Source organism: Hyla sarda, chromosome 2 (genome assembly GCF_029499605.1).
Source record: "Hyla sarda isolate aHylSar1 chromosome 2, aHylSar1.hap1, whole genome shotgun sequence".
In the NCBI taxonomy this organism is placed as follows: Eukaryota; Metazoa; Chordata; class Amphibia; order Anura; family Hylidae; genus Hyla; species Hyla sarda.
In genome coordinates, this window is record NC_079190.1 from 191,781,026 (window position 1) to 191,853,114 (window position 72,089).

General features: G+C 42.9%; 2 protein-coding genes across 3 annotated transcripts in view; both read right to left on the reverse strand.

The window, feature by feature from the left end:
* Positions 1 to 12,106: 12,106 nt before the first annotated feature.
* On the reverse strand, positions 12,107 to 55,870 carry CCDC138 (coiled-coil domain containing 138). Of its 2 annotated transcripts, XM_056556024.1 has the most exons (15): positions 55,740 to 55,775; positions 47,258 to 47,362; positions 46,947 to 47,079; positions 44,429 to 44,511; positions 44,137 to 44,324; positions 43,391 to 43,549; positions 39,353 to 39,472; positions 37,165 to 37,242; positions 35,898 to 36,005; positions 32,620 to 32,760; positions 30,298 to 30,414; positions 29,966 to 30,143; positions 27,094 to 27,270; positions 17,240 to 17,378; positions 12,107 to 12,649 (listed from the first exon to the last, which is right to left on the reverse strand). In XM_056556024.1, exons 3-15 carry the CDS (start codon positions 47,060 to 47,062, stop codon positions 12,478 to 12,480), a joined length of 1,776 nt encoding a protein of 591 aa, XP_056411999.1. In that variant the 5' UTR covers positions 47,063 to 47,079; positions 47,258 to 47,362; positions 55,740 to 55,775; the 3' UTR covers positions 12,107 to 12,477. The 2 variants fall into 2 exon arrangements, with proteins under 2 accessions (XP_056411999.1, XP_056411997.1); XM_056556022.1 differs by lacking the exon at positions 47,258 to 47,362 and having other exon boundaries at positions 55,740 to 55,870.
* A 3,778-nt stretch (positions 55,871 to 59,648) lies between these two features.
* Positions 59,649 to 72,089, reverse strand: part of LOC130355635 (ranBP2-like and GRIP domain-containing protein 4) — a gene marked incomplete in the record, with an annotated part of 147,391 nt that continues 134,950 nt past the window's right edge. The window contains 2 exon segments of the mRNA XM_056556025.1: positions 59,649 to 60,059; positions 66,895 to 67,168. Of these exon segments, the coding sequence (XP_056412000.1) occupies positions 59,950 to 60,059; positions 66,895 to 67,168 (384 nt within the window).

Genomic DNA, 72,089 nt, shown 5'->3' on the forward strand with positions numbered 1-72,089 from the left:
CCACATCCTGCTGTCACTGTGTGTATTAAACCTGTACTGTCACTGTGTGTCTTAACCCTGTACTGTCACTGTGTGTAATAACCCTGTACTGTCACTGTGTGCCTTAACCCTGCACTGTCACTGTGTGTCTTAACCCTGTACTGTCACTGTGTGTCTTAACCCTGTGCTGTGATGTTTATACTGTGATGTTACTTTGCATAATGCACAGTGACATCACAGTACAGGGATAATATGCACAGTATTGTCACAGTACATGGTTAAAGGGGTTATCCAGCGGGAGGGTATGGTTTTCAGAACTATGCCTGTGCCTTGCACATAATAAATAAAAAATAAACCTGTGCTCATCTCCAGCCCTCCCGCCATGCCTCCGTTGTCCTGTTCTGGTTACCAGGTACAATCCTTTTCCTGATAGAAAGTGTGACACCTGAGCCTGGAGTGATGTTGGGGCCCAGTGTGTCATACTACCGCTAGTCCACAGCGATGTCCTACCTCAGTAGTACAGCACACTGGGCCCCAACATCACTCCAGGCTCAGGTGTCACACTTTCTATCAGGAAAAGCTGGTAACCAGAACAGGACAACGGAGGCATGGCTGGAGGGCTGGAGATGGGCACAGGTTTATTTTATATATATAATTTATTCATTTATTTTTTATTTACAAGGTATGGGCATAGTTCTAAAAACAAAACCATCCCGCCAGATAATCCCTTTATTATACACAGTACAAGGATAATACCCACAGTGATGTCACAGTACAGGGATAATACAAGTCACAGTGATGTCACAGTACAAGGATAATATACACAGTGATGTCACAGTACAGGGATAATACACACAGTGATGTCACAGTACAGGGATAATACACACAGTGATGTCACAGTACAGGGATAATACACACAGTGATGTCACAGTACAGGGATAATACACACAGTGATGTCACAGTACAGGGATAATACACACAGTGATGTCACAGTACAGGGATAATACACAGTGATGTCGCAGTACAGGGATAATACACACAGTGATGTCGCAGTACAGGGATAATGCACAGTGATGTCACAGTACAGGGATAATATACACAGTGAGGTCACAGTACAGGGATAATACACACAGTGATGTCACAGTACAGGGATAATACACACAGTGATGTCACAGTACAGGGATAATACACTGTGATGTCACAGTATAGGGATAATACACACAGTGATGTCACAGTACAGGAATAATACATACAGTGATGTAACAGTACAGGGATAATACACTGTGATGTCACAGTATAGGGATAATACATACAGTGATGTCACAGTACAGGGATAATACACACAGTGATGTCACAGTACAGGGATAATACACAGTGATATCACAGTACAGGGATAATACATACAGTGATGTCACAGTATAGGGATAATACATACAGTGATGTCACAGTACAGGGATAATACACACAGTGATGTCACAGTATAGGATAATACATACAGTGATGTCACAGTATAGGGATAATACACACAGTGATGTCACAGTACAGGGATAATACATACAGTGATGTCACAGTACAGGGATAATAGATTTGGTTAGTAACAGTATACTAGTATTATTGGTAATATTGGTCTCGGTAAACAGGAGTTGGTCAGTAATCGGTGCTGCAGGGACAGCGCAACCATCTCACATCTGATCGGATCACTATGTGAAGTCTGCAGAAAAGTATGTGGGGCCTCATGTTCGCTTAAGGTTTTACAAAGTCTAGAGCCGCCTCTGCTGTGCCCAGCAGCTACAACTACTTTTATGTGCTTAAAGTGTGCAGACTGTAGCCCTTCCCAGCTTGGACACAGTATCAAGTCCACAACATTATATAATGGAAGCCTGACAAATCAAATGCCAGCCTTCCCTCACAGGCTGTAGTACATAGAACCTGTCTAGTAAAAATCTGCTATTTGATTTACCAGGCTTCTGTCATATATGTAGCACCTGCGCCCTTTGACCAGAGGGGCTGGTATGCAGTTATTTCCAGGGCTGGTTTTTATCCCCAGCCCGGGCCTGCCACTAGGGGTCTCCCTACATGTCCCGGCGCATAGAGTTTGGACTCAGGCCGGCCTGGCAGCATGAGTCCGAAATCAACGAAGCTGGACACTGAAGAGCACAGTAGTGGGGACACTGAAGAGCACAGTAGTGGGGAAATTAATGGAAACCCTACTAAAGTATAGGATTGTGGAACATCTAAAATTCCATGGATTGCAAGATGAAAAACAACATGGGTTTACTTTAGGGAGATCATGTCAAACAAATCTTATCTTTTTTGACTGGGTGACTAAAATAATAGATGGCAGAGGGGCAGTAGACATCATATATCTAGATTTTAGTAAGGCTTTTGACACTGTCCCACATAGAAGACTTATCAATAAACTACAGTCATTGAGCTTGGACTCCCATATTGTTGAGTGGATTAGGCAGTGGCTGAGTGACAGATAACAGAGGGTTGTAGTCAATGGAGAATATTTAGAGCAAGGTCTTGTCACCAGTGGGATACCTCAGGGATCTGTACTGAGACCAATATTGTTTAATATCTTCATTAGCGATATTACAGAAGGTCTCGATGGTAAGGTATGTCTTTTTGCTGATGACACAAAGATATGTAACAGGGTTGATGTTCCTGGAGGGATCCGCCAAATGGAAAAGGATTTAGGCAAACTAGAAGAATGGTCAGAACTCTGGCAACTGAAATTTAATGTGGATAAGTGCAAGATAATGCACCTGGGGTGTAAAAACCCTCAGGCAGAATATAGATTATTTGACACAGCCCTGACCTCAGTATCTGAGGAGAGGGATTTAGGAGTAATTATTTCAGAAGACTTAAAGGTAGGAAGACAATGTAATAGAGCAGCAGGAAACACTAGCAGACTGCTTGGATGTGTAGGGAGAGGTATAAGCAGTAGAAAGAGAGAAGTGCTCATGCCACTGTACAGAACACTGGTGAGACCTCAATTGGAGTATTGTGCGCAGTACTGGAGGCCGTATCTCCAGAAGGATATAGATACTCTAGAGAGAGTTCAAAGAAGAGCTACAAAACTAGTACGTGGATTGCAGGATAAAACGTACCAGGAAAGGTTAAAGGACCTTAACATGTATAGCTTGGAAGAAAGAAGAGACAGAGGGGATATGATAGAGACTTTTAAATACATAAAGGGAATAAACATGGTAAAGGAGGAGAGCATATTTAAAAGAAGAAAAACTACCACAAGAGGACATAGTTTTAAATTAGAGGGGCAAAGGTTTAAAAGTAATATTCCATGCAAAGTGGATGCATGGAATAGCCTTCCTGCAGAAGTGGTCGCTGCAAATACAGTGAAGGAGTTTAAACATGCATGGGATAAGCATAAGGCTATCCTTCATATAAGATAGGGATAGGCATAAGGCTACCCTTCATATAAGATAGAGATAGGCATAAGGCTATCCTTCATATAAGATAGGGATAGGCATAAGGCTATCCTTCATATAAGATAGGGATAAGCATAAGGCTATCCTTCATATAAGATAGGGATAAGCATAAGGCTATCCTTCATATAAGATAGAGACAGGCATAAGGCTATCCTTCATATAAGATAGAGATAAGCATAAGGCTATCCTTCATATAAGATAGGGCCAGGGACTATTCATAGTATTCAGATTATTGGGCAGACTAGATGGGCCAAATGGTTCTTATCTGCCGACACATTCTATGTTTCACAGCGCAGCTCCCCGCCTGTCAATCAGTCCCAGGATTGGGACTTGTGCGCTCTGTTTCCTGAAGCAGTCATTCATTGTCCCGTAGTAGCGCGGCAGGAAGTCGGGACACAGAGCACATCAGTCCCGACGTGCACTACGGGACATTGAATGACCGCTTCGGGACACAGAGCGCACAAGCCCCGAAATGCTGCTGTGCTAACTCACCTTGCTGGGGAGATCTATTGGGTAAAAATATAGACAGGGATAGAGTGAGCGAGAGTCAGGGACAGATTGGGGGGGGGGATTAGGGACAGCTTAGTTGATGATAGGTACTTTTTAAGTAAATATAAAACATATTTGCACAATAAAAGTACACACATCTCAAAACTACTGAAAGTAAAGTCCGTTTCTTCCATAGAGATGAATGGAGGAGGTGTGTTTCAACCAGCTTCCGTGCTGGGTGCTACATGTCAATACAGAAGCAGAGCCAGGGCCCCGTAGGGGAGATCACCGGGGTCCCAGCGGTTGGACCCCCACAACCAGACATTTACCCCCTATCCTGTCGATAGAGGATAAGTTTTTTCCGCCACATATCTCCTTTAAGTGATCTTCACCCACATCTGCTGGAAAAGGTTTGTTGCTTATCTTTCTGCTTAAAAAAAAACTGTCACGCACCCCAAACACTAACCAGCGGTACTGGCTGGTAGTGCGGAGGACGCTGATCAGTTTGATGCCTACCGTGCCTGGATCCGCCCCGCCGTTCGGCCGAAATCTTAAATTTTCTGTATATGCTAATTAGATGCTAGCTGGCACAGGCGTTGTTTACTGGCACTCTGACATCAGTTCTGCTCGCCCGCAGTGCCGCCTTCCCCTCCCTCTTCATTACAGAGCAGGGAGAAGAGGGAGAGGCAGAGGGAGGGGAGGAAAATTGATGAGCTGCAGGCGAGCGGCACTGACATCAGAGTGCCTGTTACGCCGCCTGTGCCAGTTAGCACCTAATTAGCATATACAGTACATGGAAGATTTTGGCCGAACGGTGGGGCGGATCTGGGCACAGTAGGCATCAAACTGATCAGCGTCCCTCGCACTACCAGCCAGTACCACTGGTTAGTGCGGGGGGAGCAAGCTGACAGTTTTCCTTAAAATATTGTAGTGAGTAAATTATGTGGGGTACTACGCTGGAAAACTATTTTTTTTTAAATCAACTGGTGCCAGTAAGTTAAACAGATTTGTAAATTACTTCTATTTAAAAAAATAATCCTTCCAGTACTTATCAGCTGCTGTATACTACAGAGAAAGTTATTTTCTTTCTGACCACAGTGCTCTCTGCTGACACCTCTGCCCATGTTAGGAACTGTCCAGAGCAGGAGAAAATCCCAATAGCAAACCTCTCTTGCTCTGGACAGTTTCTGACAAGGGCAGAGGTGTCAGCAGAGAGCACTGTGGTCAGACAAAAAGAAATTTAAAAAGAAAAGAACTTCCTCTGTAGTATACAGCAGCTGATAAATACTGGAAGGATTAAGATTTTTAAATAGAAGTAATTTACCAATCTGTTTGACTTTCTGGCACCAGTTGAGTAAAAAAAAATAATGTTTTCCAGTCTTTAGTCCATCCACATGTCATCCTCCAGCAGCCAGAGTACTCACAACTTTACAACTCGTAAGTGGTCCACCTTAGCACAGGAGACTTCTTACAGTGTTGAATATCACAATACAAATTCAATCTCAGCATGTTTGGGCTTATTGTGCTGCCTCTATTACACATTCATTTTGGTGGAATGGAGCCCTCTGAAGACTTCCACTCAGTTTCATTTAGAATTATTAGTTTTTTATCCATTTTCTCTTGTCTAGACTAGAGATGAGCGAATTTACAGTAAATTCGATTCGTCACAAACTTCTCGGCTCGGCAGTTGATGGCTTATCCTGCATAAATTAGTTCAGCTTTCAGGTGCTCCGGTGGGCTGGAAAAGGTGGATACAGTCCTAGAAAAGAGTCTCCTAGGACTGTATCCACCTTTTCCAGCCCACCGGAGCACCTGAAAGCTGAACTCATTTATGCAGGATAAGTCATCAACTGCCGAGCCGAGAAGTTTGTGACAAATCGAATTTACTGTAAATTCGCTCATCTCTAGTCTAGACCTTGGTGCGTCCTATAGTCCAAAAAACAAATACATTTGTGCACAAATGCAAAAGTATAGTTAATAGACTTGATAAACTGTATCTGTGCATAATAAAAATGGGTTCAAGGGGTTAAACAGCTTTCTTTTTTTTTTCTAATAGTTTATCCTATTTGCCTGGGCTGGAACAACAAAACAACAAAACCTTAACTTACCTCCTGCTGCTCCAATATTGATCTCCGGTCCTCCAGCTCCGGTCTTTTTCCACATTTTATTGGGCGACATGTCACACGGCACACTGCTGTTCAGCGTATCACCGGCTGATGTGGGACATCGCTGTGGCTGGCAATGGGCTCAGAGCCGTATGACATGTCAGGCCCCAAAATGAAGAAGACTGGGGCTGAGAGACTGGTATCGACACCCCAGGGGAGCTGCAGGAGGTAAGTTAAGATGTTACTTTTGTTGTTGCAGCCAGGACACATTACAAAAAATAAATAAATAAATAAATAAATCGCTGGATAACCTCTTTAATATTATGCTAAAAGCTTACTGTCTGTTCGTGTACACTGAAATTGCTCTTTTCCTCTATATCACATCTACAGAGATGGACAGGTCCAGACCTCTCTCAGCCTTGAGTTTAGGTAATACGTATCATGTTCATGGGTAACCCCTTAAAGGGGTATTCCAGGAATTTGTTTTATTTGACTATGCTACAGGGGCTGAAAAGTTAGTGTAGTTCATAATATAGTGTCTGTATCTGTATGTGACGTTTTTCTCACAATTCTTATTTGATTTTCACCACAATATTTATTTTTAACAGCATACAAAATGACTGTTGTCTCGGATTTTTCGAAGGTTGCAAAGCGGCCGAGACCTAACTCACTAGTCAGCTGATGACAGGGAGCCTGTCTGCTTCAGTGGGTGGAGGGATCGCTTGGTGGGAGCAACTAATGCAACAGCTGGAGGCACCCTAATTGAAAACCACAGGTCTTTTGAATGGATGCAGCTCATTTATATTTCAATGGGTGGGGTGGCTGATGTGTGGGAGGGAGGAAAATGGAATTATGGGATTTGTATGAAAAAAAAAAGAAAACTCAAACAGGAAACCAGTTCACAAAAAGCTAGCCACAGTATTATGGTAATCTCACAACATAGCCATTTAGCCCCAGGACAAGCGCAGATCCTTCCTAAGCATGTCCATTACTGTCTGCCAGGTACGTACTAAAATCACCTTATGGTGGATAACCCCTTTAACCCCTTAAGGACCGGGGGTTTTTCCATTTTCGTTTTTTGCTCCTTGCCTTTAAAAAATCATAACTCTTTCAATTTTGCACCTAAAAATCCATATGATTGCTTATTTTTTGCGCCACCAATTCTACTTTGTAATAACGTCAGTCATTTTGCCCAAAAATCTACGGTGAAACGGAAAAAAAAATCATTGTGCGACAAAATTGAAAAAAAACCCTGTTTTGTAACTTTTGGGGGCTTCCGTTTCTACGTAGTAAATTTTTTGGTAAAAATGACACCTTATCTTTATTCTGTAGGTCCATACGATTAAAATGATATCCTACTTATATAGGTTTGATTTTGTCGTACTTCTGGAAAAAATCATAACTACATGCAGGAAAATTAATACGTTTTTAACGGTACCATTTTTGCATTGATAGGACTTATTAATCGCTTTTTATTCATTTTTAAATGATATAAAAAGTGACCAAAAATGCACTATTTTGGACTTTGGAATTTTTTTGCGCGTACGCCATTGACCGAGGGGTTTAACCCCTTAAGGACTCAGCCCATTTTGGCCTTAAGGACTCAGACAATTAAATTTTTACGTTTTCATTTTTTCCTCCTAGCCTTCTAAAAATCATAACTCTTTTATATTTTCATCCACAGACTAGTATGAGGGCTTGTTTTTTGCGCGACCAGTTGTCCTTTGTAATGACATCACTCATTATATCATAAAATGTATGGTGCAACCAAAAAACACTATTTTTGTGGGGAAATTAAAACGAAAAACACAATTTTGCTAATTTTGAAAGGTTTCGTTTTCATGCCGTACAATTTATGGTAAAAATGACATGTGTTCTTTATTCTGAGGGTCAATACGATTAAAATGATACCCATTATTATATACTTTTATATTATTGTTGCGCTTAAAAAAAATCACAAACTTTTTAACCAAATTAGTACGTTTATAATCCCTTTATTTTGATGACCTCTAACTTTTTTATTTTTCCGTATAAGCGGCGGTATGGGGGATCATTTTTTGCGCCATGATCTGTACTTTTTTTTGATACCACATTTGCATATGAAAAACTTTTAATTAATTTTTTATAATTTTTTTTTAATAAAATGTATTACAAAAGTAGGAATTTTGGACTTTTTTTTTTTTTTTCGTTCACGCCGTTCACCGTACGGGATCATTAACATTTTATTTTAATAGTTCGGACATTTACGCACGCGGCGATACCAAATATGTCTATAAAAAATTTTTTTTTACGCTTTTTGGTGGTAAAATAGGAAAAAACGGACGTTTTACTTTTTTATTGGGGGAGGGGATTTTTCACTTTTTTTTTACTTTTACTTTTACATTTTTTTTTTACACTTGAATAGTCCCCATAGGGGACTATTCATAGCAATACCATGATTGCTAATACTGATCTGTTCTATGTATAGGACATAGAACAGATCAGTATTATCGGTCATCTTCTGCTCTGATCTGCTCGATCACAGACCAGAGCAGGAGACGCCGGGAGCCGCACGGAGGAAGGAGAGGGGACCTCCGTGCGGCGTTATGAATGATCGGATCCCCGCAGCAGCGCTGCGGGCGATCCGATCATTCATTCAAATCGCGAACTGCCGCAGATGCCGGGATCTGTATTGATACCGGCACCTGAGGGGTTAATGGCGGACGCCCGCGAGATCGCGGGCGTCGGCCATTGCCGGCGGGTCCCTGGCTGCGATCAGCAGCCGGGATCAGCCGCGCATGACACGGGCATCGCTCCGATGCCCGCGGTTATGCATAGGACGTAAATGTATGTCCTGGTGCGTTAAGTACCACCTCACCAGGACGTACATTTAAGTCCTGCGTCCTTAAGGGGTTAATTAACGATATATTTTTATAATTCGGACATTTCCACACGCGGTGATACCATATATGTTTATTTTTATTTACACTGTGTTTTTTTTTATGGGAAAAGGGGGGTGATTCAAACTTTTAATAGGGGAGGGGTTAAATGACCTTTATTCACTTTCTTTTTGCAGTGTTATAGCTCCCATAGGGACCTATAACACTGCACACACTGATCTTTATCATTGATCACTGGTTTCTCATAGGAAACAAGTGATCGATGATTCTGCCGCTTGACTGCTCATGCCTGGATCTCAGGCACTGAGCAGTCATTCGGCGATCGGACAGCGAGGAGGCAGGCAGGGGCCCTCCCGCTGTCCTGTAAGCTGTTCGGGATGCCGCGATTTCACCGCGGCTATACTGAACAGCCCCCCACTGAGCTAACCGGCAGTTTTTACTTTCACTTTTAGCCGCGTGGCTCAGCTCTGAGCGCGCGGCTAAGGGGTTAATAGCGCGCGGCGCCGCGATCGGTGTTGCGCTCTATTAGAGGCGGGTCCCGGCTTCACTATGACGCTGGGCCCGCCATGATATGATGCGGGGTTACCGTGTAACCCCGCGTTATATCACGGGAGCAGGACCAAGGACGTACCGGTACGTCCTTGGTCCTTAGGGGGTTAAGGACCCGGGGTTTTTCAGTTTTTGCCTTTTCGTTTTTTCCTCCTTAAAAAATCATAACTCTTAATTTTGCACCTAAAAATTCATATGTGGCTTATTTTTTGCGCCACCAATTCTACTTTGTAATGACGTCAGTCATTTTACTCAAAAATCTACAGCGAAACAAAGAGAAAAATCACTGTGAGACAAAATTGAAAAGAAAATGCCATTTTGTAAATTTTGGGGGCTTCCGTTTCTACACAGTACATTTTTCTGTAGGTTCATACAATTAAAATGATACCCTACTTATATAGGTTTGATTTTGTCGTACTTCTGGAAAAAATCATAACTACATGCAGGAAAATGTATACGTTTAAAATTGTCATCTTCTGACCCCCTATAACTTTTTTATTTTTCCGCATATGGGGCGGTATGAGGGCTCATTTTTGGCCCCGTGATCTGAAGTTTTTAGCGGTTTAATTTTTGTATTAATAGGACTTATTGATCGCTTTTTTCATGATATAAAAAGTGACCAAAAATACACAATTTTGGACTTAGCAATTTTTTTGCTCGTACGCCATTGACTGTGCGGTTTAATTAACGATATATTTTTATAATTCGGACATTTCCACACGCGGTGATACCGCATATGTTTATTTTTATTTACACTTTTTTTTTTTTTTTTGGAAAAGGGGGGTGATCGATCTTTATTCACTTTTTTTTGCAGTGTTATTGCTCCCATAGGGGGCTATAACACTGAACACACTGATGTTTTACATTGATCAATGGTTTCTCATAGGAAACCATTGATCAATGATTCTGCCGCTTGACTGCTCATGCCTGGATCTCAGGCACTGAGCAGTCATTTGGCGATCGGACACCAGCAGGCAAGGTAAGGGAACCTCCTGCTGTCTCACACCTGTTTGGGATGCTGCGATTTCGCAACGGACATCCTGAACAGCCCCCTGAGCTAACGGCATTAGCCACAGGTCCCGGCAGTTGTTAGAGGCTGGGCCCAACCCGCTATGCCGTGGCCCCGCGTTATAGAACGGGAGAGGACTCATGACGTACCCATTTTGGCCTTAAGGACTTTGACAATTTTATTTTTACATTTTCGTTTTTTCCTCCTCGCCTTCAAAAAATCATAACTCTTTTATATTTTTATCCACAGACTAGTATGAGGGCTTGTTTTTTTGTGCAACCTGTCCGTTCTAATGGCTTCACTCACTTTACCATCAAATTTATGGCGCAACCAAAACATACTATTTGTGTGGGAAAATTAAAAAGAAAACCGCAATTTAGCAAATTTTGGAAGGTTTCGTTTTCACGCCATACAATATACGGTAAACATGACGTGTTCTTTATTCTTTGGGTCAATACGATTAAAATGATACCCATGGTTACATACTTTTTTATTACTGTTGCGCTTAAAAAAAATCTCAAACTTTTAAACCAAATTAGTACATTTAAAATCCCTCTATTTTGAAGACCTATAACTTTTTCCGTATAAGCGGCGGTATGAGGGCTCATTTTTAGCGCCGTGATCTGTACTTTTTATTGATACCATATTTGCACATATAAAACTTTTAATACATTTCACGCCGTACACCGTACAGTATCATTAACATTATATTTTAATAGTTCGGACATTTACGCACGTGGCGATACCAAATATGTTTATAAAAAATATATTTTTTTTTTTACACTTTTTTGGGGTGAAATGGGGAAAATGGGACAATTTACATTTTTATTGGGCGAGGGGATTTTTCAAATTTTTTTTTAACTTTTTTTACACTTAAATAGTCCCCATAGGGGACTATTTATAGCAACCATTCAATTGCTAATACTGTTCAGTGCTATGCATAGGGTATAGCACTGATCAGTGTTATCGGTCATCTTCTGCTCTGGTCTGCTCGATCTCAAACCAGAGCAGAAGACCCATGGAAGGCAGCGGAGGCAGGTGAGGGGACCTCCGTCTGCTGTTCTAGATGATCGGATCTTTGTATTGATCACGGCATCTGAGGGGTTAATGGTGGACATTCGTGCGATCGCGGATGTCTGCCATTACCGGCGGGTCCTTGCCTCGCGGTTATGTATAGGACGTAACTGTACGTCCTGGTGCGTTAAGTACCACCTCACCAGGACGTACATTTAAATTTCGAAATAATAATGGTCAGTTTATTAGTCATGAGCTGATGTTTTTTCAAGTTCTAAAGTATTATTGACTAATTGGTTTCCAGGGGTTATGAAACGCTATTGTGATTAAATACCAACTTATAGCTAAGTTATTAATAAACAGCTCTAAACAGAAATCAGTCTGCTTCCCCCTCTGGCAGCTAATAAAATAGTCCCTTCTTACTCTTCCTGCAGGAGTCAAGGCTAAAGCTTTTTCCTTTGGTTGCTCTGTGGTGAATAGAGGATCACTATGCAGATACATTGCAGGGGGGGGCAACAGTTCTCCGCTCAAAAGGTGGTGATATACACTTAACAATCCAGGTAGTGTCATCTACTCCAAAATACAATGTTTTATAGTCTCTATGGACAAAATATCTCATAGGCAAGTTGATAAAATATGTGTAAATAGACCAAATTTTTTTATTTTTAAATAACAATACAAAACTACAAACATTAATAGTAATCACTTAACTGTACACAATTTTGCATATTAACATAAAGCATTACAATGCAATAAGTGACTAAAACATATAATGGGGTCTTTGAGCCATTACAAGATATATCAAAGTAAAAACAATTCTACGTACACAGCATTACTGCAAGGATGACAAAGTATTTTTGTATACTGAGAACATACTGCTGTAAGTAAGCTTTACACAATCAATACTGCAATCACACAATCGTTCACATTACTATGATATACACATCCTGCAAACCTGGAAAGATTACCATCAAGGGCAAAAACTCATACTTCACCATTACTCAATGCCCAATGCTGGCTGTGGGTGATACAGCTTTTGTCTTTGCAAAACCTAAGTGGAAGAGGATGGAGTTTAAGTTAATGATAAGGAAGGCGTGATCTGCGTTTGCCGTTCTTTGCAACTCTTGAATCACTTGAGGAATGCTGAAGATTTCAAACAGCTTCTTATTACTCCTGGGAAACATAAAGAAAAATATATTAAATATGATCATGTTATATTGGGCCGAATACAACAAAGTTACAAAGCAGATGGAGGGTTATGATCTGCTTCTTTCAAAAGGTAAGCAGCAGCCTTCAATCACATAAGTAGTAATAAGAAGAAGAAATCATTTTTTATCTTTTTTTTTCCATGATCCTTTATATATATAAAACTCAACGTGTGTGTGTGTGTGTGTGTGTGTGTGTGTGTGTGTGTGTGTGTGTGTGTGTATGTATCTATGTTCCACAAAAACTTTCAAACGGCTAAAGATATTAACATGAAACTTGGCACACATGTTACTTATATGTCAACAACAAACATAGGATAGGTGATTTAACCCTTACTCACCCCCATTTGCCAGGGGCGGGGCTTATGTTTAAAGTCCCATGCAAGTCTATGAGAAATATATGTTACTGCATAACTTCCAAATGGCTGGAGATATTTCGATAATACTTAGTCACATGTTACTTATATTTCCACTTAAAATATAGGATAGTTAATTTAACCCTTAACTACCCCCATTTGTGAGGGTCAGGGTTTTTGTTTAAAGTCCCATGCAAATCAATGGGAAATGTATGTTCCCATATAATTTCCGTATGGCTGGAGCTATTTCAATACCTGGTACACATATTACGGGTCGGGATATGAGGACGGGATGGGAGGTCGAGATAGGAGGTCGAGATAGGAGGTCGGGATAGGAGGTCGGGATAGGAGGTCAAGATAGGAGGTCGAGATAGGAGGACGGGATAGGAGGACGGGATAGGAGGATGGGATAGGAGAACGGGATAGGAGAACGGGATAGGAGGACGGGATAGGATGTTGAGATAGGACGGGATAGGAGGTCAGGATAGGAGGACGAGATAGGAGGTCGGGATAGGAGGTCGGGACAGGAGGTCGGGACAGGAGGTCGGGACAGGAGGTCGGGACAGGAGGACGGGATAGGAGGTCTGGATATGGGGTTGGGATATGACAACAATATATGAGGACTGCATATGAAGTCAAAAGCTTCCTCCTTTGTTTATTTTCCTCCCCAACAAGGATTAGGAAGGAAAAACCGGGCAATGCCGGGTACTCAGCTAGTATATATATATATATATATATATATATATATATATATATATAAAAAACTCAACGTGTGTGTATGTATGTATGTGTGTATGTTCCACAAAAACTTCCAAACTGCTAAAGATATTAACATGAAACTTGGCACACATGTTACTTATATGTCAACAACAAACTAGGTGATTTAACCCTTACCCACCCCCATTTTCCAGGGGCGAAGTTTATGTTTAAAGTCCTATACAAGTCTATGGGAAATATATGTTACTGCATAACTTCCAAACGGCTTGAGATATTTCGATAATACTTGGTCACATGTTTTTTATATGTCCGCTTAAAATATAGGATAGTTAATTTAACCCTTAACTACCCACATTTGTGAGGGTCGGGGTTTTTGTTTAAAGTCTCATGCAAATCAATTTTGAAATGTATGTTCTCACATAACTTCTGTACGGCTGGAGATATTTCAATACCAGGTACACATATTACGGGTCGGGATATGAGGACGGGATGAGAGGTCGAGATAGGAGGTCGAGATAGGAGGTCAAGATAGGAGGTCAAGATAGGAGGACGGGATGGTCGGGATAGGAGGTCGAGTTAGGAGGTCGGGATATGAGATGGAGATAGGAGGACGGGATAAGAGGTCGAGATAGGAGGTCGGGATAGGAGGTCGGGATAGGAGGACGGGATAGGGGGACGGGATAGGAGGACGGGATAGGAGGACGGGATAGGAGGTCGGGATAGGAGGTCGGGATAGGAGGTCGAGATAGGAGGTCGAGATAGGAGGTCGAGATAGGAGGTCGAGATAGGAGGACCGGATAGGAGGACCGGATAGGAGGACGGGATAAGAGGTCGGGATAAGAGGTCAGGATAGGAGGTCAGGATAGGAGGTCAGGATAGGAGGTCGAGATAGGAGGACGGGATAGGGGGTTGAGATAGGAGGTCAGGATAGGAGGTCGAGATAGGAGGTCGAGATAGGAGGTCGAGATAGGAGGTCAAGATAGGAGGACGGGATAAGAGGTCGGGATAAGAGGTAAGGATAAGAGGTCAGGATAGGAGGTCAGAATAGGAGGTCGGGATAAGAGGTGGAGATAGGAGGACGGGATAGGAGGTTGGGATAAGAGTTCGGGATAGGAGGTCGGGATATGAGGATGAGATGTGAGGATGGGATATGAGGTTGGGATATGATGACGGGATAGGAGGTCGGGATATGAGGACAGGATATGGGGTTGGGATATGACAACAATATATGAGGATGGGATATGGAGTCAAAAGCTTCCTCCTTTGTTTATTTTCCTCCCCAACAAGGATTAGGAAGGAAAAACCGTGCAACGCCGGGTACTCAGCTAGTATTATTTTTATATTAGTTGAGCGCCATCCATATAATGATAAAAAAGGCAGAGAGGATATTAAAGTAGTTGTAAGAATTTTTATTTATTAAATAATAAAGTAGAGGCTGTTGTATATGCCCTTGGTTTTCCTGTTTTATTTGATTTTGTGGCATGCATGTATTGGCTGCCATAGGGCTGGGTGGTATGGCCAAATATGTGTATCGCAGTATTTTTGCAACTTATGGCGGTTCCACGGTATATAACGGTATTCCCCCCCCCAAAACATTTTTTTATTACTAGCCCAGCGCTGCGCTGTCCCCATCAGGGTACTACTCACGTCACCCGCAAGTGCAGCTCTCCTCGTCCTCCTGTTTGTTGCGGCCGCCGGCGCTGACACTCTATAGCTGTATCCCTATGCCCGGGCTGCAAAAGGTAAACAAAATAAACTTTAATGCATGTTCCTACGTCGGCCTTACGCTCTTCCTGGGGACGTCAATGTCGGACAGTCGTCAGCCTATCACCAGCCGCAGCGATGTTCCGCCTCGGCCGATGATAGGCTGAGCGCACTGTCATGTAAGAAGCTGGCTTCTTAGATGACAGTGGGCTCAACCTATCACCGGCCGAGGCGGAACATCGCTGCGGCCGGTGACAGGCTGACGGCTTTCCGACGTTCCATTCCCTTGGAAGCTGGTCCGGACCGATGGGGAAGGTGAGTTAAAGTTTATTTTGTTTACCTTTTGCAGCCCGGGCATAGGGATACAGTATAGAGCAGTGGTCTTCAACCTGCGGACCTCCAGATGTTGTAAAACTACAACTCCCAGCATGCCCGGAGAGCCAGCGGCTGTCCGGGCATGCTGGGAGTTGTAGTTTTGCAACATCTGGAGGTCCGCAGGTTGAAGACCACTGAGATTGACAGGCGGTGATGATGAAGGGGGGGGGATAATGACGGGGGTCTGGATGATGATGGGGGTCTGAATGATGACATGGGGGGGGATGATGTATTTCCCATCCTAGGCTTATAGTCGAGTCAATAACTTTTCCTGGGTCCCGGGCATGCTGGGAGTTGTAGTTTTGCAATATCTGGAGGTTGAAGACCACTGGTATAGAGTGTCAGCGCTGGCGGCCGCTACAAACAGGAGGACGAGGAGGGCAGCGCTTGTGGGTGATATGTGTGAGTATTTACCCCGATGGGGACAGCGCAGAGCTGGGCTAATAATTAATTGGGGGGGACACACAGAACAGCGCTCGCGGGTCACATATGATTAGTTCCCCAATGTGGGCGACAGCGCAGCGCTGGGCTGACAATTCATTCATTCCCGAAGGGGAGGGGCCAAAACGGTATTGCGGTATGGGTTAAAATTGATATCGTGCAGCACAAAAATGTTGGTATTCGGTATGAACCGGTATACCGCCCAGCCCTAGGCTGCCATGCTGATTCCTATACCTCTCTAGTTTTCCACTGCTGTCTACACATCTTATGAAGCCTCTGGGTTTGCAAACAGTAGGATAAGAGTCTAAACACTGCATTTGCTTTAAGTCATGTCTTTCCATTCACTCAAAAATGTACTTAAATAAAGGTCCCATCTTCCTTTAGGAACTTCAGTACATGAACATAAAATAAGTGATATTAAACTAAGATCATGTTAATGGTTATATATTATAATATTGTTAGTATATGCCATAATATCATAAAAAGGGCTGTAATGTCTGGAATGCCATCCAACGGCTCAGGTCCCTTTGTTATTTCGCATGCAATATAGCCATATTCAAATTTAAAGTGAAATGCAGTGAACTGCTTAAAGGGGTACTCCAATAGCCAACGTTTGGAACATTTAGTTCCGAACACCGTGTACGCGATGTAGGGGTCGACCACACCCCCTTGTGATGTCAGGCCATGCCCCTCAATGCAAGTCTATGGGAAGGGCGTAGTGGCCGACCCCTGCAGTGCGCACACAGCGTTCGGAACTAAATGTTCCGAATGTTGGCTATTGAAGTACCCCTTTAACTACTGCACTAACCTCTTTATTCCGAAGATAGGTGGGATCCCAATAGTCAGACCACCCCCAACGATCAGGAAGTGATTTCATATCCTCGCGGGGTACCTTCACTTTCTATGGCAGGACCCCCTTACCAAATACGTAACATTCATCAGGCAGGCCTTTTATGGAGACTTACCTGACTTTGGAGAGTTTCTGCAAAACAATGCTTAATTTTTCCAGTATTTGCACATCAATTCTAGAATCTTTAAGCAAGGCAGCACAAGTACAAAAAAATGATTCAGTGCTGCATGACTCAAGAAATGGCTGCAAAAATCCTGCAATACACAAAAGAAGCCCTATAAAATAATGTATATTTAAAAGGCAGAATGACATCCTGTAGCCCACAGGTATAGTACAAAAAGTTGTGTCCTTTCAGACAATGTCTATTTTCCAAAGACAATCTCTGAATATGATGTTGAGCATGTGCACTCAACTTCTTTGGTTGACCATAGAGAGGCCTGTTCTGACTGGGACCTGTTCTGTAAAACTGCTGTATGGTCTTGCCCATCGTGCTTCAGCTCAGTTTCAGGGTCGTCGAACTCTAATAGCCTAGACCATCTTTATGTAATGCAACAATTCTTTTTTTTAGAGAGTTCTTTGCCATGAGATACCATGTTGAACTTTCAGTAACCAGTAATAAGAGAGTGTGAGAGTGATAACAACAAAGACACATTCTCCTCCTTCATACCTGAGACACATAACACTGGAGTAGGAAGACTGCTGATATGGCCCAATGTGGAAATTTCCTCATAGGGATGTACTCACTTTTGTTGTCATGGTATTCACAATAATGGCTGTGTGACAAGTTATTTTGAGGGGACACAACATTAACCCCTTAAGGACTCAGGATTTTTCAGTTTTTGCACTTTCGTTTTTTCCTCCTTACCTTTTAAAAATCATAACCCTTTCAATTTTCCACCTAAAAATCCATATTATGGCTTATTTTTTGCGTCGCCAATTCTACTTTGCAGTGACATTAGTCATTTTACCCAAAAATGCACGGCGAAACGGAAAAAAAAATCATTGTGCAACAAAATCGAAGATAAAACGCCATTTTGTAACTTTTGGTGGCTTCCGTTTCTACGCAGTGCATATTTCGGTAAAAATTACACCTTATCATTATTCTGTAGGTCCATACGGTTAAAATGATACCCTACTTATATAGGTTTGATTTTGTCACACTTCTGGAAAAAATCATAACTACATGCAGGAAAATTTATACGTTTAAAAATGTCATCTTCTGACCCCTATAACTATTTTATTTTTCCACGTACAGGGCGGTATGAGGACTCATTTTTTGCGCCGTGATCTGAAGTTTTTATCTGTATGATTTTTGTTTTGATCGGACTTTTTGATCACTTTTTATTCATTTTTTAATGGTATAAAAAGTGACCAAAAATGCACTTTTTTTTTAGTTTGGAATTTTTTTGCGTGTACGTCATTGACCGTGCGGTTTAATTAATGATATATTTTTATAGTTCGGAGATTTACGCACGCGGCGATACCACATATGTTTATTTATTTAATTTTTTACACTGTTTTATTTTTTTTATGGGAAAAGGGGGGTGATTCAAACTTTTATTAGGGAAGGGGTTAAATGACCTTTATTAAACTTTTTTTTGCAGTGTTATAGGTCCCATAGGGACCTATAACACTGCACACACTGATCTCTCATCCTGATCACAGGCGTGTATTAACACGCCTGTGATCAGTGTTATCGGCGCTTGACTGCTCCTGCCTGGATCTCAGGCACGGAGCAGTCATTCGCCGATAGGACACCGAGGAGGCAGGTAAGGGCCCTCCCGGTGTCCTGTAAGCTGTTCGGGACGCCGCAATTTCACTGCGGCGGTCCCGAACAGCCCGACTGAGCAGCCGGGTCACTTTCACTACACTTTAGAAGTGGCGGTCAGCTTTGACCGCCGCTTCTAAAGGGTTAATACCACACATCGCCGCGATCGGTGATGTGTGGTGTTAGCCGCGGGTCCCGGCCGTTGATGAGCGCCGGGACCGACGCGATATGATGCGGGATCACAGCGCGATCCCGCTACATATCGCGGGAGCCGGCGCAGGACGTAAATATACGTCCTGCGTTGTTAAGGGGTTAAAGGGGTAATCTGGTTTGCTATGGGGATTTTCTCCATCTCTGGACAGTCCCTGATATGGGCATCAGGTGTCAGCAGAAAGCACTGTGGACAAGACAAAAAAGAAATTCAAAAAGAAAAGAATTTCTTCTGTAGCATACAGATGCTAATAAGTACTGGAAGGGAAAATATTTTTAATAGAAGTAATTTACAAATCTGTTAAACTTTCTGGCACCAGTTGATTTAAAAATATATATATATTCCACCGGAGTACCCCTTTAAGAACTGTTAAACAGGTTGCACACTCACACTCATTACTTTAGTATTATCACATGAAAAGCTAAAATATTTACAAAAATGTGAGGAGTGGACTCCTTATGTGAGATACTGTATTTACATCAGGATCTGAGTAAAATAGGGAAGTGATTTTTTTTAATTCCTTTACCTCATTGTTTCCAACTACTGTTAAAGGCACAAAATGCTCCAAATTCTTGTGTGTGCAGTTATTAAATATGTCATGCTCCAGATTGGAGTACAATAAACTAAAGGATGCAAATGCATTGCTAAATTTATAGTGTGGATAAACAGCTACTAGACATTTCTATTGTAGCACATACTGGGGAAAGCAACAAAAATTGACTTGAGAAATCCAACATTACCTACCAAGGCTCGGGGAACAAAACATCAATGTGGTTCACCAGCATCCACAGATTATAGATTGTTGCTATATGAATAGCACAGGATAAGCTGACAAAAATAATGTCACTAAGGCTGCTTTCACATTATAAAAATTCATCCGTTACAAACGTCCGTTAGAAAAGCCCTGTTAAACGGCTGTTAAACAATCCCATTAAAGTCTATGGGATTTTTTGATTACCCGTTATGACCCGTTATAGTCAGTCATGAATAACAGCCATTAGTGGTGACGGTAGAACGCTATGTGTCTGCCCCCCCAGTGCTTCTATATACATATACCCCTGCAGTGCTATGAATGAAAAGTATTTCTATTAGCAGCGCATAGTGCCATGCGTCCGATGCTGCTGCTAGAATGCTTTTCACATATAGCGCTGCAGTGGCATAGGTATATAGAAGCGCTGCGAGGCCAAATTATACATGCGCTGCGGGGGGGGTATATATTTAATGCGCCGGCGGGGGGTATATATTTATTAATGCGCAGGCGGGGGTCATATGTAATGTGCTGCAGCAGGGCTAGATATATAGGCTATATGTATGCCCCCCCCCCCGCAGAGCTATATATCTTGCCCCACAGTGCTTTTAATATAAATATGGCCCACTGCTACTCACAATGTTCATTTTTAAATCTCCCGTTGAGAGCCCTTAATGGCTCCTCAGTACCGGCCATTCAGGGCTCCCCGCGGGGGGATTAAAAAATTTAAGTTAAAACACACTATACATCGCAGGGTTGCGGAGCTTGCCGCCCGCTCCCCTGCTTAATAACTTCAGATCGCATCGGGTCTCAGAAGTGAAACCCGGTGTGATCAATCCTTCAGCCCCTTTACTACAACCCCCATCATGGAACAGACTCTGTTCCATGATGGGGGTTGTAGTACAAACACTAATGTAGCCTCTCCAGCTGTCTGCAGACTCCCGCAGCCAGGGAATTACTACTCCCATCATAAAAAGAAGTCTGTTCCACGACAGGAGGAGTAGTAGTCCCAGCTGTGGGAGTCTGTAGGCAGAGGTGTTCGGCCATACATGAGGGATGTTATAACGGGTCTTAATGGATGAATATTTATTAGAAAACGGACGTTTAATAACGGATGAATGCTCATAATGTGAAAGCAGCCTTAATGCCGCCATAAACAAATCCACACAATACTATTTATATGACATTAGTAAAGAGTGCTCTGCCTGCAAGACAAAAAGATTTATCTTCTTTTCTAAAGCAGACATTGTAAAATGTGATTCTTATTGGGTCAGATGGTATATCATGTCATTTTTAAGAGGAAACATTTGTTCCTTGGTCCACCAAAGAAATGAATTGGCCAGATGTGTGAACAGATCAGGAACAAATGTAGCTGTAAGACAAAAGAACTGTGCAGGGGAATATTTCTTAATGATACACTGACAATGCTTTCATAGAGAGAATAAAGAAGGTAAAGCAAGGAAAAGCAAACTCCTCATACAATCACCATCTATACTTAAAACATCTTTTATGCCCACTTTGAGTCTCCATGAGGCGATCTTTACATAAGCCCTACTATAGTTCACATCCATACGTTTTCTATATCAACATTGTTGCATATATTTCACTGGCAGCAGATCACACAAACGACAAGGAAAATAAAGTACAAAAAAAAAAGAATTCTACCAAAAACTAATGATATGCAATTACTAAAGTCCTGCTGAGATCAGTTTCCGGTAATCTTTAGCATAACCATTAATCTTACATTGATGAAAGCTATCAAGTGAGTGACGGGGGTATACAGCAAGCTGGCATTCAAGACTTCTGCCCTGTATACTTCAAAGGAATTGTGTGTCTGTTTTTAGACTAATGGGATGTTTTAATTTTTTCTTTTTTATACAAAATTAAGACTCATGGAACACAGGGCTTACTATTAAACTTTTTCCACAGACTCATGAAGTGCATTGTGCTCTGTTGTATTTTATAACCTACGTAATTGTCAAAAGCTGTTGATTAAAATAAAGATGAAGAGAGATCTCAAAAGGGATACGTCAGGTTAACAAAATACAATATGGAAGGGGACACAAAATAGGGGTCCTTGAGGAAGAAGAAAACCGAAACCAGCTAAAGGGAGCTATCCTGTATGCATACATACACATATAGTATACATTATAATGAGCTTAGAGAGGACCTTTAAAAAAAAAAAATACAGGGAGGACTACAACATATGCGTGTGTATAACAACAATGACGGAGCATACATTTAATGAATGGGTTTTTAAGAATTATTTTTCTAGGTTTGTTTAAAGTGTCATTGCCACCTAAAAAATGTTTGATCAGTCAGGGTCTAGGTGTTTAGATCCCCACCGATCATTAGAATATGCTGGGAAAACCACTTAGCTATGCATTTTTTATATTTAAAGATTTTTATTTTCAATAAAAAAAAAAAAGAACAGAATAACCAACAATTAAGTACATCAATACAAAGATGTAGAGACATACAGAGAGCATAAAATCGAGCAATTCCATTGATACACCGTACAGTTCTACTTTGCGTGCATGACGGGCAGTGCATACAGATAACCAATGTGATGGGAAAGAAAAACGATGAGGGGGAACAGTCCCCTCTGAATAACTGTATGTCAGTAAACAAGCAGTTTGCAAATATAAACAATGCGAAAATGCTATAAGAAGTAGTGAAGAACATAATCTCCACGCTCTGGAAACGTAAGGGGTAAACCACTAATATAGTAACAATAAAGCAGGGAGGAAGTCACTCCTGCCAAAAACATATTAATATATAGAAGGATCAGCATTGTAACATAATCCAGAAAATAGTACTGCAAAATAATCTAAACTGTCAAAGCAAAGATAAAAAAGTAAAAAAAAGGGGGGGAAAGAATGAGATGAAGAATGGTCAGACTAATCAGTTGTAGCGAGTAAGTAGACACAGACCAAGGGAGAAGCAGGGGCGAAAAACACACATACAGGAGACAGAAACAATAGGGCAGTCACACGAGGGTATGAAGGCAACGGGGGAGTGGGGGGGAGAACATGGCCTATTACGGATTAGCAGGAGAGATTGGGGTCAGTAAATCTTGGAAACCCGGAGAGGATTGAAACGTTAGCTACTCAAGCCAGGTCTTGGCATATCGGTCATATTCCTCCGGTGTGAGGGCAAGTAATTCCTCCATACGATGGGTGGTGGCGATCTCCTCCAACCATTCGCCAAGAGAGGGAGGTGACAAGGAGCGCCATTTACGGGGGATGACTGTACGTGCTGCCTGCAGCATATGGCATAGGAGAGATTTGTGGAATGAGATGGAAGACACGGGGAATTGAAACAAGAGGACTGCTTCAGGGGAATTAGGCACAGAGATTCCAGTGACCTCCTGAATAGTTCGGAGTACATAGGACCAAAAGAAGAGAGACGTGGGCAACCCCACCATATGTGGACATGGTGCCTACAGACCCTTCGCATCGCCAACAAGTCTCAGGTACCGAGGGGTACCAGCGATGAAGCTGTACAGGGACCCGGTACCAGCGTGACAAGATCTTATAGTTGGTTTCCGGAGCTCTGGTCGCGATTATCAATTTATGTGTAAGGTAAAAACATCTAGTCCACTGAGTGAGGGCGAGTGAGGGCGAGTGAGGTCCCCAAATCCTGCTCTCAAGCAGTGCAAAAGGGGGGCAATGAAGCAGTATGGAGGGAGAGTAACATGCGGTATAAAAAGCCAATTGCATGAGGAGGCACTGGCGGCATCAGACACAGCTTCTCAAAGGCAGTCAGTCCCCTGTGTAAATTCGCAGAATGCTTAATAGAAGCATAAAAGTGCTGGAGTTGGAGATAGAGGAAAGATTCACTACCCTGAGAAGCTGCAGCCCACCCCAGCTCCTCCGCAGACAGCAGGCCCGTGGGAGAAACAACATGTGTGAATCGCAAGGGTGTATGCCCAAAGCGGACCACTAGGGGGAAGCCCCGGTGGGAACTTGGGGTTACCAGTGATAGGTAACATTGGGCCATTCAGCTCCACCAAGGAGTCCTGAGGATTACATCTAGATAGGGCCAGAAATGTCTGTGAAGAGGTGAAGGACAGGGTGTTTGCAGAGGTGGGGGGTGCCGGTCTCAACCACGGCAAACCAGAGAGTACTGCAGCAGAAATATCTTGAGCTATCCGCACCCAAAGTTTGGATTCGGAATTATGAAGTAAGTTCAGCAGTCTGGCGTGTACAGCCGCTAGATAGTACAGACGACAGTCGGGAAGGCCCACACCCCCCAACTCTTTGGGACGGAATAGTACAGAGGATTAAAGTTCTTCTGAAATAGGAGGGTCAGATCGGAGGGTATTACAATCCCTAAATATGTGATCCCAAGGGCGGGCCAAGCAAATGGGAAGTTACTCCTTAATAAATCCACAGTTGGGGGTTGAAGGGACACATTTAGCGCTTCCGATTTAGACAGGTTGATTCTAAAGTTGGACCATTCACCAAAGCCAGACATCACAGACATCAGCGAAGGAAGAGTAACATGAGGATTGGTAACATATACCAAGAGATCATCGGCGAATGCCGAGCATTTATATTCAGTGTCGCCTATAGTTATCCCAGTGATGTCTGGACTACGGCGAATGGAGGCAAGGAAGTGTTCCATAATGAGGATGTATAACAGAGGGGACAGGGGACACCCCTGACGCGTGCCATTATGAATGGAGAAGGTTTGGGAGAGGGAGCCATTTATCCGCAGTGGGTGAGTGGTAAAGGGATAAAAAAAATTCTGTAAGAACCGGACCTATACCTATGGCGTGCAGGGTATCTTTGAGGGATGACCACGATATGCGGTCAAACGATATGCGGTCATTCCCAGGATCATGAGGGGAATGTTGTTGGTTTGTGCATGGTGCATAATGTCTAAGGTTTTAAGGGTGTTGTCGCGAGCCTCCCTCCCCGGCACAAAGCCCACCTGGTCAGGGTGTATCAGCTTCGGCAAATGAGCGTTAAGTCTATTAGCAATGAGCTTGGAAAATATCTTTAGGTCTACATTCAATAAAGAAATAGGCCTATAGTTTGAACAGAGTGTTGGGTCTTTGCCCGGTTTAGGGAGGACCGCGACATGGGCCATCGTGGATTGGGGCGGGAACAGGTCACTAAGGCCTACCCCTTCGTAAGAAGCTAATAGCAATGGAGCCAGGAGATCCCCAAATTTTTTGTAGAAACCTGTTGTAAATCTGTCAGGACCCGGGCTCTTCCCCCCAGGCAAGGATGATATAACCCCGAGGATCTGATCCAAGGAGAAAGGAGCATCCAACACCTCCGACACAGTGGGGGGCGAGTTTGGGAAGATCCGAGAGAGGGAAAGAGTCCGGTCCTGAGGCAGAACTAGGGGAGTTAAGAATATTATAAAGGTCAGTATAATATGTATGGAAGACCTGCGCAATATCGGGGGTGGTATGGACTGTAACACCTGAGCCACGATGAATACATGGAATGTGGGACCTGGCTACCCGCTCCTTCAGAGCTCTGGCTAACATACGCCCACTCTTATTGTCAAATTCGTAGAATTTACTTCGACAGAGTTGCAAGGAGCGTTTGGAGGAGCAATCGTCGTGCTTCTTGGCGAGCAAATAGGAGTTCTGCTAAGACAGGAGCTGAGAGTGCGCGTTTGTGGGCCAGTTCTAGGTCCGCTACTTTTTTTAAGAGCGTGCTTAAGTGTTTGAGCTTTTTTCTTTTTTGAGTCAGGTTCCATGTTTTATAAAGGTCCCCCTGAGAACACACTTGGTCGCTTCCCACTTCATCAGGGGGGATGTGGGGTCCAGGGCATGATCAACGATAAAGTCCGCTGTCGTCCTCGTCACGTCAGAGGTACAGACGGAATCAAGCAAGAGGGAATCAATTAAGCGCCAAGTCCACTCACCCTTGACGATGGCAGGAGTAGCGTGCAAATGACAGCGGCATGATCCGACCATAGGATATTGCCTATGGTGGAGGATACCAACCAAGGTAGAGCAGTAGGTTACGTAATCAATCCTACTGTAAGAATTGTGAGATGATGAAAAGAAACTGTAGTCCCTATCAGCAGGGTGGAGCATGCGCCAAGTGTCGCACAGCTGCAACATAGCAAAAGTTCATTTTAAGCGCTTAATAGCAGCATAGGACAATGAGGACCTGCCAGACGAGTTATCTAGTGTGGGGTCTAGTGTGAGATTAAAGTGCCCACAAAAAATTACAGTGCCTCTGAGGAGAGGGAGGACCTTATCAACCAACGCAAGGAAAAACGGGATTTGATGTATGTTTGGGGCATATACATTAAGTATAGTTAGTACGTGCCCACTCACCCGAAGGGATAAGAGAACAAGCTATGCATTTTTTTCCCGCCTCACAGAAGAAAGGGGTTCCTGGCTCATTCTGGTGATCAGTGGGTGTCTGAGCACCCTAGACTCCAACCAATCAAAACATTTCCCATGTCTCTATATTTAAAATGACCCCTTAAACAAACCCAGAATAATAATGCTTAAAATTCAATGTAATAAATGCATTCTGGGTAATTGTCAAAAGATCTTTTTAAGTGACACTTTAAAGGGGTACGCCGGCCCTAAGACATCTTATCCTTTATCCAAAGCATAAGGGGAATAAGATGTCTGACCGGGGGGTCCCACCGCTGGGGACCCCCGCAATCTTTCATTCATTGACGTCACGACTCCGCTGCTGACATCTCTGTCCATTTTAGGAACTGTCCAGAGCAGCATATGTTTGCTATGGGAATTTTCTCCTACTCTGGACAGTTCTTAAAATGGACAGAGATGTCAGCAGAGAGCACTGTGCTTGTAATGTCAGCAGAGAGCTCTGTGTTCCAAAAAGAAAAGAATTTCCTCTGTAGTATTCAGCAGCTAATACGTACTGGAAGGATTAAGATTTTTTAATAGGGAGTAATTTACAAATCTGTTTAACTTTCTGGCACCAGTTGATTTAAAAAAAATAAAAATAAAAGTTTTCCACCGGAGTACCCCTTTACCTTTTGTTAACTGAAAAAAATTAATTTGAAAAAAACGAAAACTATATAAAAAAAAAAAAACTATTAAACTAGGAAAGTGTCAGATTTTTTTCAGAAAATTGCACCAAACATAGGCTGCAGCTGAAATTGCAGATAAAACCAATTCATTTGAATAGAGCTGGATACTATTCACAACCCATTGCCAGGAGTGCGCTTGGAAACTTTTATATCAGTCTTATAAGATCCCTTTAAGTATAATCCAAAATATTTACTCACTTGTTTCCATTGAAAGCTGAAGTAAAATATCAAGGACGCTGGAAATAAGTCCCCTGTTTGAGACATGTAAAAGTTCTACAACAATGGGCACTGCATGATACTCCAAGAACAGAGTTCTTCCCTCATCACTTTTCAGGTCCATGCAAAGCGAATCCAATGCTTGGGCAAGGTAGTCCACTAGAAATATGAGCGTGATAAAAAATATAGATCAAATCATAAATAAGAACATATACTGAGTGGTGACTTTATTAGAGACATATAACTCCTGTGCAAAGCATAAAATCAAGTCAGCAACTTTTCTGTAGGTCAGTGAGAATCCACATTAGAATGACCCAGACATGGTCATCGGTGCTAAACTAGCTGGGGCCAGAATTAACAATTTGCCAACCTTGGGTGTTTTTCATGTGTAACAGTGTTGACAGTATACCGAGAGTGGTATGACAAAGAAAAGACATCCTCAAAAGCGGATCTTGGGGGGGGGGGGGGGGGGGGGGCGTAAGACACTTGACATTCCTAAGTATGGATGGGCTATAACAGAAAATGACTAGTTTGAATAAAGATAACTTATAATGAGCTTTTGCCTTCTCTGCGTGCAGTGTTACAGTACACATAATGAGTAGTACAGGGCTTCTCCATTGGCCTCACCAGTGCTTAAAGTACACACCAAAAAGACAAATTAATATTTTACCGTTCTCCTACATCCCTAAGCACAAAATGAGATATGCTTAAACGGGATCCTACTGCAATCAGGAAAATACAGTCCCGCTCGCACGATCTCCCCCGCCCTACTGCAACCAGGAAAATACAGCCATGCTCGCCACATACCCTCCTGCCCAGACAGTGGTGACTGACAATTTGACAAGCAGAAGGGGGTATGGCGAACATGACTGTAACCCCTCTGCAAAACCAGTCATTGCTGCTATCAATAACAACACAGGTGTAGAATAATCTGGCACTGCTCGGATAAGGTAAGCTAACGCAGCACTTCCCTCCACTGCTCCAGTATCCTTATATAGAAGTTTATCATGGTTAAGACACTTATATAGCACAATCCAGTAGATAAATCAAGTAGAAATGAACAATGTTGCACTCACCGGTACTGCAAACTTCTTCTTTATTACAAAACACTCACATAGCGAAGACAGAGACTAACAAACGACGGTGGGAGTGTACAGGAAAGAGGCAATCGCGATATCGTGCCTGCTGGAACTTCATCTAGCCTTGACAGACCAGACACCCACGTCGTTGTTTGTTAGTCTCTGTCCCCGCTATGTGAGCATTTTGTAGTAAAGAAGAAGTTTGCAGTACCGGTGAGTGCGACATTGTTCATTTCTACTTGATTTATCTACTGCTATAAATAAAGTTGCGAATCAACTCTCTGAAGCATAAAAAAGGCTAAGGAGGACAATGTTAGAATGCTATTTCCCGACCTTGAAGGTCCCTAGGCCTTGCACACACCGGCCTTAAGGACCTGACAGGTTCCCTTTAAAGCATACCTTTACTTAAAAAAAAATTCTTAAGGAGTTGACTGAGCAAAAGCAAACTTTGTTCCTAGGATTGAGGTTGTATAAAAATAATAAACATACTTTACTCACATTCTCCAGTCCCCCACAGGTGCCAAGCCAATATCCCCAGTCTTCAACTGGTCTCTCCTTCTTCAGGGTCATGTGCTGTTGTACAGGACCTACCTGCTTGGTGTCCCACCTTAGTCACTGGCAGGCTGAGCAGCCAGGTTCTGTGGGTCAAGACAGCACACAGCAGGGAAGAAGTGGAGACCAGCAGAGGACTAAGAGCAACGGCGTGGCAGCTGTGGGGATCAGAGGAGGTGAGTATAGCGGGGGAGATTTCTCAACACTTGTCCAGAGGAAACGTTGCTGAGTTGCCCACAGCAACCAATCCGACATCTTCCTTTATTTTTAAAATCCCTCTGAAAAATTAAAGAAGAAATCTGATTGGTTGCTATGGGCAGCTCAGCAACTTTTTCTCTGGGCAGATTTTGATAAATCTCCCCCAATATGTTTATGACTTGTATACAATCCCCAGCCCAGAAGCAAAATTTGCTTTTGATTGACAAACTTTTTATAAACAGCATCATTTTCTAAGATTAAGCCTTGAGTGGTCACAATGTAGTTTTAATCTTCACACTTCTGTTATTAAGCCCCTGAGAGTCCCCTCAATGGTACACAACTATTTACCATTTAATCTCCATTTCAGTGACCATTGTATAAGCAGCTCTGATCTGCAGCCGCTGATGACAAAATGGGGGTGAGAGAGGGGATTATACCAAAGAAGATGTTACATCACAAAAGCAGAATTAGATGGGTGATCAGAGATAAAAGGGAAGCCTTGATTTTACCTTTAAGTCATAGTGTGGACTCTCTGAACTGTGGGGACTCGAGCTGAGTCTCTCTGCCTCTTCCAATCTTTCTTCTGCACATAAACCAAGCTAAACCCAACCCTACTTCCTGTGTTTCATCTTTTTAAGTTACTTGAGACAGAACTGCAAATTCATTAGTAGTGAGACCCCTAGTTGCTAAAACTTTAGAAACATTTTTAAGGAATGAGAAAGCAAAATTAGTAAATACTACAAATTAGAGATTTTTTTGTGAGCATTTTGTTGTGTTTAACATTAGACACAGATTTATCAATCTATCTGACAGAAAAACTGGAGTGATTTGCCCATAACAACCAATCACAGCTCAGTATTTTTTTGTATTTTTACAAGCTCTAATAAAATAAGCTGTGAATGGCTGTTATGAGCAAATCACTAAGTTTTTCTCTCCACAAATTGATAAATCTGGACTCTGGGGTCTAGTTTGTTCAATAAGTGGTTATTTAACAAAAATACTGGCTTAAATGTAACAAGCTTTACCTTGTGTAACAGTTTTGAGTATGACTAGGGTCGAAACAAATCGCAGCGGAAAATTGTTGCTTTTAAAGAAGGCTACAGATCGTGGTCTTTCTTCCGTCATACTGTCTTCCACAGGGTGGTAAACTACTCCTTTAAATGTCTCCTCACCAAGGCGCCTTATGGTTGAGGTTAAAGTAGACTGTGTTCATAAAAAAAATTATAAATCAACTGTAAATGATTTGGACAATTGTTAAACAATTCCAAAACACTAATATTTGTCAGCATATACATCAAATATGAAATCATTGATAAATGGCTCATAGCAATGAAAAAAACAAACCACAATTTCCAACCTGGGTCCGGTTTTCAAGCTGCCTCAATGTCCAATATGAAAACCTCATGAAAGAAAGGTGCAGCTTGCCACTGACCATGGGCATCCACTGGAACTGCTCAACAAGAACAGGTAAGACCTATAAAAAAAGATAGCAAGATACATTTATCTAAAATGATGCACCAAAATGCAAATAGGTTAGTTTTCTGACAATGAGGACATACTGCTAAGACGTACCATTACTTGCTGATCAGTTGGAATCCTGTAGCCAGGACGCTCCACAAGCCTCTGAATAAAGGAGCAGTAGTACTGGCTGATCACTGCTGCTCCTTCACAGCAATACCACAGTAGGCTTTGTAGCAGATCCCTGAACTGTGGACATCCACTATCCAAGGTGCCTAAGGGACCCAGATACCATTGTTTTCATGCTTAGTGGGACTCCTGAAGTTATACCCACATGTGTTGGTATGTTGTGGTGTAAGCTAGCAATTTCAAAGTCCAGGCAAATGACTCCATCCCCCTAAGCACAATGGTCTAAAATAATGTTTTCAGTCCTCAAATACATTACTGAGAAAGATTGGTTTCTGAAGATCTATTTGCCTGTAGTCTCACAGTAAACCGCTGTTCTATATGTCCTAAAGAAAAACTTGAGACATGGCAAGTTTTAATCGGTGGGATTTGGTTGCCAAGACCTTCACCGATCACTAAAACAAGCAGGGGGGAGCGATCAGATGAGTGCTGTTTCTCTGCTTTCTCCTCAAATTTTTACATAAAATTTTTATTGAAAAGTATATGAGCACATCTTCTGCTTTTCCTTTGTTTTTAGCGATTGGTGGGGGTTTTCCCCACCAATAAAAACCCCTGACATGTCTTTAGGCTGTAACATTTTAAGCCTTAACAAAAAAAAAAAAAAAAAAAAAAAAAAAAAACTATTAAAAGGAGATATATCATGTGATCTCCTGTACGGGGCCCCGGCTCTCTACGGGTACGAAGCAGCGGCCAACACGCCCCCTCCATATATCACTATGGGAGAGTCGTTCTGCTATCTTCGGCTCTCCCATAGAGATATATGGAAGGGGCGTGTCAATTGCCAGTCCACACGCTTTGCTCCCAGTGAGAACCGGGGCCCCATACAGGAGATTGCGGGGGGTCAAGGCGGTTGGACCCCCCCCCCCCCGCGCGATCCGAAACGTATGCCCTAGTGGATGATGGATACGTTTTTGAGCATAAGACTTCTCCTTTAAGTACCTGGTGACATTATTTCTCTGAACAGTATTTTCACTTAGATTTTTACTCAAAATAATAATAAAAAAATATATAAAAATAAATAAAAAAAAACGGATGCAATTTTATTTATTTATTTATTTATTTTTCCTACTACAACATCAACAGTACTGACAATGTCTTGGATGTCATGTCATTAAGTATGGTTAAGGTATGGAAAGTTGTGGGTTATCTGCAGTTAGTCTAAATGTACAGGTCTTGGGTGGAGATTTAAGGGTGTATTCAAGGGTGTATTTAAGTACATGAATTAAAAGTTACACAGCTGCATTCACATTTCTGTAAGTTTTTAAGCTATATGACACAGTTCAACGTGTTTTTCACAATGTCACAAATTTCTTGGCCAGAAGGGTCACGTAAGAAGGGTAGAGAAGTCTGCATGGCCTGAAGGCACAGGGTCGTGTACACTTTTTATCATATCTACTTTTATATCCAGATGCTGAGCAAAAGCTTGCAAGACACAAACAAACAATGAGAGGAGTTTAGCTAAAGGAACCTAGAAAGGGCTTCCTCTGAGTAAAGAGAACATCCCCAACCTTCTAAATAAGTAGGGGCTCACCATGTGCCTTTCCATGCAGGATTTCTAGAATTAAATTAACTAGTAACCACTAAACTTCCTTATATTTTAAATAGACATGCTTTTTTTACAGTCTGTGTAGCATGGGAGCAGTTCTACTGCCTGTGTGCATGTATGAATGGATGAACAACCTCATAATACCTATATGACTTGCATCACGTTCGACATGTACATTCAGCTATACATTCCCATATGATGGCAAGAAAAAGCAATAATAAATTGGCAACATAAAGGTTATATAAATGTTCTTAAAGCCATAGAGTAGTGTTTCTCAACCAGGGTGCCTCCAGCTGTTGCAAAACTACAACTCCCAGCATGCCCGGACAGCTTTTGGCTGTCCGGGCATGCTGGGAGTTGTAGTTTTGCAACAGTTAGAGGCGCCCTGGTTGGGAAACACTGCCATAGAGGATATATGACTCAATTATTTAGATCGTGCTTTATTGAAGTTCTGAAAGAGTACCATACATGATGTTGTAACACACATACCTTGGCACACTTTTCCTGAAAGCAGTTTGTGGGTAATTTATCCATGGATAGTGATTTGTCTCGGCCTCCATTACCTTCTGATGAAGAAAGCCAATCCATAAGAATAGTTACGAGCTTGAATACTTGCATATTATTAAGGACCTGTGTGACAGCCAAAATGTTATCGGTTGCATCTGTGTTCTTTGCACATCAAAAGAGAAAATTAGGCAAATTTATACGGATGATGTATGTAGCTTTTGCACACGAGAATAGAAAAAGTTGAAACTTGTTTATGTACAGCGCCTTCAGTGTGAAATGTTGGCATAAGAGGTTTGTGCTGCACAAAGTGGGCAAAGTACATGATCAGTTTTTGATGAAAATAAAAAATTCTGAATTAAAGAGAAACTGACAGGCTGTTGGCTCATACTAATATACTGGGTTATAGTGCGGGTGAGCAGTATTAAAAAGAAGGTTTACTTACTTTAATAAGTATAGTTTTAGCAGAGTTATGTAGGTTTAACCTTCTCATGCTATTGCGCTGCTGTGCGCAATAGAGACGGGTAGCCGATTCACCATACTCCCCCTTGTCCCCACTCTGCCTGTCCCTCTCATGACTATGCAAATGTCACTTGACTGCTCTGCTCTCTGAGAGTAAACACTCTTTTTAATGCTGTTCACGGGCACTATAACCCGTATATTGGGTTTAGTGTGGGTGAACAGCCTGTCATTTTCCCTTTACACAAGTTTTGATAAATCTCCCCCTAAAAGTTTAGAGGAAAAGTTGACCAGTTGCCCATAGCAACCAATCAGATTGCTTCTTTTACTTTTCAGAGGTCTTTTTGAAAATGAAAGAAGCGATCTGATTGGTTGCTATGGGCAACTGGTCAACTTTTCCTCTAGACAGGTCTTGATAAATCTCCCCCTTAGAGTTTATGGGAATAAGGCCTCGTTCACATTGCCGTCGAACTCCGCTATTCAGTGTTCTGTCGGCAATCCGGCCAGAAGGACGGGAGTTTGCAAGCACTATTTTTTTCTCCACAAAAGTTCTGTAAAATTACCGGTTCATCGGCAGACCCCACGCAAGTGAATGGGGTCCGTTAGGACCCGATAGTAGCCATTTGCATCCAACCGGTTTTAGGGTCCGACCAGCTCAGAAAAAGAGCCAATCAGACCCTTAACGGGTCGGATGCAAATGGCAATCTAAACCTAGTCTAAGGAGGAAAGCAAATGTATATATATTTTTTCTGGAGGTATAATTTGGGCACACTGAAAACCTGAAATACAGATAAAGACCTGTCTGGTATTTAAGGGGTTATCCAGCATTAGAAACCTGTCTTCAGTTTGTAAGGTATTGCAGCTCAGTTCTATTGAAGTAGAGCATTTTATGCCTTCCCAACGGCTCGATAAACAGTATAATATGAGCCAGTGAATGGTTGACTAGGCTAAATGACTAGACTGTTGGGTCTAACTAGCACAACCCTGGAAGTGACTGTTGTGACTTGTCAGTGCTGCTTTCCTTTGTAAGTGGGTTTTCTTTAGGCAAAATAAAAATATGCCCCCAGATGGTCTTCTCTGACTTTTTGGAGAATAAATCTTCACACAAAAAATAATGTAAAAGTGAAAAATAAAATAATATAAAGAATATAGAAAAATAACAAATAAACCCCACAATTCCAATTACATCAGCTACAAGTATAGGAGAATGATGGGCTTTTTCCTCTGATCCTCATTATACTCAGATTCTCATTATCCTCATACCAAATCCAAAATTGTTACCCAGAGTAGTTCCTGCCTTACATAGAAAACAGGAGATTGTGTTGACATCCTTCTGTAGCAAAACCCCTCCAATAAAAAAAGAGAAGGAGTTTCACTATGTCAGGAGGTGTTTTGGTCAGTAAGTTAGAGGCAAGGTCTTGTGTATGAATTAAAGCGTACCCGTCAGATCACTCAAAAAAACAAAACTGTTATATGTTGCTCAGTATCTCATCCTGATCATGTACATGTACTTTGTATGTGTCTATGACCTACATTTCTCTCAGAATTAGCTTTATTTCTTAAATACCTTAATTTTATCCCCCAGAAGCAGGGGGGGGGGGGGGGTGTACTCACTGTGATAACCACTCCCTCTCCCTCTCCTCAGTCCAGTGCTTCCCAGCCAGGGTGCCTCCAGCTGTTGCAAAACTACAGCTCCCAGCATGCCCACACATCATTTGGCTGTGCAGGCATGCTGGGAGTTTTAGTTTTGAAACAGCTGGAGGATATGATTGTAGTCCCCCTTTATTACACACACACACTGGGTTCATGTATTCTTACACATACACATTAGATAGACACACTGATATACACACATACACATATATCCACACACACACACACACACATACATGCTTGGACACTTACTTTTTCATCTGCAATGCATGTTTCTGCCTCTCTCATTGGTCTGCTGTGTGAGAGACGGCAGCAGGCTTCCTGCCCCTCCCCTTCTCATGAGTCTCTGCAGTGTGTACAGCCCCTCCCCCCTCCAAAACGTCCCGGAGTCGAGGACGAAGCAGTGTACACAGAAGCACTGAATGTATTCCAGGAGGCAGAGGGGGCAGTTCTTTGACTGGCTTTTTCACTATGAAATACTGAAAATTTTCTAATGAAAGCAATTGCAAAACCTATTGTTTTTGCATGCTTTACAACATATCAAAAGTTTTTATATCTGACAGTGCCTATTTAACCTGTTAAGGACGCAGGGTGTACCTGTACTCCCTGAGACCGCTCCCGATCTATAACGTGGCCCCACGTCATAGCGGGTCGGGCCCAGCCTCTAAAAAAACGAAAATGCCCCGGGTCCTTAAGGGGTTAAAGCAACCTTTTAGAGGGACTAAATTATCAGTGACATGTCTACTAATGGTGTGAAGGGAGAAGTAAGTAGTCTGTCACCAAGCAGATGGAGTGACAATTGGGTTAGTATATCCTTACATACATGCCTTCATTTAATATATAAGTGAATATATTTTTAACATTCACCCTGGATTTCATCCTTAATGGCTTGGTTTACAATGTCAAAATGAGTTACAGCAATGTGGGCTACCTAAAAAAAAACTATACCATAAGATAATAGACCTTAGAGTGCCGACCAGAGTCAAATAGTGACTCCGGTCGGCTCATTTTTGCCCCGTATCCGATTTTGTGACCGGACTGAAAACCGTGGTATACTATGTTTTCAGTCCGGTCACAACCGGATACGGGGCAAAAATTAGCCGACCGGAGTCACTATCTGACTAAGACATACTGATAACTATTAATCATACCTTAGGTTTTACAGGAGCAGGTCTCTTTTCAACATTTTGGGGTTTTGGAAGATTCACAATTTGGGAAGTATCTTTGCTTTTCTGAACTGTAAGGAAGGCGTGCTTTCTCTAGAAAAAAGGTATGATCCAATTTAGCAAATATCTATCACTTTATGCTGTGTTCACATTCCTATCTGCAATTATTAAAGGGGATAAGATGTCTGATCACAGGGGTCCCGCTGCTGGGACCCCCGCACAGCACCGGCGTTCTGTACAAACGCTGGCTGCCGGCGGCAGTGGATAGGGGATAAGATGTCTAGCGGCGAAGTACAAAACCAGTAATGAACTTGAAAAGAGGAGAAGTCTAAGGCTGGGTTCACACTATGGAATTTCCAAGCAGAATTCCACTCAGAAATTCCAATGCAGCAGTTCCTTTGCTGCTAATGGGATACCACTGCACAATGCACACAGGGGATATGCTGCTGAAGTTCCACTGGAAACAGGATGATATTGCACATTCTTTTGGTAGAATCCATTGCTCTCTAAGGTGGGGGGAAGTTTCAAAATTTGCATAAACATTTTGCAGGTTTTTCAAGTTTATACTTTACTCACCAAGTGCTAGTGATTTAAGAAGCACAGTGTTAGGACAGTCAATGTGTGACTTAAAGGGGTACTCCGGTGGAATACGTTTTTTTCCCCCCCAAATCAAATGGTTCCAGAAAGTTAAATAGATTTGTAAAAAAAATCATTATGCTTTCAGTACTTCTAAGCTGCTGTCAAATCCAGAGGAAGTTGAGTTCTTTGTTGTTATTTTCTCTCTGATCACAGCGCTCTCTCAAGACACCTCTGTCCATGTCAGGAACTGTCCAGAGCAGGATAGGTTTGCTATGGGGATTAGCTTCTACTCTGGACAGTTCCTGATATGGACAGAGGTGTCAGCAGAGAGCACTGTGGTCAGACTTAAAAGAACAACTCAACTTCCTCTGTAGTATACAGCAGCTAATAAGTATTGGAAGAGTTAAGATTTTAAAAGAAGTAATATACATATATTTTTATTTTTCTGGTACCAGTTGATTTGAAAAAAATTGTTTTCCACCCGAGTACCCTTTAAGTACCCAAAACAAATCATGCAAAGGGAAGCCAGCAGAATTTTGTGGTGATCTTGAAAAATTCCTCGCTAAGTCTTTTAGTTATATGTGTCCTTCATTTATGATCTGTTCCTTGCTTAAAATTTACCATTAAGTCACCAATAATAGCACCCAGAAATAAAGAACAACATGTAACTCACCTGTAGGTTTTCTAGACGAGACTGAACTTTCTTAGCTTGAGATTCCAGTTTCTTATTTTGCTCAATCACTTCATTCAGCTGAAAGAAACAAGAGGGCACACAAAAACTAGAGACACAATTTATATCTGTTGTGTCAACAGTCAACTGTGTTTCTAGTATGAGACAACAATGACATGTCAACAGAATGCAAGTAAAGCCAATGATAATTTATGCTATTTAGTACAACAGGAACACCCCCTTTTAGGGGAAAAAATGTCCAAGGTAAGATGACTTTGTCTGCACAACTATAATCAAAAAGGTCAGGATCTAACAGAAAGAAAGACACCACAGTACATAAAGGGATATTCCCATTGGGACATTTATGGAAAAGCTATTAGGATATGCCATAAATTTCGAAGAGCTTAAAGGAGTACTCCAGCACTGCTTTTCTTTATCCTATTGTGCTCGGGCTGCAAAGTAAATAAATAAATTGAAACTCACCTTTCTCCGTTCCCTCGCTATTAGTCTTTGGTTCTCCGGTCTTCTTCCTGCTTCCATGTGTACGGATCGTCACACTGCGGTCAGTGTATCGCTGGCCACTGTGATGTCCCACCTCGGCCAGTGATAGGCTGAGCGCACTGTCATGTAAGGAGCCTGGGCCCCGACCTCTTCCTGCTGGCCGCACTCCTTACATGCCCGTGCGCTCAGCTTATTACAGGCCAAGGCGGGACATTGCTGCGGCTGGCGATACGCTGACCACAGGAAGAAGACTGGTACCAAAGACTGATAGCGGTGCAACAGGGGAATGAAGGAAGGTGAGTTAAGGTTTGCAGCCCGGGCACAGTAGGATAAAGAAAAGCAGCGCTGGGGTACTCCTTTAAGGTCCTATCTATACATATCTTGAAATTACATAGTTTTCATAACTCTCATTGACATTAATAGAAGATGCATAAACAGCATAGCATTGAGAGCTATAAATGTTGCTTAACTCCAGAGTTACAAAATCAGTGCTGCTCGTGGTAATGCTCTGTTTACGTAACTTCTATTAACCTTTATGACAGTTAAAGTCAGTAAATTAAGAAAAAAAAAAAAACACACGCTTTCTGCTTACCTATCACCTCCAGGGGAGAAAAGCACACATACGGAAGTTTTCTGGGACTTAAACGGGGAACACAAACCCCCACTCTTAGAGATACGCGCAAGTGACGGGCCTCTCAGCCAATTAGTGGCTGAGTAAAGAACCCCCCTCTCAGCTGGTGATTGGCTGAGAAGGCTGTCACTTGCGTTAGTCTTGGAAGGTGGGGACCGGAGTATGCCAAGGATGGGTAAGTACTGGGGCACAGGAGATCAGTTGAACCCCCCGTGATCAGACTCTTATCCCCTACCATGTGGATCGGGGAAAATTTCCGTTCCTCAAAGTAACCTTTTAAACACTGATGGGCAATCCTTAGAATTTATCATATTGTTTGACAGGTGGGGGACCAACGCCAGATAGCCACACCCAACAGCTGAACGAAGAGGACGATTTACTGATTGCACAAGCACATCCTGGTACATATATCTGTGACTGTGCCTGATACTGCAGCTCAGTCCCATTCACTTGAATGAAGCTGGGATGCGGTAGCAAGCATAGCCACCCATGAGTCAAGGTGATCTGTCATTTTGCTGATTGTCAGGGGGTCTCTGACTGCTACTAATCATACATTTTGACCTTAGGTAAGGAACTAGGGGTCGACATGCTGGAAGTTTTTACAACATATACGCCAAAAGTAAAGGAGATAATGCTCAGTTACCCTAGCCGGATGCACTAATTAGCTGTCTACATCTAAAATTCAAATCATAGCGTTCTTGTCATTTCAAACATTTTTTTTACATGCCAAGTCATGTCAAACGTTTTGACTGAGACCCCCACCAATCAGGAGAAGAAGTGGGGGAAGCATGTAATCGTGCGCTTTACTCCCTGGCTTGCAGCCATCTCTGTCGTCATTGTAAGTCTTCAGGGCTAAAGATCGCTGTGAGCCAGGTGGTGAAGAATGCTTTTCTCCGCTCATTCTTCTGATCGGTGGGGGTCTCAGGACCCTGACCAATCAAAATTCTTGACATGACTGTGACATGTTAAAAGTTTTTTTTTAACGACAGGGACACTTTAAGAAATCACTTATTCTATGATCACACAGATTCAGTCTATAATGAATAAGAATACACTCGCCTGCTTTTTTAAGGTGTCATTCATTTCCTTTAAGGTATCAAAAGAGGACTTCAATCTTTTGTTTTCCTTGATCTTCTCTTTGAAGGCATCTGACAGCTGTTTTACCTCTACATCGTGCTGCTGCAAAGGAAACAATACATTCTGTCAACATTAATAAAGGTTATATCAAAGTAATGTTTGCCTAGAAAAGGATCCATATAGAAGGATCACACATTTTCCTGTAAAAAGTAGTTTGCCTTCCCATCCAACATTAAAAAGAATATCAGAATTTGAAAAAGAATTTAAAAGGGCTGAAATATATATTATTCAAGAAAAAAAGAGCTGTGCAGCAATGATTCACAGATCACAATTATAAATCTGCAAGGTTTATATCTACCATATGAATGTCATGTAGAAGTATTTGTCATTTTCATACTTACATAGAAGGGAGTTTGATTTGTTTTTTGTACAACCGTGCCCCATTGAGGTCAGTTCTGTTTCTACAGTGTTTATGTGGCTCCTTTTATGTTTTAGTTTAATAGCATCTATGCAACGTTAACTTTTTGTTTTCTGGTCTTGTTCACTTAAAGGACACAAGATAAATATGCAGTGGGAAGCTGGCAGTATATTAGTACAGCGATCCCTCAACTTACAATGGCCTCAACATACAATAGTTTCAACATACAATGGTCTTTTCTGGACCATTGTAACTTGAAACCAGACTCAACATACAATGCTATGGAATCTGCGAAACGTGTCAATGACTGGAAGAACAGACCAATCAGAATGGATATTTCACTGGTAAAACTGGTGTATTCCTAAAGTGCATGCACTGACTGAGGTCTGGTAGCACCCCCTACAGTACAGGGAGGTATTACATGTTCTGTACTCTTTACCTCTGCCAAGGTTAGCTACTCCTTTGGACACCAGGTGAGGGCGGCTCCATTTTCCTTTTTTAGGACACTACGTGTTCTGTACGGGACCCTGAACAAGCTTCTGTCCTCTACATAGACCAGTGTTTCCCAAATAGGTTGCCTCCAGCTGTTGCAAAACTACAACTCCCAGCATGCCCGGACAGCCGAAGGCTGTCCGGGCATGCTGGGAGTTGTAGTTTTGCAACATCTGGAGGCACTCTGATTGGGAAACAATGACAGACAGTGATTTACAGCTCCCAGCAGATCTTTATTACTTTTATATGTAAGGATTTGCTTTATCTGTATTAGTTATCTACTTATTTTTCTTTAATCCTCACTTTTTCCTATTTTTAGATGACATTTTGGGGGCTTCAGAACCAATTACCAGGTTTCCATAGAGTTCTGGTCTCAACATACAATGGTTTCAACATACAATGGTCGTCCTGGAACCAATTAATATTGTAACTTGAGGGACTACTGTACAAGAAATCAGTTTTAGGGTCGGCTCACACTTAAAGGATCCGCAGTATTAAATACATGTCTATTCTTTCTGCAGACGAAATGTATTGCTGTATATGAGACGGCGCATTCCCAAGCAGCCTTAGCGCCGGCATGTTATGTCGGTGCTCCGTTCTCAGGGGAAATGTGTGTACATAGATTTTCGGCATGGACATTGCCATGTGAACATAGGCTAAAAGTCACTGGAGATACCAATTTGCAGTATTCCTAATATATTCTACTGACAAATATGCTTCATATAGAACAATAACTTGCTGCTGAAATTTTTTTACAACCCCACAGGTGCCTATCTACAGTGGACTACAGACTGCTTGCATGACTTTGTAGAATATGAAGAAGAAACCAGACGGCACTCACCAGGGATGGAACAGCGACACTTTAATTTCTCATGCACGGAGCCACAGGCGGGTAGGACTCAGCGGTCGGCAGGGGGCGTGTGGGACGTTTCGTGCGCAGTGACGCACTTCCTCAGCCAACGCCCGTGCGTTTCGTGCGCAGTGGAAGTGCGTCACTGCGCACGAAACGTCCCACATGCCCCCTGCCGACCGCTGAGTCCTACCCGCCTGCGGCTCCGTGCATGAGAAATTAAAGTGTCGCTGTTCCATCCCTGGTGAGTGCAGTCTGGTTTCTTCTTCATATTCTACATTGTCATTGTGTCACTTTGGACTATGCACCCCGGAAATTCAGCGTTGTTGTCCATAGCAACACTGGTTGTCATCTAGTGCACCCATGCCTCATTGAATCCGCAGTGCAGTGCCGGCTTTTCCCACTTCTCCCTCGCATGCTTGCAGGACTTTAGTAACCTGTAGACCGCTAACAGATCACTGACCACTCACTACGAAATTGAGAGAAGGACATTGTCATCTCTCCAGAGCATGTGTATTTGTAAGTATATAAGGACGCAGCTCTAATGAGATTTTTCTATTAAATAGTGAAGAGTGATCTCAATGGTTTAATAGAAATGTATCTGCCAAAACCAGAGGGTGACAATAACCAAAGCCAAGCATAGTTGGCCCAGAGGATGCCGTGTAGTGCACAATATAACCAGCTAATAATACACGTATCCTATGCCTGATTGACCAATGTGGAACTGTTTAAAGATCAGTACCACTTGATTTATTTTTTAAATTGGTTCAATATGTCTAAACTGGAAAATGACTTACCTTTTATTTTGGGACATATGGTATTAGAATGTTGTTTGATGTGCCCTGTATAAGATGTGTTACTCAAGTTGTTAGTCACACTACGGAAACTATGCCATGTTCAAAGAAATCTATTAGAAGATTATGAAAATCTATGAACACATATAAAACAAAGCTAGAAACATGAGAAACGTAATAAGAATGTTTAGATTACACAACACGACGAAATGCTTTGATTAACCACAGTGTTTATGAGGTTGCCTGCGAGTGCAAGTGTGGACAGCCGTGCATACTGGAGGTTCCTACAAGAACATTGCCTGTAACTATTTTATATTATACAACTTAAAGCCTTTTCAAGACTTAAAAAGCAATGGACAAATAAATGGCATTATACTTTCTCAAGTTAAACAACATATGCCATAATACAACCCAACATTTACAGTACACAGGTAAAAAGTCAACCACAACTCAAGTACACTGCTTAGTGGAGTAAGTACCCCCTAAATTATTATGCAGCACCAGACCCGCTAAATTGCAATCTTTACTTTTATATATTACAAAGAAAACAGAGACATATGTAGCACAATTTTACCTTTAAGTGTACCTGTCATTTCTAAAGAATAAAAAAAAAAAAAAACGTGCAGTGATTTTAGTGTGCTCACTGCTGTTATTGAGCCCTGGAGATTCACCTTCATTATACAATACTATTTAAATTTTCTCTAAGCAGGACCAAAGCTTGGCTGTTAGCCAGTAATGCACACACAGGACAGGACCTACTGGCCTCTGCTATGCCATAGTGCATGTCAAAGTACACTAAACCGGCTAGCACTGTGCTGGTCTGAGGTTATACACAATGCACTACTGCAGATGCATGTAGGGGTAAAAGAGGTTCTTTATGTACAGGTTCTGCAAAGTGCTGTGTGAGCACAGCAAAAAACACTGTAGCACAGCAAGGAAGGGGTTAAACTAAGCACCGAGCTGTTGCTAAAGACAAGTCTGCAGTCTAAAGGGGGGGGGGGATTAGATACAACAGGCAGCACTGTGGACATATAGCAGTAGCACAGCAAGGAAGGAATTACACTAAGCACTAACACTACTTCTGAGATATGAGGGAAGCAGACCTTTCAGAGACAGCGCAGATCCTCTGGAAAATGGACACAGCTTGCAGATAAACAGCCTTTCTCTCTCTCCTCTGCACAAAGCAGAAGCTGAGCCCTGCCCCTTTTTCTGTAATTCTGTGACCGTTAGTAGAGGTGTTTTGAACCTAACAATAGGCACTGGACAGCATGGAATATGGTAGCTCTATGCAGGGCAGATATAATCAGAACTGGAGTGCAGCTATGTACATCTGTAGTTATCTTCCTACAATACTTTTTATTAGTATATGTTAAATGAGATATTGAGGGCTAACAGACAGCTATATCAACGCAAACCTACCATATTTAAGAGAAAGGTGAAGGTGAACAGCTGGAAAAGTAAATTACCTCTTTCATTATTCGAAATTTCTCCTGCACATTCTCTCCCACATCCTTTATCTTGCCGAGTGTGGCCTGGTGTTTTAGAAGCATCTCCTCCCTTTCAAGTAAACTCTGCTCACGCTTTTTCAATTGAAGGGAATATTCTTGTTGCGACATTCTCTCTTGCTATATAAAATAAACATGGGTATTAGAATTGGTTTGTGTTTACAAACCACATAATGCTATATAAGTAATTTCAATAGCAGTAAATGTTACGGTCATCATTAAATTAAAAAAAAAGTAATTTCCATGAGGACAAACTCTGCCCGTATGTTCTATTAGAACATATCAATGACACAGAAAGGGGGGACCCCTTCTATGAGCCTGAGCAGAGAGAATCTAACAAGCAGTGGCTCTCCTTCTGGCCTCCCAGAAATTGCAAGGAAAGCCATTTATGTGAACGGCAGCTTTTTGTCACAATTCCTCTGCAGCAAAACAGCGCAGGAATGAGCGGCTGATCACAACTTTGGGTTTTGGGTTAAACAGGATGTCCATGCTGATCCATGTCTGTATAAATTGAAATAAACACTATTCTAATAATTAATATTTCTAGTGAAAAAGACATGTATTTGTAAAAAAGAATGTCCTGTATTGGCAACATGGAGCCAAAACTTCACACCATACAATGCTTGACTGGAATGCTAAGGGAACTAAACATTTTTAAAGCAGCATACGTAACATTTATAGTATAATGTATTTAGTAGATTTCATACCTGAAGTTTGTGATATATTTCTGATAGCTCTTCATATATATCATGGATCTCTGAAGGTAAAACATGTGGGCTCTTTAGTGCAGTGTTTTGTGGCTTCCTCATTCTATGTTTTGAACCTGCAAGTCCACTCATAAGAAAGGATGGTTCAGTACATGTGTTGGCTATCAAGTGAGATGGCAAAGTAACATCTACCAAAAAAATAAAAATAAAATAAAAATCACATCCTCTATGATTAACTGACACAACAGATACAAGACATTGCTGTCAAATGTCTTCTACTAGTCCTAGTTACCTGTTTCTGTGTACAAGTGGGCACTGGAATCCTGAACTGGACACAGGTCATCATCAAAGTGCTCATCAGTGATCTCTAGTTGGCTTAAATCAGAAAAGTTATTAATCTAGATATGAGAATTGAGAGATGCGTATTTCTTGGTCTTTATATGACCCATATTATCAGTACAAGAATAAACAAGTTATTCCAAGATGACAACATATCACCTTTCTTTAGGATAGAAAATAAGTGATCAGTGAGCTTTGCTGGGAGCCTTAGGATTTCAAGAAAGGGGATGCAAATGTCCCTATTTGAATGCTGCAGGAGATAGCTGCACTAATTCATGTAAAGAGATACTCCACAGAAAATACATTGTTTTTGACTGAAAAGACTATACAACTTCTTCCTCCAAGGCACACAGCAGCAGATACAGTCATGGCCATAAATGTTGGCACCCCTGAAATATTTTAAGAAAATGAAGTATTTCTCCTGCCAGAAGACCAAAGTCTGTGCTTTTGGGGAGACGGAATGTAGTCTGGACCAGAAGGGGCACAGATTTATAAGGACATGAAAGTGACATGAAAAAAAAAAAAAAAAAAATATATATATATATATATATATATATTTTTTTTTTTTTACAAAGAGTAAATTACAAATCTTATTTATTTTACCTGCTGTATCATATGCAAAAAAATTATTTTAATGATAGTGCCCCTTCAATACCCCATAGTGAAAATATGAAAACAAAATATTTAGGACATTTTTGCTAATTTATTAAAAACGAAAAACTAAAATTTGGAAAATACATAATTATTTAGACCCTTAGCTACGACACTTGAAATTTAACTCTGTTGAAACAACCAGGACCCTTCCAGGAAACAACCAGGACCCTGGCTGCCCTACCAAACTAAGTAATTGGAGGGAAAAGGGCCTTGGTAAGTAAGATGACCAGGAATCCAATGGTCATTCTGGCTGAGCTCCAAATACCCAGTGTGCAGATGGCATAAACTTCCAGAAGGTCAACATTTACTACAGTACTCCACCAATATGGGCTTTATGGCAGTGGGGGCAGAAAGAAGCCTCATCTCAGTAAAAGACACATAAAACCCATCTAAAGTTATACACGTCCTTATGAAATCAAGATTAAACTTTTATTTGCCTCAGTTCTAAGCGTCATGTCTGAAGGAAACCAGGCACTGCCCATGCCCCTGTTCAGTACCATCCCTACAGTAATGCATGGTGGTGGCAACATTGTGCTGTGTGTGGGTGTTTTACAGTGGCTGGGACAGGGAGACGGGACAGGGTTAAGGAAAAGCTGCATGGGCCTCAGATTGGCCAAAGGTTCACCTTCCAACAAGACAATAACACAGAAGTGGCTTAGGAACTCTGTGAATGTCCTTGAGTGGCCCAGCCAGAACTCTAACCTCAACCCAATCAACCTTCTCAGGAAAGGCCTAGAAAAAGCCCCCGACAGTCCTCACCAACCTCACAGAGCACGGTAGGATCTGCGGAGAAGAATGGCAAATCCACAAATTCAGGTGTGCTGTAATCGCTGCCAAAGAGGCCTTTACTAAGTCTGAATACTTGTGTCAATGGAATATTTTAGTTTTTCCTTTTCAATAAATTAGCAAAGATTTCTAACATTCTTTTTTTTACCTTGTTTTTATAGTGTATTGAGTACAGAATGATAGAAAGGAACTTGATTTTTTATTTTTTTTTATTATGGCATAAGGCCACAAAAAAAAGAAAAAAATAGTGAAAAGTAAGAAAGGATCTGAAGACTTTCCAATGTCATTGTATGGTGTGTTCCCTAAAATGAAGTTCAATGGTGTAAAATAAACAAAATAGAAAAAATATTAAAATGCATAAAATATAGGTTTTGCTCCTATAAGACAGTACCGTATAAACTTTACTAAACCCATAGACACCAATATAAGTCTAAAATTTTGGATCCACTTGAAGCACTTAGCGCATGTCATTTATACATTCACTGTTGAATAAATAAAAAATGTAGTAAGTGTTCTTTTAATGTACAGATTACTGTCCAAGATGAGTGCCAATCGGCCTATCAGCACTCAATACCAGGACCACTTACTTAAAGGGGTACTCTGCTGCTCAGCGTTTGGAACAAACTGTTCCAAATGCTGGAGCAGGGAGCTTGCGATGTCATAGCCCCGCCCCCTCAATGCAAGGGTGATGTCATGAAGGGGGCGGGGCTATGACATCACAAGCTTCCGGCGCAGGCTCCAGCGTTTGGAACAGTTTGTTTCAAACGCTGAGCAGCGGAGTACCCCTTTAAGGCAATTGTTAAGAAGTGAACAAATGCGTGAATTAATGCTTGATTGTTTGTGCATTCGTTCACATGCATTATTGACAGTAGCTCGTCTACTGGTTACATGGGGAGATGTGCTGCTGGCAAACAATGATTTTTCTGGACACATTAAAGATCCGATCAGCCAACAAAGAAATATATAGTGGATGGTTGCCATGGTAAGAAAAGTTATTACCAGATGTGGTACGAATTTAGTGTAAAGTTTACCTTTTGGAATCCCCAATCCTCCTTAGTAAATCCCTGAGTGCTTTATTATAATGTCCCTTCTGAAGGAAGGTTACAGAAGAGGATGCTGGTTGCAACGACATCCTGGACTCTGCCATTTAACAATCCAGGTGAACTGTAAACAAAAAAAACATTAGGAATAATTGAGACGCAAACCACATTGAGATATAGCAATATCGATATGCTGAGAGATCTACCAGTCTACCACCATAGAGTGTATCCTCTAACAAGTCAATCCTGGCTGTGCCTAACAAAACACCAAGGATGCGCAAACACAGCTGGAGTCACCTTACCCATGAAAGCAGAGGCCCAAATATGTGCAGCCAGAGGACCCCCACAGGGTGAGCGTGATGATCTGGCAGTTGAAGGAAAAGATTGAGGCAGAGCATACGCAGGATCTTGCCCGAGATCGAAGGTCAAGGGGAAAAAAAAGGTGAAAAAAAAAGATAAGAGAAACCACTCCTATACTGGAAGAGGACATGTAGGTCCTGCAGTAAATAACAGCTCCTTAGGATCTCTAATAATCACTGGTCAGGATGATCAACCAGTCAGGGTTGTGGTTTCAGCAACCACTTAAAGGGGTATTCCAGGAAACAAATTTTTTTTATATATCAACTGGCTCCAGAAAGTTAAACAGATTTGTAAATTACTTCTATTAAAAAAATCTTCATCCTTTCAGTACTTATGAGCTGCTGAAGTTGAGTTGTTCTTTTCTGTCTAAGTGCTCTCTGATGACGCCTGTCTCGGGAACTTTTCCTGGAATACCCCCTTTAAGAGTTGCAGAGACTGGAGGACAGAACCCTGTAAGACAGAAGTCAAAGGAAAGACATGCATTTCAAGTCTTGTCTGGAGACACTGAGCGTTGATGGTATTCAATCTCCTTGCTCTACTGGGAGAAGAAATGGAGGCCGGAAGGTAACAATATGAAATAATCCCAGGTTACAGGCTACAGCCATAGTGGCCAAAGGAACAAGAAGTGAAATTTCGCCAGAAACCCAACTGGAAGAAACTCACATGTATGGATCCAGAACTGGGCTCTACTTTACAATCTGCAATAGGATTCTGGCTGACAGGGGGCACTGCTGAGTCGCAGGACATGGTGAATAGGGGAGATGGAAGGAGCATCCCTGGATTGCGGTAGGAAAGCCTTTCAGGATTGGCTGATGTACCACCAGGGCAAATGCAGGAGAGGCAGATATCATCGCAATGGTCAAAAGTAGAGAAAGACACTGAGGGATCATAGAGGTCAATCTTAACCTAGTCAGAAAAGTTAAAGCTCAACTGTCACCTAGAATAGGCTTGTAAAGCTGCACACACAGCGCAGAAACCTAAATGTTTCTAGCGTATCACACTCTTAGTATTGATAAGGGATGAGAGTTTGGGTGTAGCCTGACCTCTGAGACCTCTCTGACCCAGAGCAACTCTCCCTGTTGCCTGGAGCACATGCCAACCCACTGCTTCATGCAGTAGAGTCGGAGCCCTATTCTGGAGATTGCAGGGGGTCCCAGAATTCAGACCCCTGCAATCAGACACTTTTCCCTTAACCTGTGTATAGGGGATAAGTTTTTAATGGGGTACTCCAGTGGAAAATATATATATATTTTTTTTAAATCAACTAATTCCAAAAAGTTAAACAGATTTGTAAATGACTTCTACTAAAAAATCTTAATCCTTCCAGTACATTTCAGCTGCTGCATACTCCAGAGGAAGTTGTATAGTTATTTTCTGTCTGACCACAGTGCTCTCTGCTGACACCTCTGTCTATGTCAGGAACTGTCCAGAGTAGGAGCAAATCCCCACAGCAAACCTCTCCTGCTCCGGACAGTTCCTGACACTGACAGAGGTGTCAGCAGAGAGCACTGTGGTCAGACTGAAAAGAAGTATACAACTTCCTCTGTAGTTTACAGCAGCTGATAGATTAAGAATTTTTAATAGAAGTAATTTACAAATGTAATTTTCTGGCACCAGTTGATTTGAAAAAAATAAAAATAAAATAAAAACATTTTCCACCAGAGTACCCCTTTAAGCCCATACCCCTATTGTCTTGGTTCTAAGGCTGCTTTCAAACTATAAAGTTGTTCCGTTAAAAGATCTGTTATAAACGTCCGTTAGAAAAGCCATGTTAAACGTCCGTTAAAAACCCATTCAACTCTATGAGACTTTTTGATTATCCGTTATAGCCCGTCATGAATAACGGACGTTAGTTGTGACGGAAGAAATAACGGCACATGCACTAATTTTTCTTCACAAGAAATGGGACAATTAACGGCTGTTATTTTTAACATTGAAGTCTACGGCAAATGGATGAGCCTTTACGTTCACCTGATTTATAATATCCGTTATTACTTCTGAGCATGCCCAGAAGAGGTGACATCAGCAGACTCCTGCAGTGCTGAGGGACCACTACTACTCCCATCATGGAACAGACTTGTTTCCCTGATGGGAGTAGTAGTTTCCAGGCTGCGGGAGTCTGTGGGTGGCTGGGGAAACTACATTAGTGTTTGTACTACAACCCCCATCATGGAACAGACTCTGATCCATTATGGGGGTTGTAGTACAGGGGCTGAGATATTGATCGCACCAGGTCTCACTTCTGAGATCCGATCAGAAGTTATTAAACAGTGGAGCAGGCGGCATGCTCCACTCCCCTTCGGTGTACGATGTATTGTACTTTCATTTTTAAATTCCCCGCTGGGAGCCCTGAATGGCCGGTACAGGGAGGAGCCACTCAGGGCTCCCAGTGGGGTTTTCCAATAGAAGCGCTGCGGTGGGGAAAGATATATACAGAATTGCTGCGCTATAGGAGTCTTGCCCTCCGCAGTGCATTAATATAAGTATTGCCCCCCGCAGCGCATTTATATAATTTTCCCCCCATATTGCTATCATAACCCCCAGTAGCGCTATGAATGAAAAGTATTCTATTAGCAGCGCATCTGGCCGGGAAGCCGGCCAGCTGATGCCCTGCTGAAAGAATACTTGTCATTCGTAGTGCTGCGGTGGCATATGTACATAGAAGCACTGTGGGGGCCAGGAAACGCTATATGTCTGGCCCCCACAGTGCTTCTATAATCATATGCCTTTGCAGCGCTATGTATGAAAAGTATTCTGTCAGCAGCGCATTTGGCCAGCCCGATGTGCTGCTGAAAGAATACTTGTCATTCCTAGCGCTGCGAAGGCACATGATTATAGAAGCGCTGTGGGGGCCAGACATATGGATATATGTCTGACCCCTGCAGCACATCTATATACATATGCCGCCGAAGCACTATGAATGACAAGTATTCTTTCAGCAGCACATCACGCTAGCCCGAATACTTTTCATTCATAGCACTGCTGGTGGCTTATAATAGCGCTGCGTTGGGAATATATATATATACACATGCGCTGCAGGTGACAATATATATGCGCTGCGGGAGGGAAATATATATATGCACTGCGGGGGACAAATATATATGTGATGCGGGGGAGAAATATATATATATATATGCGCTGTGGGGGGCAATACCTATATAAATGCACTGTGGGGGGAAAGGCTATATAGCGCAGCAGGGGGGGCAAGATACATAGAAGCGCTGCGGAGGCCAGATATATACCCCCCCCCCCTGCGATTCTATATATATCTTTCCCCACTGCAGCGCTTCTATTTGAAAACCCCGGTGGGAGCCCTGAATGGCTCCTCAGCACCGGCCATTCAGGGCTCCCGGCAGGGAATTTAAAAATTTAAGTAAAATACATTGTACATGACAGGGGAGTGGTGCTTGCCGCCCACTCCCCTGCTTAATAACTTCTGATTGCATCGGGTCTCAGAAGTGAGACCCGGAGCGATCAATCCCTCAGCCCCTGCACTACAACCCCCATCATGGAACAGAGTCTGTTCCATGAATGGGGTGGTAGTAGTACAAACACTAATGTAGCCTCCCCAGCGACCAGCAGACTCCCACAGCCGGGGAACTACTACTCCCATCATGGAAACAAGTCTGTTCCATGATGTGAGTAGCAGTAGTCCCGGCTGTGGAAGTCTGTAAGCAGATGTGTTAAAACGGCCCTACATGATGGATGTTATAACGGGTCTTAACGGATAAATATGCCCGTTATTTTGATGGACGTTATTCAGCCGTTATCTCCCGTTATTTCATCCGTTATTATACATTATACATATTATTTTCTGTGTAAAAACGGATGTTTAAGGCTGCTTTCACACTATAAAATTCATCTGTTAAAAGATCAGTTATAAACGCCCGTTAGAAAAGCTTTAAAAAAAGGATGTTAAACGTCCGTTACAAAACCCCATTAAACTCTATGGGATTTTTGGATTATCCGTTATGACCCATTAAAGTCCGTCTTGACTAACGGATGTTAGTTGTGACGGAAGAATTAACAGCACATGCACTAATTTTTCTTCCGCCGCAAGAAACGGGTAAATTAACGGCCGTTATTTTTAACATTGAAGTCTATGGCTGATGGATGAGCCTTTATGTCATCCGTTTGCACCTGGTTTATAATATCTGTTATTACTTCTGAGCATGCTCAGAAGAGGTGACATCAGCAGACTCCTGCAGTGCTGAGGGACTACTACTACTCCCATCATGGAACAGACTTGTTTCCATGATAGGAGTAGTAATTCCCCGGCTGCGGGAGTCTGCAGACAGCTGGGGAGGCTACATTAGTGTTTGTACTACTACCCCCATCATGGAACAGAGTCTGTTCCATGATGGGGGTTGTAGTACAGAGGCTGAGGGATTGATTCACTTCTGAGACCCGATGCGATTCGAAGTTATTAAGCGGGCAGCAAGCTCTGGATCCCTGCAATGTATGGTGTGCTTTAACTTTCATTTTTGAATCCGCATAGTGCTGCTGCTGGAAGGCTTTTCACATATAGCGCTGCGGTGGCATATGTATATAGATGCGCTGCGCTGGGTATATTATACATGCACTGCGGGGGACACATTATATATGCGCTGCGGGGGGTATATATCTATTAATGCGCCCGGGGGGGTATATATTTATAAATGCGCCGGCAGGGGGTATATATTCATAAATGCGCCGGCAGGGGGTATATATTCATAAATGCGCCGGCAGGGGGTATATATTCATAAATGCGCCGGCAGGGGGTATATATTCATAAATGCGCCGGCAGGGGGGGGTATATATTCATAAATGCGCCGGCAGGGGGGGGTATATATTCATAAATGCGCCGGCGGGGGGGTATATATTCATAAATGCGCCGGCGGGGGGTATATATTTATAAATGCGCCGGCGGGGGGTATATATTCATAAATGCACCGGCTGGGGTCATATCTTTATTAATGCACTGCAGGGGGCATAATATAAATGCGCTATAGATATGCCCCCCTCCTGCTACTCACAATGTTCATATTTAAATCCCCCGGGCAGGAGCCCTGAATGGCTCCTCAGTACCGGCCATTTAGGGCTACCGCCCGCTCCCCTGCTTAATAACTTCGGATCGCATTGGGTCTCAGGAGTGAGACCCGATGCAATCATTTCATCAGCCCCTGTACTACAACCCCCATCATGGAACAGACTCTGTTCCATGATGGGGGTTGTAGTACAAACACTAATGTAGCCTCCCCAGCTGTCTGCAGGCTCCCGCAGCCAGGAAATTATTACTCCCATCATGGAAACATCATGATGGGAGTAGTAGTAGTCCCGGCTGTGGGAGTCTGTAGGCAGAGGTGTTACGGCCATACATGACGGGTCTTTATTCATACGTTTTTACACAGAAAATGGACGTTTAATAACGGATGAATGCTCATAGTGTGAAATCAGCCTAAGAAATAAAGAAATAAAATTTGTTAGAAAAACTAAAAGTGCAACGGTCATCAATATTTACCCCCTAAAGCTATACACAGCATATAAAAGCTGTGTTGCACAGTAATGCAGGCATATCATTTATTGTCTTATGTGGTGTTTCCCAAACAGGGTGCCTTCAGCTGTTGCAAAACTACAACCCTGAGCATGCTCAGACAGCCGAAGGCATGCTGGGAGTTGTAGTTCTGCAACAGCTGGAGGCACCCTGGTTGGGAAACGCTGGTCTTATCATTGGCTTCATGATTGTAAAAACTCCTTTTATCCAGAGTCATGCACAGTCAGAGGCGTATGACACTGCGGACCACTTTCTCAGTGGTCTGTGTCCCCCAGGAGCAGAGGGGTCTGGCAGCTACTTACTACCATATCCCCACTGTAATAGGCACTGTCATCTGATCAATAATACAAGCGACTATAAGAAACTTTGTAATATATGTTGATGGACAAAAATTCTTCTTTCTTCTGTTCTTTTTTTCCTCCCTCCTGCTGGTTAAAGGGGTTGTGCGCTGCCCTGCCTTTCAGAGCTCCGCTCGCAGCATCCGGAAGTTCATTACTCCGAACGCTGTGTGCGGGCTTCCGTGTTTGCGGCCGCCCCCTCAACGAAAGTCTATGGGAAGGGGGCGCGACCGCTGTCACGCCCCCTTCCCATAGACTTTGGTTGAGGGGGCAGGCGTGACATCACGAGGGGGCGGCAGCGAACACAGAAGCCCGCACACAGCGTTCGGAGTAATGAACTTCCGGACGCTGCGAGCGGAGCGCCGAAAGGCAGGGCAGCGCACAACCCCTTTAAAACTTCTCTAAAAAAAAAAAAATCTGCTCTGCTTTGTCCTGTGTCAGCAAGACAAGCAATACAAGCCTATGGAAGAGAAAAGAAGGTAGCTCCGCCCATCAGCTCTGGGAGAACTGCAAATTACAGATGAAGCCTGCAGAGCAGAAATCTGTTGAAAAATACCATATGCAAGTTATACAATGGCTAGAAATATTGTGGCTCCTCATGTACACAAAAGTCGCCTGAAATGACAGGTACGTTTTAAGATTTCTATATAAAATATTTCCTATTCGAAGCATAATCATCACAGGAACATTAAATGACTACTATTGTGCAGGAAAATGTATCCCCTATCCAAAGGATAGAGAATAAGTTTTAGATCGTGAGGGACCAGAACCGCTAGGACTCCCCATGATCTCCTGCCTGGCACCCCGGCTTTCCCCAGGAATGGAAAGACCCTCGAAGTGGTGGCCAACACACCCCCTCCATGTATCTCTATGGAAGTTATGGAAACAGCTCCCGTAATTCCAGCCACCCTTGACAGAGCAGAGTACAAGCTCATGATGATGGCGGGTGTTACACGTCGGGTGCGGTGGTTGCCTCAGCAATTGTGCTGCCCAGTTTACAGTAGCATCTTTCTACCCCAATGTCAGACTGGTACACAGTCACGTGCGCTCGAAACGCGTCTGATAGTATGGTCAGTTTTAACAGTGTCAAGTAATCTTCAATAAAGCTGTCATTTCCAAGTGCTGGATCATCGTTTTCTTTGGTACACCTTAGGGCTGGGAGGTATACCGGTTCATACCGAATACCGAAATTTTTGGGCTGCACGATATGAATTTTTCCCATACCGCAATACCGGTTGGGCCCCTCCCCCTTGGGAATGAATTATCAGCCCAGAGCTGCGCTGTTCCCACATCGGGGAACTAATCATATGTGACCTGCCAGCGCTGTTCTGCCCCCCCCCCCCCCCCAATTATCAGCCCAGCGGAGTACTACTCACATATGTCACCCGCAAGCACTGCCCTCCTCCTCTTTGTTGCGGGCCGCCGGCACTGGAACTCACTGTACGCCAGTGGCCTCCAACCCGCTGACCTCCAGATGTTTCAAAACTACAACTCCCAGAATGCCCGGACAGCCAACGGCTGTCCGGTCATGCTGGGAGTTGTAGTTTTGCAACAGCTGGAAGTCCGCAGGTTTCAGACCACTGCTGTACGCTGTATCCCTATGCCCGGGCTGCAAAAGATAAAGAATGTAAGTAGTACCCTGCTGGGCTGATAATTAATTGGGGGGAGCAGAACAGCACTGTCGGGTAACATGATTTGGGGGGGAGCAGAAGAGCGCTCGCGGGTCACATGATTTGTGTGTGTGTGTGTGTGGGGGGGGGCAGGGTGAAAGAAATACCGTTATATACCGTGGAACCGCCATAAGTTACAGAAATACCGTGATACACATATTTGGTCATACCGCCCAGCTCTAGTACACCTATCCACAGGATTGAGGCCCAGCTGATCACCAGGACTGTGAAGTCCCCTGTTCCTCCTCATCCACATAGGGCCCTGTTCACACTGTGAACAATATTCAGCACTGATTCTGCCTTGAAGTAGGCTTCCATGTATTTCAATGGGAATTCCACCCCTCAGTTCACACATCAGAACTTCCGACAAGGACTTGGCATACCAGCAGAAGATTGAGTGGACACAAGCGCCAATCCTGGATCATTATAAACGGCGTAAATCCGTTAAAGAAATTCAGGGAGGATTTCCTTGCTAACAGATGCCAACAGCTGTAAGGAGAGACATTTGTCTCAGTGTAGGTCAGTGGTCTCTAAATTGCAGCCCTCCAGATGTTGCAAAACTACAACTCCCAGCATGCCAACAGCTGTCCAGGCATGCTGGGAGTTGTAGTTTTTCAACATCTGGAGGGCTGCAGTTTGAAGACCACTGGTATAGTAAAGGATGGGGATAATGGTGGGGCAGCCACTGGCTTGTAATGGGGTCTGTCCCCTGTAGGTTAACCAGTACAGCACTGCATGAGAATGAATGAGCCGCTCTGACCATTACTGCGGGACAACAGCCTCTGAGCGCCAGAGGGGGCGCTCTATTATTATCAGACACCTCAGTGCTGTATCTCCCGTCTATTGCGTCACACCGCCTCCTCTCCGCTGTACGGTACTTTACCAGTCTCGGCGTCCCGTTTCCTCCGCTCTGGTTTTACGCCATAAATACGTGACGTCATCAGCACGTCTACCAACGACAGGAAGTGCTGCGCACAGCACCGCCCTAACCGCTCGGTATCCATGGCAACTAACTGGCTGATACAGTGACGCTGCGGATGGATTACGTTCTGGCTCAGCCTAGATATTACTGTAGTGTAGATGGGAGCTCAGAGACTACATTCACACCACACCAGTAGGTTTATGAGACAGGAAACCTGTGCAGAGGCGACGTTGTCCATAGCAATCAATGAGCTAGCTTCTTTCAGAGGCCTTGTTAACAATGTAAGAAGCAATCAGATTGCTATGGGCAACTTTGCCTTTGCACAGGTTTTGATAAATCTCCCCCACGGTCCTTTTGGATCCACTTCTGCCTTTGGCTTAACCACTTAGGGACCCAGGGCCTACAGGTACGCCCTAACGCCCTGGTACTTAAGGACCCAGGGCGTACCTGTACGCCTGTGGGAATTTCGGTCCCCGCCACGCGTCAGGCGGGGACCCGACCGGGACGACTGCTGATATCTATCAGGGTCCTTGTTTTGCAACAACTGGAGTTCCAAATACAACTCCCAGCATGCCCTTTGGTAGTCTGTGCATGGTAGGGGTTGTAGTTATGCAACAGCTAGAGGCACATTTTCTTTGAAAAACTGTGCATCCAGCTGTTGCATAACTACAACTCCCAGCATGCACTATACATGCTGGGGTTCTAGTTTTGCAACAGCTGGAGGCACACTGGTTAGGAAACACTGAGGTAAATAAACTGTGCTGCACAACCAATGTGCCTCCAGCTGTTGCATAACTACAACTTCCAGCATGTATGGTGTCAGTGCATGCTGGGAGTTGTAGTTTTGCAACAGCTGAAGGTTTGCCAGGGTACATTCGCACGGGCTGAGGTTTACAGCAAGTTTTCTGTGGCAAGTTAGAGATGTGGCAAATTTTCGGCCGCAGCTCAAACTCCCAGCGAGAAACTCACTGTAAACCCCCGCCCATGCGAAAACACTACATTACACTACACAAAATAAAAAGTAAAACACTACATATACACATACCCCTACACAGTCCCCCATAAAAAAAAAAAAAAAAAGTCTTGCACGGCACGGTTTCCAAAGCGGAGCCTCCAGCTGTTGAAAAACAACAACTCCCAGTATTGCTGGACAGCCACTGATTGTCGAGGCATGCTGGGAGTTTTGCAACAGCTGGAGGCACCCTGTTTGGGAATCACTGCTGTAGGGTATTTTGGTGACAGATGCAAATCCCCAAAATAGGCCTCAAATGCGCATTGCGCTCTCTCACTTCGGAGCCCTGTCATATTTCAAGGAAACAGTTTAGGGCCACATATGGGGTATTTCTGTACCCGGGAGAAATTGTGTTACATATTTGGGGGGGCTTTTTCTCCTTTTACCCCTTATGAAAAGCTAAAGTTGGGGTCTACTCCAGCATGTTACTGTATAAAATTACATTTTTTTACACTAACATGCTGGTGTTACCCCATACTTTTTATTTTCACAAGCGGTAAAAGGAAAAAAAAAAAAAAGAACCCCAAAATATGTAATGCAATTTCTCCTCAGTACGGAAATACCCCATATTTCATTTTCACGAGGGAGAATTAGTTTACCCAGCACTAGAAGCACTTTATCGAAATGGATGTAATTGCTGTATATGTAATGCCATAGCTGTATTATTCTAAAGCAGACCATGAGTTCTCCTATATATTTGCACTAGCTCTCATTTTTGATTTGTATCACAGCGTCCACGATAAAACAATTTTTAATTGTTGTAAAATAAAGTTTCAAGTTTTATATGGGTAAAAAGGTGTTATGAACTCATATTTATAGGTGTTAAAACTACAGTGGACCAGGGCTAGGTAAATATCACATTTTTTATGTTTCCCCCATGCCCAGGCACAAGGTATGAAATGGTGGAGATGTGACTTGGGGAAAAAGTGACAAGGGGGATGTGACATCAGGAGATGTGACATGGGGGGATTTATATGAAATGGGTGGATGTGAAATAGAGGATAAACGTGAAATGGGGGTGTGGGCATGAAATTGGTAATATATGAAACGGAGCGGTGTGGACATGAAATAGGGGGAAGAGACGTGAAATATGGGTATAGAAATGATGAAGATAAGTATATGGAACCAGGCACTGCCTAAATAAGCGTAATGACCACTTTTGCATATAAAGCAGGGTAGACACAGCAGTCCTGATGCAATGGCCTGAAGAAGCGTCATTTCAAGACGCAAAACTAGTTGCCGCCAGTGGTATAATCCCGCACATGTAGCTGCGTCCATTCAGCTCCCCCTCGAACACTTGTTTCTCCTCCTTGTCCTGAATGCACCTTAATAAAGAAACTGCAAGAAATCACGGGTGAGTGCAACTGTCTTCTCTCTCTCTCTCTCTATATATATATATATTATAGAAATTATATTGGGGGGGGAGAATTAAAAGTGGGGGATGGATGATATGTGCAGTAATGTGAAATTGTGGGATTTTACAATATGTTTATTAGATCACTATCACATATCAAATTAGCAATATTTACCTGCAATCACAAATCTGCCACAGATTCCGTTCCGCTCTCTGTGTCTCATGTCTACAAATAAAATGTATACTCTGCTAAAATCCTTTTTGTTTGGGTCAGTGAATTTTTTTTCCCAACCACAGCATGAAGGAGCTATAGTTTTTATTTTATTTATTTACCAAGTTTGTAAGTTTTTTTTTAATCAAAAAGAGGAAAAAGAAAAAAAGAAAAAAAAAGGGGGGCCACGTATAATACCACCATTTCAAGCATCACAGTGTATTCCTATGGCTAGGTTCAGACTACGGAATCTCCGGGCACAAAATTTCCGCCCGGAGATTCCGAGTTCCGCCTGCGCCGACTGAATTAGTCGGCGCTAGGACCGCGCAGACACTGCAGTCTCCTATAGACTATGTGTTCCGCTAGGATTTCCGCCTGAAGAAAGAGCAACCCCTTTCTTCAGGTGGACATTTTCTAGCGGATTTTTCGCTTCACAAATTCCGACGTGTGAATTTGTGAACGGAAAACCATTCCCTACACTATGCATAAGCGGAATTTCTGCCGGAAATTTCAAAGCGAAAATTCAGGCGGAAATTCCGTAGTCTGAACCTAGCCTATTTCTTTGCCACAGAATCTTAGAGTGGTCCTTAGGTGGACCTGACTATTGAGCCTAATTGTGATGCATGGCATTTTTTATTTATTTTTATTTTTTTAAATATTGTACTGCAATGTCATCCAATTGATTTTTGTGCAATTCCGAATAGGTCCCTTGATGAACCCAGATATTGTCAGTTACCACATAAAGGAGAAACATGTTGGGACATTTGATGTTTTTGTTTCATATACGTACTGGATTATATAGAATTACTGGATTTCGTATTCAGGTAGGTTTGGGGTGTTATCAGCCTTATTTGCTCGGCTTTTCTACCCGGTTCTCATTTTGGCATCTTCTTGCCTCTTTGGCGGTTGTGGAGGTGCCAGATTCTGTGGGGAGTGTGAAAGATGGGTGGCTCTTTCTTGATGATCTTTCCAAGTAAACACTGCGCAGCATCAGCCAGATGGACACAGGAGCAGCTTGTTACTGGCTCAGTGTAGGCCTGGCTCCTGATTTCATATGGATCTTCTCAGCAGCAGTGCCCTTATAGCTTAAAATGAACATAATTACATAAAAAGAGGATCTGAGAAGCTATTTATACACTTTTTTTTATACTCCTACTAATTCACCATCACCACCCAAAATAAAGTGGAGGAGTGTGTATTCAGAGGGCGAAAGTGCCAGTAAATCTTTCTGCACAATCATATTTACGAATGAAATGGGCAAAAAAAAAAAAAAAATTTCAGCCAAGAAAAGACCACAATTTCACTCTGAACTTTATTTACAATACTAACATTTAAAAAATAGGATTGTGTTCTTACAAGTGCACAGATAAGTCCTTTCCACACAAGTAAATTTACGGCGGGATGTCTTTATTCTGTTAAGAATCGTACAGAACTAGGATGTACCTCTGAAGAAGCACAGGTTTGATTGCTCTTTAAAAGATTTAGAGAAGCAAAATCTAATAAGGGTTCAGTCACTCAATCCAAAAATGGATAAGCTATGAAATTCATAACCAATGGCATGGCGTCAACATGTGACATGCGACAAAAATTCCCATTAAGACATCTGTAGATTCCTCTGGCATTCCTCAAATATTTTCTGGAAAGAATCAGCCAACTCCTGGTTTTTAAATCTAGCCGCAAGTTGCTCAAACCTTCCTTCTCCATCTGCAAAAGGTAAATATTAAAGTGATCAACATGGATTGAAACATTATGAGGACAACATTTAGCTCTAATACACACAGGGATAGATTCAAAATGGAACACGTGCCAGAAAAACCTGGCATCATAGGTATAATTATATATATATATATATATATATATATATATATTTTAATATTTATATTGTCTTGCATCACATTATGTGTTCTAGACACTATGCTAGACAATAGGTTGTGCCTTAAAGCGCAGCTGTCATAATTTTTTAGCCCCCCAGACTACTACAATGTTGTTACAGATGTCCATAATGCGAGTGTAACCATACCGTTATTGCTTTTCCTCCTTTTATTAGAGATGAGCGAACTTAGTAAATTCGATTCGTCACGAACTTCTCCGCTCGGCAGTTGATGACTTTAGCCTGCATAAATTAGTTCAGCTTTCAGGTGCTCCCGTGGGCTGGAAAAGGTGGATACAGTCCTAGGAGACTCTTTCCTAGGACTGTATCCACCTTTTCCAGCCCACCGGAGCACCGGAAAGCTCAACTCATTTATGCAGGATAAATCATCAACTGCCAAGTCGAGAAGTTCGTGACGAATCGAATTTACTGTAAGTTCGCTCATCTCTACCTTTTATGAAACTTATAAAATACATTTATCCAGCGGTCAGACACACTCTGATAGGCGTGGCTTGGGGTTCGCAAAGCCCCGCCGCCACCACGCCTATCCTCTCCTTTCAGCGCTGGGATGGCTGTGTAGTAAGACACAGCGCATCCGCCCCTCCTAACGTGCGCCACTGCCCTGCATTGACACATTGAGCGCTTGCTCCCGCTGCCTATGCGCTCACTGCGCAGGTGCATAACTAGAGGAAGGGAGGGGCACATGCTCTGTGTCTTACTACACAGCGGTCCATATGCTGAAAGGAGAGGATAGGCGTGGCGGCGGCGGGGCTTAGCGAACCCCAAGCCACACCTATCTGACTGTGCCTGTCCGCTGGATAAATGTATTTTATAAGTTATAAAAGAAGGAGGAAAAGCGATAAAGGTATGGTTACAGTCACGTTATGGACATCTGTAACAATATGTAGTAGTCTGGGGGGGGGGGCTAAAAACTCATGACAATTGCGCTTTAACGGTAAAGGGCATGGCTTGTGATTCTGTGCTATAACCCAATTAATAGGTAGTCTAAACATTCACTAGGCAGTCTAAAGATGCCCTATATTTATCAGAGAGCCCGAGTCAGTGTTTCCCAACCAGAGTGCCTCCAGCTGTTGCAAAACTACAACTTCCAGCATGCCCGGACAGCCAACGGCTGTCCGGGCATGCTAGGAGTTGTAGTTTTGCAACAGCTGGTGGAACCCTGGTTGAGAAACCCTGGTCTAAGTGTTAGAAAGAATTGGTAAATCTGCCTCCCTGTTTTGCAATTGTTCTCACAATGAGTTAAAGGGGTATTCCAGGCGAAAACTTTTTTTTTTATATATCAACTGGCTCCGGAAAGTTAAACAGATTTGTAAATTATTTCTATTAAAAAAATCTTAATCCTTCCAATAGTTATTAACTTCTGAAGTTGAGTTGTTGTTTTCTGTCTAACTGCTCAATGATGATGTCACGTCCTGGGAGCTGTGCATGATGGGAGAATATCCCCATAGGAACTGCACAGCTCCCGGGCCGTGAGATCATCATTGAGCAGTTAGACAGAAAACAACAACTCAACTTCAGAAGCTAATAACTATTGGAAGGATTAAGATTGTTTAATAGAAGTAATTTACAAATCTGTTTAACTTTCCGGAGCCAGTTGATTATATATATATATAAAAAAGTTTTGGCCTGGAATACCCATTTAACCTAGTACAACATGTGCCTGAGAACAGATGTGGTGGTGGTTATTATTATTATTCTTTTGGAAGAAATTAGCTTTTTTTTTATACTCTGGATAACGCCGTTAAGTGTTTTACCCTTTAGCTGCCAGGACAATTTTATCACTTGTGACAAATACCACTTGATTTATAAGATCCATAAAAAACAATACATCCTACACCCCTTATACCTATATATCATTTGATCAGCTGCTCATCTTCTCACGTTTCAGTTAAAAAAAAAAAAAAAATCTCCCTAAAGGCAGGGATAGGGAACATCCAGCCTGCGGCTCATATAAGGTATTAGACCAGTGGTTCCCAACTGGGTTGCTTCAACCTGGCTCAAAGATGTTCTGCAACAGCTCTGGGCAGGAGCGCTGTGGGAGGGGAGTGAGCAAGGTGGAGGACTGTGATAAAGAGCTGAGAAAAAGCAAATTGATATTTGGCGACATAAGCAATGCTCTTTACTTTTACCTCATGTTGGAGGACCCCTTTGATTAAATGCTTTACCAAATATAGCAGGCACATTTTAAAGGGGTACTCCCCTGGAAAACATTTTTTTTTTTTAATCAACTGGTGCCAGAAAGTTAAAAAGATTCGTAAATGACTTCTATTAAAAAAATCTTAATCTTTCCTGTACTTATCAGCTGCTGTATGCTCCAGAGGAAGTTCTTTTCTTTTTGAATTTCCTTTCTAGTCTGACCACAGTGCTCTCTGCTGACACCTCTGTCCATTTTAGGAACTGTCCGGAGCAGGATAGGTTTGCTATGGGGATTTGCTTCTAGTCTGGACAGTTCCTAAAATGGACAGGTGTCAGCAGAGAGCACTGTGATCAGACAGAAGAACTTCCTCTGGAACATACAGCAGCTGATAAGTACTGGAAGGATTAGGATTTTTAAATAGAAGTAATCTACAAATCTGTTTAACTTTCTGGTACCAGTTGATTTAAAAAATATATATATATGTTTTCCAGGGGAGTATCCCTTTAAGTTGATCATTTTGTATGCCAGCGAATTATTTTATATATGATCAATTGGCTCTTTTTTTCAGGTTTTTTTATGCACAGCCAGGGTGAGGTCACAAAAAGGAGATTTTGGTACAGCGCCAAAATCATGCAACATGCACAAAAACCACTTCAAAACAAAGCACAAGTGGTTTTTGAGCTCACACATTGATTGCAATAGGAGAAAACCAGGCTGCTTACAGGCAGAACGTCATATCAGGTAGAGTTCCTCTCACTTTTTTCGAGAAAAAAAACCAAAAAACTTTTTTGTGCGCACCTCATTGAGAAATGAAAAGTGGTATTCATTTTTTTTTTTTTTTTTTTTTTTTTACTTAAACCATGATTATTTGGCTTGTGTGAACATGCCCTAAATGTGAGAGCATGCACATTCATTTTTCTACTGGTAAGGAAGGAGATGATAAGGAAAGTTTGTGAGTACCCCCTACAGTAGAAATAGCACCCCCTGGCTTCTGGGTGTCCCACCGTTGTTGGTGTGGTGAGGCTAGGAAGGCAGTTTTGACAGAAATGAACATAAGTTGCAGTTATCTCAGTTGCACTAATCTCTTGTTTCAGTTACCGTATTTATCGGGGTATACCACGCACCGGCCTATAACACGCACCCTCATTTTACCAAGGATATTTGGGTAAAAAAAGTTTTTTACCCAAACATCCATGGTAAAATGAGGGTGCGTGTGTGCGCGTGTATACCCCGATATACCCCCAGGAAAGGCAGGGGGAGAGAGGCCGTCGCTGCCCGCTTCTCTCCCCCTGCCTTTCCTGGGGTCTAGAGCGCTGCTGTCGGCCCTTCTCACCCCCTGGCTATCGGCCCCACTGCCCATTCTGTCCCCCTGACTATCGGTGCCGGCGCCGATAGCCAGGGGGAGAGAAGCGGCGCCGACAGCCAGGGGGAGAGAAGGGGCAGCGGCACCCATTGCCGGCGCCGCTGCCCCATTGCCTCCCCCCATCCCCAGTGGCATAATTACCTGAGTCGGGTCCGCGCTGCTGCAGGCCTCCGGCGTGCGTCCCCTGCGTCGTTGCTATGCACGGCGCGGCGCACTGACGTCATGCGCCGCGCCGTTCAGCGCATAGCAACGACGCCGGGGTCGCACGCCGGAGGCCTGCAGCAGCGCGGACCCGACTCAGGTAATTATGCCACCGGGGATGGGGGGAGGCAACGGGGCAGCGGCGCCGGCAATGGGTGCCGCTGCCCCTTCTCTCCCCCTGGCTATCGGCGCCGGTACCGATAGTCAGGGGGACAGAACGGGCAGCGGCGCCGATAGCCAGGGGGTGAGAAGGGCCGGCAGCAGAGCTCTAGACCCCAGGAAAGGCAGGGGGAGAGAAGCGGGCAGCGACGGCCTCTCTCCCCCTGCCTTTCCTGGGGCGGTATCGGCGTATAACACGCACATAGACTTTAGGCTAAAAAATGTAGCCTAAAAAGTGCGTGTTATACGCCGATAAATACGGATAATAAACCCTTGTTTTGCACATTTTAACATTATACTGGAGTTCACAAGGCAAAAGGAGAGTTAAGCTAAGGGTGGGTTCACACCACGATTTTGCTATACGGTTTAATACAAAAAACGTATGCAACCGTACAACAAACCGTGCCCATAGACTTCCCATTCAAAACTGTATGACCATAATGTATACGGTTGTCTCCGTTTTTCAAACCATACTGTTTTTTACTTTTTCGGACAGAAAACCGTGCCCTACCACAGTTTTTGGTACGGGTGAAAAACCGTATACGGTTTTTCTTTTAACCCCTTAAGAACCCGGGGTTTTTACGTTTTTTGCACTTTCATAACTCAAATTTTGCACCTAAAATCCATATGATGGCTTATTTTTGGCGCCACCAATTCTACTTTCTAATAACATCAGTAATTTTACCCAAAAATCTACAGCGAAACAGGAAAAAAAAAAACTGCAACAAAATTGAAGAAAAAACGCCATTTTGTAAATTTTGGGGGCTGCCGTTTCTACGCAGTACATTTTCCGGTAAAAATGACAGCTTATGTTTATTCTGTAGGTCCATACGATTAAAATGATCCCCTACTTATATAGGTTTGGTTTTGTTGTACGTTTAAAATTGTCATCTTCTGACTCCTATAACTTTATTTGTCCGCGTACGGGGCAGTATGAGGGCTAATTTTTTGCGCCGTGATCTGAAGTTTTTAGCGGTATCATTTTTGTACTGGACTTTTTGATCGCTTTTCATTAATTGTTTTATGATATAAAAAGTGACCAAAAATACGCTATTTTGAAATTTAGATTTTTTTTTACGCGTACGCCATTGACCGTTAAATGAATGATATATTTTTATAATTCGGACATTTCCGCACTTTTTTTTTATTGGGAAAAAAGGGGGTGATTCAAACTTATTAGGGAAGGGGTTAACTGATCTTTATTAACTCTTTTTTCGCAATGTTATAGCCCCCATAGGGGGCAATAACACTGCACACACTGATCTTTTACATTGATCAATGGTTTCTCATAGGAAACCATTGATCGATGATTCTGCCACTTGACTGCTCATGCCTGGATCTCAGGCACTGAGTAGTCATTTGGTGATCGGACAGCGAAGAGGCAGGTAGGGGCCCTCCTTGTGTCCTACAGCTGTTCGGGATGCCGCAATTTCACCGCAGCAATCCCAAACAGCCCCCTGAGCTAACCGGCATTAGTTTAGTTTCACTTGAGACGCAGCGATCAACTTTGAATGCCGCGTCTAAAGAGTTAATAGCGTGCGGCACCGCGATCAGTGCCGTGCGCTATTAGAAATGGGTCCTGGCCGGGCCCAACCCACTATGACGTGGGGCCACACGTTATAGAACGGGAGCGGACTCATGGCGTACCTGTAGAGGTTAAATATGGGAGTCAATGGGAACCGTACATAACCGTATGTGTGTACTCTTCCATCCAGTTTTTTTCACCATGTGGTTTTTGACTTTGCACAGCTTTTTTTCTTGGAATTTCAATCAAACAAGTGACCTCATGCAGTGAAAAGTTAAAAAAAAAAATTTTCTTAAAAAACGGATGCAACCGGACATCATTTTTCAAACCGTACACAGTTCTCAACCGTATAAAGACAAAAATGTGTACACATGTTTTGGTACAGTTTAATCAGGTTTTGAGGAATCAATTTATTTTTTTTTTAATCAAAAACCTGATATGGGAACTGTATTGCAAAAACATGGTGTGAACCAATATTTTTAACTTTGGCATGGTCTACTAGTAGGAATGTCCTGTTACGATTTCTGTGCAGATACTGGGTACTTATACTTGTGCAAATGTCCCCAATACTCAATTAGATACCTACTGACAGGGAGCAGCAGGGAGAGGGCATGGCACCGCTGCTATACTCTGACAACTGCAAGGTGGATGAGCAGTCCATAACTTCTGAGACTTCAGGATAGTGGGAAAGCTGGGTTACAGGCAGTACACAATGCAGAGCTCAGCTTTACAAGCTCTCCCAGTCCCCTGAAGAGAATATTTGCCTAGTAAAGCAGCCATAATGGAAACATGAAGAGATATACTAGATTTCACACATTCTACCATAAAAGTAGTCTTAAATATCAGTGACCACTTGAAGAAAAAAAAAAAAAAAAATAACTCCGTCTCAAAAAGTTGGTATTGGGACATAGCTAACTACTAGCTACAGTAAGCTTAGTGCACATCTGTGTTGAAGAAACTAAACTGAGCGGCCCATTGCAAAACAGACACAAATGAATCCCTTTGACGTTATTGTGGCCCGTTTGGTTTCTATCTGGAAACACCACAACAGAGGTAACACAGTATTTTTCCCTCTTTTTATGTTTCACTATTTTGAAGGTTGATGTGAGCGAGGGTCCACACATCACCATATTCTGGCTGGTAAGGCTGAGAAGCCTTAGTTTACATGACTCCTATTTGCAGCAGGCATAACCTAGTAATATTTCTATTAAGAAACTGCTGATACCGATACTGTATATTCTTTATTTTTCAGCAAATACTTACCAGAAAAATCCTGTGCTGCCCAAACCAGAGCATTATTAGAGGTGTTTAAGGGGGCCAGTTTTATCTCCGCTGAGATCATGTGGTTAGCGCACACTTTAAGTACTTGGTCTCGACGCATAAGAACACGGTAATATTTCTTCTCTTGATGGAAAAGAATTTTTAGCTCTCCTACTCCTCTTTCCTTCCATTGATTGATATCTCTGTCCCACCGGTATAGCTTCACCCTCTCTTTAAAAAGGATCTCTTCATCTTCCTCTCCTGATTTAACATCCACCTTAGCAAAGGATATAAAAAGCATTTTTATTATAGTGTATGCAGCTAAACAAGAACAAGGTTTTACCAATGTGATCCATCTCCCAGTATATCTGTACATACACAATTAGAACTTGCTCAATTCTAACCAGTTACCTTAACCTTAAATGTGAAATACTAATAGTATATCAGATGATGAAACTGCTACCAGATTCCCAACACTGATCCTGAATATAGGGAGATCTGGTTAGGTCTGCAGGCACTCTCCACTGCCACAAAAAGGCATTACAGAACCCAGTTCTGCTCATGGGACTGGCTGGGTGGCAGGGTAATTGCCGATACCGATAACGCCCAAAATCGTGAATATCGGCCGATAATATCGGCCAAACCGATAATCGGTCGATCCCTAATACAGTAACCCCCCCGACCTACGATGGCCCCGACATATGATGGCCTCTCAGAGGCCATCGCATGTCGATGTCAGCATCGACATACGATGCTTTTATATGTCGGGCCCATCGCATTAACTGCTATCCGACAGCGCAAAATGCTTAAGCTGCTGTCGGATAGCAGTTTAAGCATCCCTGGCAGGTTCGCTCACCTATTCCCGCTGCTCCGGGTCCACTTTGCGATCCTCCGGTGTCTTGCGCATCTTCTCCAGGGTCCGGGCCTCGCTTTCCGGCGTCGCAGCAGCGTAATAACGTCACCAGAAAGCGAGGCCCGGACCCTGCAGAAGATGCGGAAGAAGCCGGAGGATCGCGAAGAAGACACCGGAGCAGCGGGGCAGCATCGGGAGCCCCTGGGACAGCATCGGGAGCGGTGAGGACCTGGTCCGGAGCGGCGGGGACAGGTGAATACAGCTTCCTATACTTTACATTGCACAGATCCCTCAACATACGATGGATTCGACAAACGATGGGTCGTTTGGAATGAATTACCATCATATGTTGAGGGACCACTGTATATACATAATTTTTTTTTTTATATATATATTATCCTGTGCAGGAGGGGTGTCGGCCGCAGCATGACGCCGCGCCCAACACACCCCCTCAATATCTCACTATGGGAGAGGCGGATATGCAGCGTTCGTGCATCCCCCCCTCTCATAGAGCTTTATGGAGGGGGCGTGTCTCACTGAGGTCGACGGCACACGCATAAGCAGCGCAAGGACCCCGCGATCAGACACTTCTAGAGCTGTATGAAAGAGGAGTATCATCGACCTCAGTGAGGTCGACGACATGAGCATTAGCCGCGCAGGGACCCCCCGTGATCAGACACTTAGGGGATATTTATCTAACACTGCAGTACTCCTTTAAACATGGCACCTTATGGAAAAGAACTCTGAGGATCTGAAAAAAATATTTGTTTCTCTTCACAATGATGGCCTAGGCTATTAGAAAATTGTCAAGAACCTGTAACTGAGCTGCAGCTCGGTGGGCAAGACCATAAAGCAGTTTCTCAGTACAGGTTCCACTAAGAACAGACGTATGAGTGCTGCCAGCATTGCTCTAGAACAGTGCTTCCCAACGCGGTCCTCATGCACCCCCAACGGGTGATGTTTTCAGGATTTCACAGGTGATATAATTGTGGTGATGCCTGATGCACTGACCAGAATTATATCACCCTTGAAAGACTAAGGAAATACATAAAACATGACCTGTTGGGGGGACTTGAGGACCGCTTTTGGGAAACACTGCTCTAGAGGTTGAAAGTGTACCTGTTAGATTCCACAAAAAAACAAACCATAACTGTTATAGGTTACTTTCATGTATATGGAATTTTTATGCATCTATCACAGACATTTTACTTTAAAAAAATTAGCATATTATAGCTTTCACATCATCCCAAAGGGAGCTATCATGTCCCTCTCTAGCCTGCACTGTAATGACTCCTCCCCTCACTCTGCTGATTCACTGCTCCTGGGGGGGGGGGGGGGGCCTGCTCTGTAACCCTTTCCTCTCTGGTTTTATGCTGCACTCTGCAGCACTCTGATTATTGCAGATTGTCTGTACTCTACCAAAGACAATATGGTGAGTGTATAACTTACATCTTCCTAAATTAGTGCAAAGGTTTAGTGCTAAGTGGTTTCCTTTGTCATTCATTTGTGTCATCCTTTGCCAGTCCTGTAATGCTGGGACTTGTAATTATAGAAAAGCTGACGGTACAGTGTTTGGATAACACTTTTGCAGATTTGTTGCCTTCAGCTTTTGCAAAACTACAACTCCCAGCATGCTCAGACATCCTTTGACTGTCCATGCATGCTTGGAGTTGTAGTTTTGCAACAGCTGGAGGCACATGATTGGTAAAACTCTGTGTTACAGCAGTGTTGCTGCAGGCTGTGTTCCTCATGCAGCCTTGTCAATCAGACATCTCGTGTCCATGACCCTTGAACACACTCCTGCTGCTGTGGGACTCATCAGTGTCCCAGGAGGTATGGGGACCCCTAGTGGTGGGATTTTCAAAGGCAGTTTTCTTTGTAAAAAATTTTCACATTTTATGAAAGTATTTTAGAAAAACACATGTTTTGCCAAGTAGTTCAACATTTAAAAAGTTTTTATATCTGACAATGCCAGTTGAAGGATGGGGTAGGATCAGCCTGTCAGTGCTCAGATCATACACCGCACACTGAATCAAACTTGTCTGCGAGGCTGTCATCCCAGAAGAAGGCCTCTTCAAAAGATGATAAACAAGAAAGCCAGCAAACAGTTTTCTGAAGACAAGCAAAATAAGGACATGGATTCCTGTGGGCGGCAATCAGGTGAAGAGTACAAAGACAAAGTCTAGCAGTGTCATGGTGTGGGGCTGCTAAAATGCTGCTGCCACTTGGGAGCCACAGTTCATCGAGGGAACCAAGAATGGCAACGTGTATTGTGAAATACTGAAGCAGTACAATTGTAAAAAAAAAATGCATGGGCACCGCTAACCATGAAAGCCAAGGGGTGGTGCAAACAATTGCCAAATTTGATACATGAAACCACAAAGAACAACTAATAATTAGGGCTGCAACTAACGATCATTTTAATAATCGATTAGTTTTCGAATATTTTATCGATTAATCGGAAAAAATTTCAAAATGCCCAAAAAAAAGGGGTCCAGCTGATTCTACTTGAAAAACTATGTACAATGGCAATATTAAAAGTTTCTAGCATGTGAGGTGACCAAACAATAGCAATTTTTTTCTTCTCTCGTTTACGCCGGTTGCTGTCATTATTAATGATCCTGTACAGAAACCAGCGTTAATTTGATACTGCTGCATGGGTAACTATCTGAACTATAAAAAAAAAATATTAATGATTCAATAATATTTTAATAGTTTAGACAGTTACCCATGCGGTAGTATCAAATATGTAAAATAAAAATTATTTTACTTTTTTTGTATAGCAATAGGAAAAGGGGGAGCTCATTTTTATTGGGGAGCAGTAAATTAAAACATTTTTTAATTTTTTTTTATGTAGCACTCCTATACACATGTGTATGTGCAGACTGCAGACCATTGCTTTTGCAGGCGCCTTTAGACCGCAGGGCCCCCCCCCTTTAGACCGCAGGGCCCCCCCCCCCTTGTAGACCGCAGGGCCCCACCCTTGTAGACACCAGGGCCCCACCCTTGTAGACACCAGGGCCCCACCCTTGTAGACACCAGGGCCCCATCCTTGTAGACACCAGGGCCCCACCCTTGTAGACACCAGGGCCCCACCCTTGTAGACACCAGGGCCCCACCCTTGTAGACACCAGGGCCCCACCCTTGTAGACAGCAGGGCCCCCCTTTAGACCACAGCCCCCACCCTTGTAGACAGCAGGGCCCCCCCTTTAGACCACAGCCCCCACCCTTGTAGACAGCTCACTTACAGCTGTCCTCTGTCTGGGGCTGCCGCACCGCTGCACAGTTCTAGCGTCCGCATCATGTAGTCCTATGGAGGAGCATGTGACATACACGTCACTCTGCTTCCTCCGTAACGTTACGCCGGGCGCAGGGGAGGAGGAGTGACGTGTATGTCACATGCTCCTCCATAGGACTACATGATGCGGACGCTAAAACTGTGCAGCGGTGCGGCAGCCCCCGACAGAGGACAGCTGTAAGTGAGCTGTCTACAAGGGTGGGGCCTGCTGCCGCCCCACATGTCCCCGCCGCTGCCTTGTTCCTAGCACACTGCCGGGACATGCCTATTTTCTGCTGCTCATCTCTGTGTCCGACAGAGATGAGCAGCACGTCCCGGCGCTGCGCTGATTGCACTAGGAGCAGGGCAGCGGCGGGGACATGTCGGGCGGCGGTGAATAAACGAATGAATGTAGCCTATATGCGGGACATGTCGGCTTCATTCATTCACTGCTGCCACTGACAGCAGACAATGAATCGGGCGATTATTCGATAACTGGATTCGTCGACAACGAATCCAGTTATCGATTTTAATCGATTACATCGATTAATCATTGCAGCCCTACTAATAATTATAATACAATGCACATCACCAATAAATAAAAGCATATACCAAATTTTCTTGAACAGAGAGAAGAAACACCACTTTAAATACATAAGTATCAGAGTGGATGATATATGTATAACACATACTAAACTCACACCTGTGGGTGTAAATAGTAATGGCAACAGCTCCAAAGAACTAACTGTGCACAAAATATAACTACAGCCAATACATGCAGGGCACCTGGTGCATAAACAATATAAAGTGCTGTTGCTATGAAACACACACAAAAATGTAAAATTTCAATAAGTACCTCATTAAAGTGCCACAAATAATGACAAACCGGAATGCTAAATACCAAAACTAAAGTGCCCCCCAAAAAATCCACACTTTGTGATACAACCTGTAATCCCCTGTATAGAGACCTGCATGAAAAGCTTAGGGACAAAGTGTAATGTAAAGGACGTCGTCTATCACCACAGGAAAGGAACCCCATCCGTTCCGCTGCTTAACCTGGCGGCTTCC

Coding starts and splice junctions, on each gene's coding strand:
- CCDC138 (XM_056556022.1), bottom strand. CDS start 47,062: ATGGCAGAGTCCAGGATGTCGTTGCAACCAGCATCCTCTTCTGTAACC. Junction 43,550..44,136: donor AAATATATCACAAACTTCAG/GTATGAAATCTA, acceptor TATTTTATATAG/CAAGAGAGAATGTCGCAACA. Junction 27,271..29,965: donor ACTCAAAACTGTTACACAAG/GTAAAGCTTGTT, acceptor TCATATTTCTAG/TGGACTACCTTGCCCAAGCA.